Here is a 53511-nt window from a genome sequence, read left to right as displayed (position 1 = left end):
ATCTTTTGATAGCCGGGCACCATCAGCTTTCTTCACATTTGCTTATGCACCCATTTTGTCTTCAGCGATCATGTCGGGAAGGTGAGCATCATGGAATGCCAGGTTATTAGAACAAAGTGTTCTTACGTTGAGGGAGTACTTGAATAGTGGCCCAGTGTCAGTCTGCTACCTTAATACTTAACATATAAATATATGTAAATAGATCTATTTCTCTATCCTTAAATATATTTACATATGCACATGCCTATATTTAGCCCTCTATAAATGTAGGACATGTCTTTAAGACCTTAGATACTATCTGTTTTAATAGCTGGGCATAATCTAATTTCTTCACCATAAGACCCTGTCTTCAGTGATTCCTTGGGGGCAGTATATGATAGGACTGCATGAGATAAACTACCTGCTGTTATGTAATTAGGATACCATTAAAGCTAGGGCTCAAAATTAATAAACATCATTTACATACACTAGCTGCTTCATTTTGCCATGCTTTAGTTTTCTTAGTTGAAGCACTGACAATAAATGTTACACATTTAATTCTTCTAATGAGAATGACAGTAACTGTAGGTATTGGCAATGTTGTCGGTTATTATTCCACAGTGTCAAGTACTCTTTCAGTGTTGTTCTGTGCTGCTGGGTCTGCTTCGACTCCTCAGGAACCTGTGTGCAACAGACTAAAGCCTGGCCTGGTTCCACACCATTCTCACGACTGCTGTCCTGTTGAAACCATTGCTGGAGCCATTGTCACAGTCTGTCTACATGGGGAGCTTCTTTTCGTTGACCTTCTACTTTGAAGGGTTCTCTTCTTCTAGGCATTAGCCTGTCCTGGGAAGGAGCCCAGTGATTCGTGGATTACTTGCTGGGCTGCTAACCACAAGGTCAGCAGTTTGAAACCACCAGCTGCTCCTAAGGAAGTCAAGGAGGCTTTCCACTACTGTACAGACGGACAGTTTCAGAAACCCACAAAAAAGGCAGATCTGTTCTGTCCTGTGGGGTCTTCCCTGTTGGAATCCACTTGAGGCAGTGAGGCTTCGTTTGCTTGCTTGGTTGGTTTTTCCTGATAACATGTCTAAAGCAGTTGAGACAAACTCTCGTCATCCGCACTTTGAAGGAGCATTCTGGCTGCACTTCTGCCAAGACACATTCGTTTGTTCTCATGACAAGCCATGGTGTTCTCAATATTCTTTGCCTCCACCACACTTCAAATGGATCGCTTCTTCTTCGGTCTTCCTCACTCATGTCTACCTTTTACACGCATGCTTGGTAAGGCCCAGAGTAGGCCTCAGAATGACTTATTTTCTCTTCAATATCTTAAAGAGGTCTTTCCCAGTAGATTTGCCCAGTGCAATACAGTCTGATTTCTTGATAGCAGTTTCCACGAGAGCTGACTGTGAATCCAAGTAGTTAAATGAAATCCTTGGCACGTTCAAGGATTTTTATCACGATGCTGTCTCTTGGTGCAGTTTGGGGAATTTGGGTTTTCTTGATATTCAATAGTAATCTATCCTAATATTCATCATCTTTAATCTTCGTCAATAAATGCTTCAAGTCCTTTTCATCTTCAGCAAGCAAGGCTTATCAGCTGCTTATCTAAGTTTGTTAACGAGCCTCGCAGATGCCACATTCTTCAGATAGTCTAGCTTGTGAGATTACTGGTTCAGAATACAGAGTAAATAAATATGATGAAAGAATACAAGCCGGGTGCACGCCTTTCCTGATGTTCAACCATGAGGTACCCCTTGCTGTGTTTGCTTTACTGTTTGTTTTGTTTTTTTGTTTATGTACAGATTCAGGTTCCAGAATACCCATTCCTCTTAATTTAAAAAAATCATTTTATTAGGGGCTCATACAACTCTTTTCACAATCCGTACATGCATCATTTGTGTCCAGCGCATTTGTACATATGTTGCCCTCATCATTCTCAAAACACCTGCTTTCTACTTGAGCCCTTGGTATCAGCTCATTTTTTCCCTCCCTCCCCACTACCTACTCCCCCTGAACCCTTGATATTTTATAAATTATTATTGTTTTATCATATTTTGCACCATTTGACGTCTCCCTCACCCACTTCTCCGCTGTCTGTCCCCCAGGGAGGAAGTTATATGTAGACCTTGTCATCTGTTCCCCCTTTCTCCCTCACCTTCCCTCCACCCTCCCGATATCGCCACTCTCACCACTGATCCTGAGGGGTTCATCTGTCCTGGATTCCCTGTGTTTCCAGTTCCTATCTGTACCAGTGTACATCCTCCAGTCCAGCTGGATATGTAAGGTAGAATTGGGATCATTATAGTGTGTGTGGGGGGGGAGAAAGCATTTAAGAACCCGAGGAAAATTGTATATTTCATCGTTGCTACACTGCACCCTGACTGGCTTGTCACCTCCCTACAGCCCTTCTGCAAGGAGATCTCCAATTTCCCCCAGATGGGCCCTGTGTCCCCCTCTGCACTCCCCCTCCCATTCTTCTTAATTTTATCTGTGGTTTATGATCCACATGGTTGAATGCCTTCACATAGTCAATAAGGCACAAGTAATCAATCATCTTTCAACAAGATCCATCTGACATAAGTAATGACAATCCTTACTCCACATCTTCTTCTGAGTCTGACTTGAATTTCTGGTAGCTCCCTCTTGATGTTCTGCTGCAATTGTATTTTGAATTATCTTCAGCCAAATTTTACTTGCGTGATATTGATATTCATGATTTTGATCCATCATTTCCACATTCTGTTGAGTCCTCTTACTTTGAAGAGAATATGGATCTCTTCCAATCAGTTGGCCACGTAACTGTTTTCCAAATTTCTTGGCATAGACTAATGAATGCTTCCAGTGCTGTATCAGTTTCTTAAAACATTTCAATTATTATTCCATAAATTCTTAGAGGTTTTTTTTAGCTAATGTCTTCAGTGAAGCTTGTACATTTTCCTTCAATACCATTGGTTCTTGATCATAAACTAGTTCTTGAAATGGCTGAATGTCAACCAATTCTTTTTGGTATCATGGCCTTGTATAGCTCCTCCATCTTTTAAAAATATCATCTATGGACAAGCATCATTTAATATTTGCCTATAGAACCCTTCGACATTCCTACCTGAACCTTGACTTTTTCGTCTTTAGTTCTTTCGGGTGAATGACGCCAGGTCTTGCCCATTTCATTGTAATACCTTACTTTGTCCTCTCAGGCTCCCCTTTAAGTTTTTCTATTAGCTCTTTCACTTCATCATTTCTACTCTATGGCCAAGAGCAAGTTTCAGAAGCTCTCCTGACATCCACTTTGGCCTTTTCTTTTTTTCCCTGGCATTGTAATGGCCGGTTGCTTCCTTCGTGTAGGATGTCCTTGCTGCCATTCCAACACTCATGTGAGATTTCAGCAGAGCTGTCTATCTCTTATGCACTCATCCACTTTGGGCCATCAGGCTCGCTGAACTTAAATTTAATGTTCATTGATGTCCCTTTTGGGTATAGACAAAGTGTTCTGAGCAAAAGGATTAATAGAGAACACCATTAGCCAGGTCGGACACACCGAGATGCGTGCTTAGGCATCTGCTAATGGTTTCCAGCAGAGATCATATGTCCAGTTCCGTTTTCATTATTTTACCTACAGCTGGATTTTTCCCTTCAGAGAATCCACTCCTACAATATCTCCTTCCAAGTAAATAGCCTTGAAATTGCTCAGCGATTTACTTGGTGGAAACCCTGGTCTTCAAGACAGACTGCACAAGAATAAAGTAAATCTGCAACCTAGTCACCAAGGAACTTTTTGTTATTTTAACAGCCAGAAGCCCTTATTTTTTTTTTTTTGGTTCTGTAGGCTATTTGGGATTAAAGACTTTTTAAATTTTTGTGTGACTTAAACCCTTTAAACTTCTGGCAAATAAACGGGAGCCTTGAGTATATCGAACAAAATCTTTAACTGTTTCTGATTCTTTATTTTATGATGTTCCCTTTCATTTGTAGATTATAAATAACATATACAAAGAAAAACATACTGCACAGTGTGGCACTGCCCGCCCCAGCCGAGCTGCGATAGTTTCCCAGACACCCTCCACGCGTATGCTTTTTCTCCATCTTCTCCTCCAAATGCTCATTCCTCTTCTCTCCCATCCACAGCCTCCTCATAGTCTTCAAAGTGTTTGGGGTGGAAACCATTTTGCTTCTCCGTTGTAATAATGGTGTCGTACTATATTCATCTTTATGAGATTGACTGACTTTGCTGAACATCATACCTTCCAATTTTTTCCATGGCATGGGCTTGTCACATGGTATTTCCAGTTGCATTCCCGTAAGGAAGTCCCTCCTGTTCTCCATCGTGGCGGGAAGTTCTGCAGCCCGCCAGTAGTGGGTAAGCATTCCAATCTCGCCACATTCTCGCTGGCATTTATTATTTTCTGATTTTAAAAAATTGCTTTTCAGTACTGGTTAGAGGTGATATCTCGTTGTTTTGATTTGTATTTATTTTATCTCTCAGGATCCTGAGCATGTCTTCATATGATTGTTGGCCACCTGACGTCAGCTTTGCTAATTGTCTAGTCATGACGTGTGCCCATTGTTGATTAGATGACGGTATTTGTGCTTTTGTTATTAAGGTGTGGTAATTTTCTGTAGATTTTTGAAGTTGAGCCTTCATCTGATGTTCGCCAAATATTTTTCCCTATGCGTGGGTCCTCTTTTCACTCATTTGATGAAGTCTCTTGAGGTACATGAATGTCATGTTTGGGGAGGTTGTAGTCTTCTATTTTGTCATCTGTAGTGTCAGTGTTTTCCATTATGTTTAGAAGTGTGTTTATGCCTTGCTTTAGGGCCTTCAATTTGTCCTTATTTTTTATTCATGATCTTTATAGTTCTGGGGGTTATGTTAGGTCTCTAATACGCCTTCAGTTAGTTTTGTGCGTGGTGTGAGGTATGAGTCCTGCGTTGTTCTTTTGCAGGTAGACATCCAATTTTCCAGCACAATTCATTGAAAAGACAAACTCTTCCTGATTTAGTATGTTTTAGTCCTTTATCAAAATTCAGGTGTCTGCAGTGGACAAGGGACTAGTTACCCAAATATATAGAGTTCTACAAAACCTCGATAAGAAAAACACACACAAATAATTCAAATAAAAGTTGGGCAAGGACATGAATAGACAATTTACAAAGGACGCCACTTGAATGGCTAACACATGAGGAGCTGCCCACAATCCCTAGCCACCCAGGAAATGCAAATCAAACAAACATTACACCTACATAACAGCCAAATTAAAACAAAACACAGAGAATAACAAGAGCTAGAGAGGGCGCGGAGAGATTGAAACCCTCAGACACTTCTGGGGGCTTGTAAATATCTCCAACCATTGTTGAAAGTGATACAGTGATATCTGGAGCAATTGATAACAGAAATACCATATGATCCAGCAATGCCTTTGCTGGGCACAGATCCCAAAGAAATAAGAGGCATACATGTATGTGCTCCCCTGTCCACTGCCGCACAGTTCACAATAGCAAGCCGCTGGAAACGGCCTAACTGCCCTCAGTAGGACGGATAAAGAAACTGGTGCACACACACATGGAATACTACACATCCCAAAAAGACAGGGATGAAACCACAGAGCACCTCATAACACGAGGGAACCTGGAAACCATTATGCCGAGTGAAGTGTATCAATCACTAAAGGACAAATATTGTATGAGTCCACAACACTAAGGGTAAACATCAAGAGGGAGGCAGGCGTCTGATCTCAGGTCATGTAATTGAATCCAGTCTCCCAGGTAATGAAGTACACAGCCCACCTAGTGCCCAGGTACCACATATCCCCCTCTCTCTATGTACAGCTTAGAAACCACTTCGACAGAGAAGACCTCATCTCAGCGGGGGTCAGTCTTTGCAGGATGAGGTGAGAGGGAGAAGATCATTCATTTTGCTGCCGTACATCATTGTGCTAAAACCACCCCAAATCAGTAGACACGCCTACTGGAGTGATAAGCATGTCTTGCTGATTGTACAATTCTTCCTAATGCGATGGAGCTAGAAAAGTGTATGACATGTGAGTTATATGGCCATAAGACTATTAAATTAAAAATAAAGAGTTGCTGGTTTAATTTCCTGCCTACCTCTAACTTAACCTCTGCTCTCTTAATACTAATTGATATTTTTCTAAAGCAGCTATTTCATAGCCAAGTGGGCAAGGCTTGGCTAGAAGGACCATAGTGTGTGTGTGTGGGGGGCGGTCCTTACAATTATGGAGCCAGAACATGCTAATTTGTGAGCCGCCTCTGTCAGTAGTGCCCCTCTCTGCCACCAGCCAAAGACAGTGTGGCCACCGTCTTAGCAGAATGGTCCTGTGGGCCTTCTTTTTGCCGTGACAGTGGGACAGATCTGCTACAGAAAGAACCTTCTGGAGTCCAGAGAGTTGTGTAAAAAGAGTTTGGTTTTTGTTCTTCTGGTTCCTGATGGCCCCAAACTCAACTCATGGACCATTTCACAGCCCGTGTTTCTCTGTGAATCCTAGCTGCTGTAGGGACGGGGACACCTTTTTAAAACAGTTGCTATTTGATTGGCATTGTTTCTTCTTTCAAGAGGAATCCCTTTCAGAGTCCCAGCCCTGGGAGCGACATGTCAGTGTACTGTCCTTCTTAGGTCCCCATTGTTGTCATCCTGACAGGTCTCTGTGGGGGTGTCCACCCAAAACCTGAGTGCATGTAACAATCCTGGCTGCACTCTGCACCCCTCACCCCGAAGCTCAGGACGGTGCTAAGACGCTTGTGTTGAGCCTTAGAGGGAACAGCAGCCTGCATCTTGACAGTTGTCTCCCATCCAAGTGGTTGAGCTCTCGGACTTAGGGGACTGTCACGATGGTGGAATAGTCTGAGGTAGATGCTGTCCCTGATGTTTGCTTGAAAACAAGACTTGCCAAGCACACATTTCTCCCTGCTCCCCCAGACGCCTGCCTTACCCCGGCCCTCCCCGCCACCACCTGAATTTGTACCTTGCACCTTAGGACCCAATCATCTCTGCTTAAATTGCTGACACAAACAGTTAGTAACCACTTTCTTATTTTGGCCAAACCTCGTTAGGAAGCCTCTGTTCAAGATGAGCGCTGCAATCTGGGGCGAAAGGGCAGCCTCTTCCGTTTCTTTTTTCTGCGCCGGCATGTTCGCCTTCTCCATTTTGGGCACCTGGACAGTGTAAGCTCATATAATTGGAACATTCTGGATTTCTGATGCCAAAGGTTTGAAGCCTCGTGGGTTTTATTATGATGGTATACAGCCACTATTTTATTCTGGTCTGGTGGTTCTCAACCTTCCTAATGCCGCCACCCTTTCATACAGTTCCTCATGTTGTGGTGACCCCCCCAACCATAACATTATTTTCATTGCTGTTTCTTTTCTTTTCTTTGTTTGTTTGTTTATTTATTTATCTTTTTTTCATTGCTGTTTCATAACAGTAATTTTGCTACTGTTGTGAATTGGGTGACCCCTGTGAAAGGGTCGTTTGACCCCCAAGGGGTTCTGGACCCACAGGTTGAGAACCGCTGGTCTGGTCGGTGGCATTTGGGTCTCTATTTAATGAGAGGACTGAGCATGAGTGTCATCCCTCAGGTTTTGGGGTTTTCTTTCACCTGGGTCTTTCATTTTGGAACATGTGACTTTTGCTTTGAACAAATGCATTTCTCTTGGTCGCTGACGAGAGCTTTAAAATCACAGGAGCATCTGGTTGTGGTGTGGGAGGGCGTCCAGGATTATGTTGTAATTTCTTGTACTTTTTTTTCCTTAATCTTTGCAAGGGGAAAACTACAAGTCACGAGTTTCCTATAATCAATTTAAATTTGTTATAGGTTTCCATGTTCCAGATCAATAATTATTTCAACCTTGGGTAAGATATTTGCAACAGTTTACTCATAAGGTGACTGTGTCCACCTTAAGACAACTGTTGCATGCCTTTTGTGTGCGTGTGTGTGTGTGTGAAAACGCTTCCAATGAGAATGAACAGGTGTAAAGCTACAATTGGTTGTGTATCTAATATAATGCAGGTTCAGTAAAGAAACAATTATTGAAAGCAAAATAACATTGATGGGTAAGGACTTCTTCCCAGCTGCATGTTAGAGGGTGTGTGCTAGACTGTCAGGTTGGAAAGCCAGCTGTTCCCACAGTGAGGCAAGAAGAAAGTGACCCGCTGAAGGAAGGCTTTCAAAGCAGAACCTGCCACTCCCTTGTCAAGAGGAAATCCAACTGACTTACCGGCTACATCCTTAGTCACCGAGGTTTGCTTGGAGTTATAGAGACGGTACAAGGGGCAGCACTCTGAGACCACGGGCCCTTCATGAAACCACCACGGCTCTTGGACTTCCTCTTTGCCCCTCTGGGAATGAGGGGCAGCCCTGTGCCCAATGGTCTTTCTGCCCATTCTTGGTTGGCAACCAGCACTCAACCTTCCCCTGTCTCACTGCACTAGCCACGCTCCTTGTCACCTTTCGTGGTGCCCAGAGTGGCCACTGGAGCTTCAGCCACGGCTTCAGTGGCCATTCATTTGACCGTTTGACTGTCTTGCCAAGTTACCTCCATGTCCTAATTGTGTGACTTCTCACCTAACTCCTCCACCCGCTGAGAAGAGCCCGTGTTTGTGACGTGCCGTGTGACTATCAGGAGCAGACCGGCTCATTAAGTGAATGGTTAAGACTACTCAGGCCTCATTGGAAGCACGACCCATGTTCGCGTGTGTGTCAGTTTGGGTTCTAGAGAAATAAATCCGGTGACGCTTGTATGTGTTATATGTAGGAACGGATGTGTCTCCAGGAATGGCTTCCATAGAGGGCGAACGAGGTAAGTCCAGTCCAGTTCAAGTCCTTCACGATGTCTCTGGCCTCTTGCTCCACCCTCTCCAAAGAAGGTCAGCGGCCTAAATGCAAGGTCAGCGGCCTAAATGCAGCCGCCACCTCCAGGGCGGCACCGAAACCACATTCCATTCAGCCAAATATTCGTTCAAAACTGAAGTGCTTTCCCCCAAAGAGGAACAGGTCGTGCTCCCCAGAATGGAGAAGCCGCGGTGCTATGGCAAAACGAGGATTTTTATGTCATTCGAGCAAATATATGTCAACTAAGGGGCGTGCTGCCGGCAGATAAGATCCAGGGTGCCTGTCACTGGTTCAGCCTAAGACGGAGACCAGGTTGATTCAAGAACTTCTAAGTATATTCCTGTAAGTACTTGACAGACGCACACAGTGGGGTTCGTTGCCACCAAAACGGTTTCAGAGATGCAGTAAAAATTGAGCAAGTTACATGCCCTGAACTCTGTGGCAAATTGAGGGGATGTTGGACAGATTTGTTACAATGAACCAAGTCTCCGAGCACTGGGACAAAGGAGGCATCCTTGGGCCTGTCACTCTTCAAAGTCTCAGGCTCCTTTGCGTATCTAAATGGCCTTGCTAGCCCAGAAAGTTTGTTTACCCAAGTTGCTGAATTAGAACATCCTTGCTGCATACGTTTAAAAGGATTTCTTCTTTTTATTTTTTACTGCAAGGTGAGGGAGGCTGTTACATTTTAGGTTTTAGCAAAGTAAGTCATAACAGAATGGGTCCCAAACGATGTCACATTCCCGGTATTTGATTAACAGGGGGCTAGCCCTTAGACCCCCACTCCCACCCCACCCCCCAAAACCAGGAGGAACAGTTCGTCTTTTTCAGGGAACAGAAGGAGAATTCTTGGAATTGGGGTGTGTCTCCTTTTATGCCATTATTTGGTCTAATATCTTCCATGGATCTGGGGGGTTCAGGGGGCTTGATTTAGTATGTTAATGAAGCAAAAGGTATCTCTAGGTCACTGGGGACCTCTTCCTATGCATGACCCAATTTGAGAAAGCCCTTTATCCCAGAGTTTCCTGCTCTGATTTTAGCTCATTTTCCTTAATTGGTGAGCCCCTATGGACAGTTATTTCTGGAGAAGGCATCTGGCCTGGAATTTCCCTGCTTTGATCCTCACAGGTCTAGTAGGGAATTCCTTAACCTCGACATGCATGAAAAAAACATCCAAATGCAAACCAAATCTGTTGTTATTGATGGTGGGGGCGGGAAGAGGCTCTGCGGAGTGAAGTTGGCCTGCCGAGAAGATGAACACTTGGACTTGGACTTGGATTTTCTGAAAATGGCAAGACGTCTCGACAGCTGTCTGGCCTGGGGAAATTGCTTTTCTCCCCTAATCCTCATTCTCAAAGACGGCGAAGAGTCGTACCTACTTGCTGGTGTTTCAACAAGCAGATGGAGCACTGGAAACACTCACTCATCTGCGCCAGGACATTTGGAAGACGGCTACTTGGCCAGCTGACTGAAGAGATTCATGTGTGTGCCCTTCCAGAGAAAGGTGACCCAACAGAATGCTCACACTATAGAACTGATATCACCCATATCACTTGCCAGTAAAATTCTGTTGATCACCCAACAACGGCTGCAGCTGTACATTGACAGGGAGCTGCCAGAGGTCCAGGCCAGATTCAGAAGAGGACATGGAACAAGGGACATCATTGCTGACGTCAGATGGATCTTGGCTCAAAGCAGGGAATCCCAGAGAGAAGTTAACTTGTTTGTTTTTATTGACTATGCAAAGGCATTCAACTGGGCAGACCATAATAAGCTATGGAGAACCTTGAGAAGAATGGGCATTCCGAAGCACTCATTGTGCGCATGTGGGACCTGTACATGGATCAAGAGGCAGGTGTGCCAACAGAACAAGGGATGCGGCACGACTTAAAATCAGGGAAGGTGTGCGTCAGGGTTGTAGCCTCTGACCACACTTATGCAGTCTGTGCGCTGAACAAATCACCAGAGACGCTAGATGACATGAAGCAGAGTGTGGCAGCATCAGGATTGGAGGAAAGCCCATGAGCAACCTGCAGTTCGCAGGTGACACAACCTGGCTGGCTGGAAGTGAGGAGGACCTGAAGCACTTGCTGATGAAGATCAAGGATCGCAGCCTTCGGGATGGATCACAACTCAGTGTAAGAAAAATCAAAATCCTCACAACTGGATTCACATCAGGAGGTAACCTCATAGTAAACTGAGAGAAAAAAAGGGGGAAGTTGTCAAGGATTTTATCTTTCTTGGATCCACAAGGAATGCAATGCTCATGGAAGCAGCAGTCAAGAGATCAAAAGATGACTTGCATTCGGTAAATGGGCTGCACAAGACCTCTTTAGAGTACTGAAAAGCGAGGATGTTCCTTTGAGGACTAAGGTGTGGCTCACCCCAGCCACGGTATTTTCAGTTGCCTCATATGCTTGTGAAAGTTGGGCCGAAGAACAGATGCATTTGAATTGTGGTGCTGGAGAAGAATGCTGACTGTATCCTGGCCTACTAAAAGGATCAATTGGTCTGTCTTGGAAGAAATATGGCCAGTGTGCTCCTTAGAGGCAAGGATGGGAAGACTTCGTCTTACATACTTTGGACATGTGTCTGGAGAGACCAGTCCCTGGAAAAGGACATTCTGCTTGGTAAAGTGGAGGGACAGTGAAAAGAGAAAGATGGTGGACTGAGAAAAGATCAAGGAGATGGGCTGAGGCCGTGGCGTCCAGTGGGCTCAGGCATGGGAACCGTTGTGAGCATGGTGACAGGGCACAGTGCTCATTCTGCTGTGAATGAACAGCGTTCCTTCTGTTCACGTTGCCCTGGGTCAGAAAATGCTTTACAGAGTGCCGGCATAGGGATGAGTCTTTTATTCAGATTTTAATTTTTATTTAGATGAAGGTTTACAGAACAGATCGTCAGTTTCCTATTGAACAATTGATGCATGTGGGATACAAAAACGCTTTCCCCCGGGTTGTCTCCTCCAAATGCATGTCAGACCCAGGACACTGCTTGAAACACACGGTCAATGATGTAGCGCACTTGGAAGCGAGCTGCTTAGAAGCTGTCTCCCCGAAGGCATCAGCCATCCAGAGCAACAGATTACTGACGCCCCATCATAGGTGAGGCTCCCTCGGATTGCTGTCCTGAAGGAGAGCAGAACAAGTCAAACCAGCTCCGGGACGACTGAGCTTAGGCTGCCATCTTTGCCCATCTTCTCACATGTGTACCCTTAATCCCTCCTCTTCCTATTGCATGTGCACCCCAAGATTGCCCCCTGCCATTGCTGTATTGCCGATGGTACAACCCCTTCCCACGACATATCTGGTTACCTGTAATCAGGGAGGCTTTGGCTTGCAGGGCCTTAAGTACATATATTTCTTGGTTAGAAATAAATCTCCCTCCCTCTCTCTTCCTGCCCGCCCCCTGCCCTGCTCTCTGCACGGACCTGGCTACTGAGTTCATGGCCGTGCAGGAGGTGAGCATGCTGCTACAAAGTGTGTCGGACTCCTTTATTTTATCTTCTCTCCCACCTCTCCTATTTTCTATGTCTTTACTATAATCTTTATGTATTATCGCTGTACAATTGCACCTATGGTCCCGTGATATTGTCAGAGGCTGGCTGCTCTGACGGATGCCCATTTTGTTTCAGCTCCTGTGTTTCAATCCATTCAGTGCAACATCCCGGATTCCATTTCCTCCCAGTGTTCCCTGTTTTCACGCCTTTTTGTCCATTGCTCTGCCATTGGGTAAGTACTGCCCGCCTGATCTTAAATGGTTGACTATTCTAACAAACCATGGAGGTGGGGTTTCTGTTCCAGACCTGAAGGGTGACATAGGGCCGTAGTTGCAGGCATCTCACTAGTCTTTATGTGACCAATAAGCCTGGTCTCTTATAATTTTGAGCCGTTTCACATTTTAATCCCTCTCTACCCAGAACCTTCCAATGCAATCCCTTTCAGAGCAGTTGGTAGCGGGAGCTGGGCACCATCTATCTCTTCTGGTCCCAATTCTAGTCTTAGGGTTTGCACAGTCAATTGGACCAATTATTTCTGCATGTCTTTCCATTTTCCACACTCTTCCTTCCTCTGGCTGGGGAGAGACCAGTGGTGGCACCTCAGACGGCTGCTCACAAGCTTTTAAGACCCCAGCCACTACGCACCACCCTCAGATGGAGAGCACTGTCTTTGTGGACTGACCTTGGTGTCCTCCAAGACCATGTCGTGAGCCTCTGGGCCCAGCAAGAGGAAGGAGTCCTTTAAAGATAAGGGTCAGTCCCGCTCTTACACGTTTCTGGGAAAATGGCTCCTACAGCTGGCTGTCTAGAGGCACCTTGGAAGAAAGGCCTAAAGATGGGGCTACTTCCCCAAGATCGGCCTCACAGTGGTTTACGGAGGCCAACTACTCCGACACACAGGGACTCGCCATGAGTCAGATGGACTGGTTAGCAACTGGATTTTTCTTCTTGTTCTTATGCTTGTGGGCTGTGCACCTGACGTGCAGTATTGCCAATAAAGACTGCAGTGTGTGAATGAAGACTGTAGTTATTTTCTCTCTATGACACCCCTGGGATTCAGACCACTCTGGACTGGCAGTTTGGGCTCGGCTGTCAGTCTCGAGAGCTGTGCACGGCTCATGCAGAGAAACGTCCTCTAGTCAACGGCTGTCTCAACTCATCTGATGAGGAGATGGCATTTCTGTAACGCAGCTGTCTCCAAGTTGGACAGTTCCATCTGTGAGCTTCCTTCTCGCTCCTTCACAGTCTCTCACAGCAGCTCCTAAGGAAAGCATGCCGATCACAATGAGAGCAGCAAAATCTTGGTAAAGGACATTTCACTTCTGTGGATTCAAGAGATCCAGCTTTGTTCCTCTGCTGTGGCCAGAACGGCTGGGAGGATGGGGCAGGGGTGGGCAGCGTTTCCTGCTGTTGTGCCCAGGGTCACTACGAGTCAGAACTGATTCGAAGGCCCCTAACGGCATTGCTCTGGCAAAACACATTTCTGAATCCCTTAATCCTAGTCCTTTTGATAAACAAGACCTCGAATGAGCCTACCGCTCCTTCCTCTTACAATAATAACCCGTTGGAAGCAGCACAAGAATGCCATTTGACCTGGGAGGATTCATTTTACTTCCTCCAAAGGACTGACGTCAGTTGTTCTCCTGCCCCCACCCTCCAATTCCACTTGACAACTTTCCACATGTCAATGTATAAATGGGAGGAGCTTGTAGGAGGGAGATTCATAACATATGTGCAGAAAATCCATTATCTTTTCATTCAATGTTTCCCATAAACTGCTTGAGGCCCCCTCATATAAGCCACCGGGCAGAAATTGGGACAACCTCCACCAATCCTCCTGTAAGATTCCCTGTTCTCTATCACCATCTAGAGGAAAGGGCAGGGAAGGGTTTACATCCCAACCACCATTCAGAATCGAATTATTTTTGTCCAGTGACTTCATTTACTGCGAGTGTCAGTATCCTCACCTGCGGGAAAGTTGTGGTCTGAAAAACCCTAGTCGTTCTACAAGTGTTAATGGTAGCAACGGGCTAGGCAAGGGTCCTGTCTTGCTAGCGGTTCATTGTGGGCACCAGATATGAAGCCAAGAGTGGCAGCCGGCACAGGCAGCACTGCTGAGGTGATGGTACAGATGAGCAGGGAGTTCTGGGGGATTTTGAGACATGGCTGTGCCCTTCATGTGCCTCATGCTTTCTCTCAGGTGAGTGCAGGAAACCTCCTTGGCTCTGGAATTGCAGATGTTGCATCAACCCCAGAACCTGGGAAGTCCAACGGGTAGGGGACCAGAAGCAATGGATCTCTCCTTGGTCACCAGGTCCTCTGGGAAGGGGAGGGGAGGCCAACGCACAGGTTTATTAGTGTGAGTTCTTGGGATCCACCTATGGAAGGGGAAGAAAGAGGCCGGGTGGTTCTGCAGTTCCAACAAAGGCTTCAGCCTACCCCAGTAGGAACTTCTGAAGTTGAGTTGATCCCTATAGAATTGCCCCAAGTTAGGGTGAGAGGATCAGATCATTATACCGCGGAAGGATGGGCATGAGCCCTGGTGATGTAGCAATTACACATCGTGCCGCTAACTTGAAAGTCAGCGGTTCGAAACCATGAGGCAGTTCCACTCTGGGCTGGTTATGAGTTGGAGTCTGCTGAATGGCACTGGGTTTTGCGCTTGAGGAATCCTGGTGGCACAGTGGGCATGCAGTCAGCTGCTAACCAACCGCAAGGTCAGCGGATCACAACCACCAGTGGCTCCTTGGGAGAAAACTGAGGTTTTCTCCTGCTCTAAAAAGTCAGTCTACAGGTTTGAAAGGGCCTGGGCCTAGGGGGCAGCGTGATATTTGGGGAGGCTGGGCGAGCAGCTGTGCCGCTAGCTCTAGGCTCAATCTGGCCTGAGCACGCTGCCCCAGAGAGTCTTCCAGAAGGATCCTGTTACCTCATCTGGGCTTGTCCTCATGAGCCGCTCCAAAGTCCTGTCCACAGCTGCCCCTGGTCAGAAGAAGACGGCCGAGAATAGCAATGGGATGCCCAGTCTTTCACTATTGACCACTTCGAGATCGGCCGGCTGCTGGGCAAGGACAAGTTTGGAAACGTGTACATGGCCCCGGAGAAAAAAAGCCAGTTCATCATGCCGCTCAAGGTCGTCTTCAAGTCGCAGATAGAGAAAGAGGGTGTGAAGCACCAGCTGTGCAGGGAGATTGAAATCCAGGCCCATCTGCAGCACCCCAACATCCTGCATCTCTACAACTAGTTCTATGACTAGCGGAGGATCTACCTGATTCTGGAGTACGTTCCGCACGGGGAAACGATCATGCAGGAGCTGGCAGATGCCTTGTTATACTGCCACGGGAAGAAGGTGATCCACAGGGACATCAAGCCCGAGAATCTGGGGCTCCGCAGAGAGCTCTAGATTGCTGACTTCGGCTGGTGGGTACACACCCCCTCCTTGAGGAGGAAGACGATGTGTGGCACCCTGGACTACCTGCCCCCCGAAATGATTGAAGGATGCACGCACAATGAGAAGTGAACCTTTGGTGCATCCCGTCCTTTGCTACGAGCTACTCATGGGAAAACCGCCCTTCGAGAGCGCTTCCCACAACGAGATGTGCTGTCGGATCATCAAGGTGGACCTGAAGTTCCCCACCTCTGTGCCCTCCGGAGCCCAAGACCTCGTCTCCAAGCTACTCAAACATAATCCTTCAGAAAGGCTGCCCTTGGCCCAGGTCTCAGGCCACCCTTGGGTGTGAGCCAACTCTCTGGAGGGTGCTGCCTCTGCACATCAGTCTGCCTCCTGAATTGTCGGTCATTTATTTACTCAGTGTCTTTGTGTGTCCATTTATTTGTGTGGGTGTAGGTTTGGGTGGGGCCGCAGGTGGGGAGGGATTGTCCTTGGCCTGTTTCTTCTTGTTTATTTAATAAAGTCAATCCCTTTTTTATACTGGTGTGTGCAGATGTCCATAGGTACTGGAAGCTGTGCCCTCTGGGAGAGAGGTGGGGTGCCCACCTAGGGTCCCAGATATGCATCCCAGGCCCTGGTAACACACTTAACAGCCCCTCATCACGCTCCCTCCAAGCTCCTGTGTCTGGCTCTGACAGCCTGGGGCCTGGCAGACTGAGGGAGCTCGCAGTCCCAGCCTTGAACATCACACCAGCCATCTCTGAGCACCTTCTCTTCCATCTTGTTCTCTCTGGATCATCTGACTTCCAGTCTTTCCCGCCCCTGGCTCATCCCCTGCCCCTTTGCCATCCTAGGAGCCAGTGAACAGTGCTGGGCTCTGGGGATGAATTGAAGCAGGGGTGATGGGGGCAGCCTTGTCTGGTTCCTGGCTTTGGTCTTATTGTTAAGTATGATGTTTGCTGTTGATTGGTTTGGCTTAAATGTAATCATAAAATATATATAACATAGAATGTGCCACTTTCAAGTGGCATTCATGTTGTGCATCTATCACTACTCTGTTCCCAAAATAGTCATCTTCCCAAAGCGAAGCTGCGGCCATTAAGCAAGAACTCCCTATTCCTTGCTCTCCCCAACCCCCATCACCCTAATCTTTCTGTCTCTCGGCCTTCTAGATACTGAAGTGGGAATCATACCATATTTCTCCTTTTGTATTTGCCTTTTTGGCTCGGCATAATATTTCCCAGGTTTCTCCATGCGGTTTGATCTCACTCACTGCCCTTGAGTTGATTCTGACTCAGTGACCCTGTAGAACAGGGTAGCACTGTCCCATTGGCTTTCAGAGACTGTAGATCTTTACAGGAGCAGACAGCTTCATCTTGCCCTTTTATATGCTTCAGGAAGGCCTGTCCTATTCCTCGTTTGCTGAAGGTTTTTATTTCGTAAATAATGGCTTTGTCTCATAAATGGACATCGACTTTCATGTAATGCTTTTTCTACATATATTGCTTCTTTAATCATTTGTACATCAATAAATCTTATCCCAGGTTAAAAAAAAGTGAGTCTAGGAAACCCACAAGGACAGTTCTACTATGTTCCAAAGGGTCACACCGTGAATTGGAATCAAGTCGATGGCAGTGAGTTTATTTTTTTTTTTTTGGTGTTGTTTATAGACTAGCCATTGGATGAGGGCAGCCCCTAGGAAAGGGGCATGACCTTGGGCGAGCAGTGCGCTTCAGCAGCCAAGGAAGGAGGTTTCCTGGGCCTCTGTAGGGAAAGTCTGTTGTAAAGGGCACATCTTGTCTTGGATGTCTCCCTCCTTTTCTTAGTCCTTCTGCCTCCAAATACTTAGGAATAAACAACCAGAGAAACAAAAGAGAAAACAAAGAAAACTACAAGAAACCCAAACCAACAAAATACACTTACATAAATGGAAGAATGCTCCATGTTCATGGTTAGGAAAACTTAATATAGTGAAAACGTCAATACTATCTAGAGCAATCTGTTAAAATAACACAATTTCATTGCAAATCCCACCACGATTCATCAAAGAAATGGGAAAAATAAGCACCAGCTTTATATGGAAAAGAAAAAAAAACGGGATAAGCAAAACACAAAAACAAAGTAGGGGGCCTCTTACTTTCCTGGTTTCAAAGCCCATTACACAGCCACAGTAATCAAAGGAGCTTGGTATTGATACAACAGATATGTAGATGGATGGATTGCAACAGAGATCCCAGATATAAAATACAGACACCTGTTTTTAATGCTGTTTTTTTATTTTATTTATTATCATTTGATTGGGAGTTTTGACAAATAGCATAACATTCCATAGTTCAATCACATCAAACACTGTTGTACAATTGCTACTACAATTAGTTTTAAAACATTTTCTTTCTCCTTGAACTCTTTGATATAAAGCTCCCTCTTATGCCCTCTCCCTCCCCCACCAGACCCACTAGGAACCCTTATTCCTGTTTTTCTATAATAGTTTTGGGGGTTTTTTTTTTGCCATATCTTACACAATCCAATATCTCCACTCACATACAACTCTGTTGTTCTATCTCATCGAGTTGGGTTATACAGTCATCGGTGCTATCAGTCCCATTACCAGTCCCCCCCCCCTCAGAACCTGATTTTTGATAAAGGACTACAACATATTAAATGGGGAAGGGATAGTATTTTCAACAAATGGTGCTGGAAAAATTGGATCTCCACCTCCAAGAGAATTAAACAGGACACATATCTCGTATCATATAAAAAAAAGAAATCAAGATAGATTAAAAACTTACACATAAACTGTAGAACTATAGAGATTATCCATGAAAAAAATAAAGACAAACTTAAGGGCCCTAATACAAGGCATAAACACACTACCAAAGATAATTTTAAAACCCCTCAAAAAAATAAATATAATAAAACCCCCACTACAAAAGACAAACAAGAGAACTGGGACCACCTAAAAAATACAATTACGTCTGTAAAAGACTAAAGAAAAGATGAAAAACTCCTAAATTCAAAGTCCATATAGTTTATGAATAACAATATCTTCCATCTAAGATGATCAGGTGCAATTACCCTGCTTCAGTGGCACACCCAAGAAACAAACAAACGTCACATGATTTCCATTAGAGGACATTCTGTAAAAGCAAACTACAGGAACAGAAAATAAACCAATGGATGCATTAAGCCTCTCGGAGTCATTTTTCTGGGGCTGGTCTCTCCTGACAGCAGGTTCTAAGTATGTGAGACAGAGCTTTGCCATCCTTGACTCTAAATATAGCATTCAGGGTGCACTTCTCCCAAGACAGATTTGTTTATCCCTTTGACAGTCCGTGGGACTTTCAATAACCTCTGCCAGCACCATAAATCTTCTTCAGTCTTCCTTATTCAATGCCCAACTTTCACATGCATATAAGGCAATTGAATGTGCCATGGCTTGGTGAGGCGCACTGTCGTCCTCAAAGTAACATCTTGCTTTCCAACACTTTAAGGCGATCTTGTTCAACAGATTTACCTAACGCAACGTGTCACTTGATTTCTTCGTTGCTGCTTCTGTGAGCTTTGCTTGTAGATCCGAACAACACGAAATCCTTAACAACTTCCATCTTTTCTCAATCTATCATGATGGTACTTCTTGATCCCTTGGTGACGATTTTGGTCTTCTTGCCATCGAGTTGTAATACGTACCAAAGGCTGCAATCCTTGATCTTCATCAGCAAGGGCTTCAAGTTCTCACTTTCAGCAAGCCAGGCGCTGAAAGTGCATATTGCATATTGCAGGTTGTTGGGAAACCTTCCTCCAGACCAAATGCCCCATTCTTTGTCATGTAGCACAGCTTCTCTGACTATTTGCTCAGCATACAGATTGAATAATATGTGGTGAGAGGATTCAACCCTGATGCACACCTTTCTTGATTTTAAACCATGCAGTATGCCCGTGGTCTGTTCCTTGATCCATGTTCAAGTTCCACATGACCACGACGAAGTCGTCTGGAATTCCCATTCTCCTCACGGCTTTCCATAGTTTGCTATGATCCACACAGTCTAATGCCTTTGACTAGTCAATAAAACACAAGTAAACATCTCTCTGGTAGCCTCTGCTTTGAGTCAAGACGCATCTGACAGCAGCAATGATATCCCTTGTTCCACATCCTCATCTGAACCTGTCCCGAACCTCTGGCAGTTCCCTATCAATGTACCGCTTTCATTGTTCCTGGATGATCTGGAGCCAACAAAAACAAACCCTTGTGTGATAGCGATGTTATTGTTCTATGATTTGAGCATGCTGTGGCGTCCTCTTTCTTTGGAGTGGGTACAAATATGGATCTCTTCCAGTCAGTTGGCCAAGTAGCTGTCTTCCAAATGTCTTAGCGTAGGTGAATGAACGCTTTCAGTCTTTCATCTGCTTGTTGAAACATTTCCATTGGTATTCCATCCACTCCTGGGGCCTCCTTTTGGGCTGATGTTTTCAGTGCAGCCTGGGCTTCTTCCTTCAGCCCCCTTGGTTCGTGCTCATATGCTGCCTCCTGAGCTGGTGGAATGCCGAGTCGTTCTTTTTGATACCGTGGCTGTGCATCCTTTCCATCTTCTTGATGCTTCCTGTCTCCTTCAAAAGAATCTTTCAATATTGGAACTCAAGGCTTGAAGTTTTTCTTCAGTTCGTTCAGTTTAAGATATCAGGCAATCTTAAATTGAGCGTGTATGTGTGTGTGTTGGTTTTTTTTCTAACTCTAGGTCTTTTCATATTTCGTTATAATATTTTACTTTGTCTGCTGGAGATGCCCTTTGGAATTCTCTAATTGACTCTTTGACGTCATCGTGTCTTCCATTTGCTTTAGTGACTCTACAGTTAGAGGAAGTTTCAGGGTCTCTTCTGACCTCCGCTTTTATCTTTTCTTTCATTTTAATGACCGTTTGCTTCCTTCATGAATGATGTCCTTGATATCCTCCCACAGCTCCTCGGGGCTTCTGTCAAATCTGCCCTTGAGATGTTCTCAGAATTCAGGGGGAATAGACTCAAGGTTGTATTTTGGTTCTCCAGTTTTCATATCAATTTTCTTCATCTTCAACCTGAATTTATATAAGTGCAATCGAGTCAGCCCTTGGGTTGGTTTTAGCTCCTAATATTGCGCTTCTCCATCGTCTCTTTCCACAAACGTAGTCAATTTGATTTATCTGGAGAAGTCCATTTGTATAGTAGCTTTTTGTGTTATTGAAAAAAAAAAGGTATTTGTGATAAAGAAGTTATTGATCTTGCAAAATTCTGCCATGTGATCTCCAGCTTCACTTCTATCCCCATGGCCATATTTTCTAATTATTATTCCTTCTTTATTTACAACTTTTTCATTCTAATTGCCATTCATTAGGACTGATTCGTGATGGCATGTTTGAAGACATGGGTAAAATTCTTTCATTTCTGCATCACTGGCTTTTGTGGTTGGTGCATACATTTGAATAATAGTTGTGTTGATCTGATTTCCTGGATGGTAGATAGGTATAATTCTATTACAGACAGCATGGCACTTCAAGATTGACTTTGAAATGTCCTTTCTGACAATGAATGCATCCCTCTGGATTGTATCATTCCTGGTGAGGTAAATCACACGATTTTCTCATTCAAGACGGCCAGTGCCAGTCCATTTCAGTTCTCACTAATGCCTAGAACATCAATCTTTATGCGTTCCACTTCACTTTGATGACTTCCAATGTCCCTGGATGCATACTTTGGACATCCTAAATTCTGATCATCAGCATATTTTTTGCAGTTGTTTCTTCTAACTTTGAGTCATGCCCCATCAGCAGATGGAGATCCAGAAGGTTCCACTCCGACAGGCTTTCCTCCCCTCATGTCACCATAGCAGGACTCCACTTAGAGAAAGCAGCTCCTCCCCAGTCACAGTTTGAGTGTCCTCGGACCTGATGGCCCTTCCTCTGACACTGTCTCCATATGTTCTGCTTCCGTTTGTTAGGCCTCCAGTATCAGAAAATTGCCACAGCTGTGCGTCAGGTTGTCAGCACCACTGCCTCTGGCCTGGGCAGCCGATTCCATCTTTGTTGTCTGTTCTGAGCTCCACTGAAATCTGTTCACTCTGCTGGCATTTGAAACACCGGTGACATCGATTCCAGCATCACAGCAACACCCAAGCCACCCCAGTACCACAGACAGACAGATAAGGGGTGAAGTTTGCCCGTAGACTTGTTCAATATTGCAACACGAGGCCTGTTTTTTTTTTTTTCGTCTTTAGCTATTTCAGTATAAGATTTGCTGACTGTGTTCTTCCGTTTGGGTTTCTAACTCTAGGATTTTGCACATTGGTTTATAATATTTTACTCTGTCTTCTGGAGCTGCCCTTAGGGATGTTCTCTTCGGCTCTTTGGCTTCATCCGTTGTTCCATATGCCGTAGCTGCTCTACGATGGACTGCAACACGGTTCTTTTGGATCGTGTCATTCCTGACATAGGAAGCTGTGTTAGCCCGTGTTGACTAGAGAAACAAATCCAGAGACATTCATATGTGTGAAAGAGAACGCTTTATAACAAAGAGCAGTTATGGAGAAAACAAGGGGATCGACAGTTCTGGGGGACATGGGGTGGGGGTGGGGGGAAAGGAAGTGGTGTTAACAAACCCAGGGACAGGGGAACAATAGGTGATCCAAATCGGTGGGGAGGAGGGTGTAGGAGGCCTGGTAGGACGTGACCAAGGGCAATGTAACTGAGAGGAATTACTGAAACCCCATGAAGGCTGAGCATGATGGGACAAGAGAAAAGTCAAAGGAAATAGAGGAAAGAACTAGGAGGCAAAGGACATTTATAGAGGTCTAAATAAAGGCATTTACATATGTAAATATATTTATTTATGAGGATGGGGAAATAGATCCATGTGCATGTATTTATAGGTTTATTATTAAGGCAGCAGAAGGACATTGGGCCTCCACTCAAGTACTCCCTCAATGCAAGAATACTTTGTTCTATTAAACTGGCATTCCATGATGCTCACCTTCCTGATATAATCACTGAAGACAAAGTGGGTGAATAAACAAATGTGGTGAAGAAAGCTGATGGAGTCCGGCTATCAAAAGATATAGTGTCTCGGGTCTTAAAGGCTTGAAGGTAAACAAGCGGTCATCTAGCTCAGAAGCAACAAAGCCCACCTGTAAGAAGCACACAAGCCTGTGTGATAATGAGGTGTTGACGGGATGAGGTATCAGGCATCAAATAACAAAAAAAAAATCACATCATTGTGAATGAGGGGGAGTGTGGAGTAGGGATCCAAAGCCCATCTCTAGGCAACTGGACATCCCCTTACAGAAGGGTCTTGGGAGGAGACGAGCCAGTCAGGGTGCAGTCAAGCAACGATGAAACATACAACTTTCCCCTAAGTTCCTAAATGGTTCTTCCCCATACAGCCCCAGCCCGCCACTATCATGATCCCAATTCTACCTTACGAATCTGGCTAGACCAGAAGATGTAAACTGATACAGATAGGAACTGGAAACACAGGGAATCCAGGACAGATGATCCCTTCAGGACCAGTGGTGAGAGTGGAGATACCAGGAGGGTGGGGGGAGGGTGCAGTAGAAAGGGGGAACCAATTACAGGGATCTACATATAACCTCCTCCCTGGGGGACAAACAATAAAAAAAATGGGTGAAGGGAGATATCGGATAGTGTAAGATATGACAAAATAATAATTTATAAATTATCAAGGGTTCATGAGGGAGAGGGGAGCGGAGAGGGAAGGGGTAAAATGAGGAGCTGATGCCAGGGGCTTACGTGGAGAGCAAATGTTTTGAGAATGATGAGGGTAACGAATGTACAAATATGCTTTACACAATCGATGTATGTATGGATTGTGATAAGAGTTGTATGAGCCCCCAATAAAATCATTAAAAATAAATAAGTAAATAGATAGATAAAATAAAAACAAAGCGTAATTACATATTGAGAAAACATCCCAGCCCAGTCCAGATTAAGTATATAAGTCTGATCTTAGCCCATATGTCCCATACTAGTCCATACATTCCTCTCAGACTCACGCAGCACCTGCAGTGATGCCAAATGCGGGAAGATCACAGGCCAGTGGGTGGAAAGTCTTGTGGATCCAGTGGTGGTAGAAGCATCTCCACATGCCTCCTCCAGCTCCTGAGTGTGTTTCCTCAACAGAAGACAGAGAAAGAGAAAGAGAAAGAGAGAGAGAGAGAGAGAGAGAGAGCTCTTCCAACTCTCCCTGTGGCTTGTCAACAGGAAGACAAAGACAGAGAGAGAATGCGTGTCCCACTTCCAGGGAGAAAGAGAGGAAGTTCCCAGAATCCTCATGAGAAGGCCACGCCCACAAGGAGGCATCAGCAGGCGGTGGCCTGATAGCTAGCCTCTACCCCCAGACTTATTGACAGGAAATGATGCAACTACCACATAAGTCACATGAATTTCTGATTAAAACTGGCCAATACCAGTCCATTTCAGATCACTAATGCCCAGAATGTCTTCTTTTTGTGTTCCATTTCATTTTTATAACTTTCAATTTTCCTGGATTCATACTTTGTACATTCCAATTTCTGACTATTAGTAGATATTTGCGGGTGTTTTTTCCCCCTCATTTCGAGTCTTTCTCCATCAGCCAGTGGAGGTCGTGAAGGCTTTACTCCCGAATGTTTCACTCCGTATCATCATGGCCAATTACAATTCGGAAAGGCTGCTCTTTCTTAGTCGTAGTTTGAATGACTTCTGACCTAAGGGTTCATTTTCTGACACGATCTCTGACAAGGTTCTGCCTCCACTCATCAGGTATCAGTATCTGACAAGGTTCCGACGCCATGCATTTGGTTCTCTGCAGACATTTCCACCAAAGTGGATGGCTGATTTCCTTCTTCATCTGTTCTTGGTCTGGACGCGCCACTGAAACCTCTTCACCTGGGTGACCCTGCAGGTGTTTGAAACACCAGTGACATCACTTCCAGTGTCACAGCCACACACAAGCCCACACAGTTCAACAGACTGAGCGGCAGGTAGTGCATGTTGGTTAGAGCCTTTGGCTCTTAACTGGGAGCAGGTTTGCATTCATATGTTTTGCAATACCTGTTGACAGTTTAAAGGAGTTCTGGCGATGCAATTGGACAGACCTTGGGCTGCTAACCATCAAGTTGGAGGTTCAAACCCACAAGCAACTCTTCAGGAGAAAGATGAGGCTATGCTGCCTCAGGAAGGAGGTGAGGCTATCCTGCCCCAGGAAAGTGTACGGCCTCAGGGTCACGGTGAGTTGAAATCAACTGATAGCAGTGGGTTGGCTGGCTTGGTTGATATGGTTTGTTGTCAGAACTAGGATAAAGGGTGCCACTGGCATCTGGTGGGTAGAAGCAGGGAATATTGTTTAACCTGCACAAACGCCCCCCCCCCACGTCAAATGACAAGCATCCCAAAGTTAAAATGTCAAGCATGCCAAGGTTGAAAAACTATGACTTAGAACAGCGGCTCTCAACCTGTGGGTCGTGATCCCTTTGGGGGTTTGCACAACCCTTTCACAGGGGTCACCCAATTCAAAACAGTAGCAAAATTATAGTTATGAAGCAGCAACAAAAATAATTTTATGGTTGGGGGTCACCACAACATGAAGGACTGTATGAAAGGGTCGCAACATGATGTATGTATATGTATGGATTGTGATTAGAGTTGTATGAGCCCCTAATAAAATGTTTTGGAAAAAAAAGGAAAAAAAAGAAAGGGTCACGACATTAGGAAGGTTGAGGATCTTTTCTTGGGAGGTAATAATTATGTTGTTGTAAGAAGTGGAGATTCCAGGGGCAACTCCCTGGATGAGAAGTGTAATGTGACCCTAGGGGGCAGTTCTCCTCTGTCCTTTATGAGGTCACTATGCGTTAGATTTACCTTCATAGCCGGGGCTTTGGTTTGGGGCTTACAGTTGCAGTTGTAGATTGCAGTGGTGTGAACCCCCAGCCGCTGGACAGGAGACAGATGAGGTCGTCTGCTTCTACAGAGAGGGTAGCTTTGGAAAACCCACGGCACTTCCATTCGGTCCTACAGAGTCTCCATGAGTTGAAATCCATGATGGCAGTAGGTTTTGGTTTGGTTAACAAAGTCACACCTCCTAATGGGGCAAAGCAATGCTAAACAAAAGATATAGGGAGCGGAACACTGATTTATCAAGGGGTCACAATCAAAACCAACTGCTATAGTTTATTGTGCCAGCCTGGCCGATAAACACAAGTAGGATTAACTGAAGGGCAGAGGGATAAATGGCTTGCTTGTTCCGTGCCTCAGTTTAAAAGGGCACACTACCTGTGGGATGCCTAGCCTGTGGACTGTGTCACTGTAAGTTGAGGTCCTTTAAGCCCACACGATTGGAGTGTTCATCTCTGGAGCTGGGGACTGACAGTTGATGACAGTTGGGGACCTGCCCTGCAGTTTGCTGCCTGGGTATATATAGCCCAGCTCTCTCTAGATATCTTGGACTTAATGTTGGTTTCTGTTGCTGGCAAATGGGGCACTCAGCAGTGGCAGTGGCCAAGTCAGTCTTGGTAGGTGGAAGTCCATGTTGCTGTGCCCATGCATAACCTCCATCCCTCCCACCATGTCCACTTTGTTCATGTGCCCATTGGGCGATAACAGGGGTGGCAGAGGAAAGAGGAGGACCAGTCTCCACAGCGCGTGTCATCTTATCCACTTGATTATTAAAGTCTCCTCTTCAGAGGTGATCCTTTGGTGAGCGTTCACGTGAGATACAATTAACTTTACTTTCTTGGCCCATTCAGAGAGGTCTGTCCACATACCTCTTCCCCACACCACCTAGTCACCAATTTTCCAATCATGGTCCTTCCAATTCCCTGACCATCCAGCCAAGCCATTAGCCACAGCCCATGAATCAGTATATAATCTCACATCTGGCCATTTTTCCTTATATGCAAACTGAACGGCCAGATGCACTGCTCGAAGTTCTGCCCATTGGGAAGATTTCCCGTCACCACCGTCCTTTAGGGAGATCCCAGAAAGGGGCTGTAGTGCTGCTGCTGTCCACTTACGAGTGGCACCTGCATATCGTAAACCAAGCATGACTTTTTTGGTCTTCACTTAAAGTATGGTAAGGAACTCCCCAGGAGGCCATAGGTGCAGACTGGGAGAAAGGAGGCAATGTGACAGGAGTGGAGACTGTTGGCATTTGGGCCACTTCTTCATGCAGCTTACTCTAGAGAGAGCTGGGCTATATATACCCAGGCAGCAAACTGCAGGGCAGGTCCCCAACTGTCATCAACTGTCAGTCCCCAGCTCCAGAGATGAACATTCCAATCGTGTGGGCTTAAAGGGACCTCAACTTACAGCGACACAGTCCACAGGCTAGGCATCCCACAGGTAGGGTACCCCTTTAAACTGAGGCACAGAACAAGCAAGCCATTTATCCCTCTGCCCTTCAGTTAATCCTACTTGTGTTTATCGGCCAGGCTGGCACAATAAACTATAGCACCAACCAAATCAGGATACATTATCTTTCAAACCTTTTCAATGGTTAAAAATGTTCTATCTTTTTACATTTGTCTTGTATTGCCTCTAAATACTAATATGAAAAGAAGGGATTATTGAACATAAATGACTTTAACAAGAACATGTCCTAAAACAAACAAACCAGAATAAAATAAGTGTGCCTTTTATTGGTGCTGTCTTTTCAACTGTCTGTCTCCTTAAGTGTAACATGTACCCTCCTCCCCCCATTGTACTGTTGTCAGGTTTTCATGAGTCAGGTATTCAGAACAGGGCTGTGTATGTCTGTAACACTCCTAGAATTCTACATTCCATTGTGTTTTCATTCCATGGGCACCATCTTGATGACAAAGATAAGGCAGAGGACACTGTGGTGCGTAGGCTTGAACTGAGGTCAGTTGGCACCAAAATTCACTCACACCTCTGCTTCTAGCCCTTTTCTCCTCCCAGAGTTTTCAGGAAAAGTTGCTCAGGCACTCAAGCTTGTCCTGGTGGGCCCAGTTTTTGGATTAGGAGCTTGCGTTGAATGCCAGGAGATTTAGGGGGAAAGGGTGGTCCCCTAAGGCCAAATAAACGAAGAACCGCTAGCCATGCCCCTCAATGAAAACCTTCTTCCTAAAAACCAGGCACACATTAGAAGGCTATGGGAAGAGTGAGACATGTGCAGTAAAGAACCCAAAATTTGGCCATGGGCAGTAAAGACCTAAAGCATGCGCAGTAAGGACCAATTGTGCCACGTGCACACTTAGACACGCCCACCCAAAGCTGGGGTCCTTGCAAAAGGAGCCAGCAATGCTGTACATCATACACATCCACTAAGATTCCATCAAAACACCCACCACGCCTTCCAAATGGAAGTGGGAGGAGCCCAGTGGGTGGGGGGCGGGGCGCAAAAGCCAAGACATGCCTCAAGCCACTCTCTTGAACCCCACCTTCACCTTCTTCCCTTGTTTCTCCCATATTCTCCCCTTTGTTTCCACCACCTTTCCTGTCCTGGTCTCCCCCCTCAGCCCTCCTCACCCTTTGGAGATGGCCCTCTCTTGTCTGTGAGAATATACTGTCAAAAGCTTTGTTTTCACTCATTGAAGTTTACTTTTATTCACAACCGTGCTTCTGCCGTGTGAATTCTTTCTATGTAGAGAAGCACAAACTGTCTTGCCTTTCGAATTGCCTCCCCTGCCCAACCTTCCCCTGCTCTTGGATAGAGGACATGGCCACTGAGCAGGAGCAGGAGCCGGTGGGGCTGAGTGGCAGGTGCTATAGGTAAGCAGGAGGGCAGGTTCCAGGCCGACTGGAGGTGCTGTCCCAGGAAGCCAAACAGAAGCACAAGAATTGGATGCAACTCAGAGCCGATGGCTCAGGAGACCTTTCCCCAGACGTGCCTGGCACTGCCAGGACTTTGAGTCCTCTGTTCTCTGCTGCATGTGATGGTTTTTAGTCTATTTACTGTTTTCTTTTTAATGCTGTGTTCACAAGTTTCTGTTTTTAAAGCAGAAACTTAATGTAAAAGTTAACAGATCCTTAATGTCACATGAGAAAATGGCTTGAAGGGTAGCCTATCTGACCTCCTCTGGTTTCCCCACTGGCCTCCGAGCTCAGTCATGCCTCCACGCTCCATCCTTGACCCATTCTGACCCAGCCACACCTCCCGCCACCCTCCACTTCTGTTAGATTTGAGAACTCATCGCAATGGGCACACACTTCACAGACAATTCTTAGGATTAAAGAGGTTTATTAGGGAATTTGGGAGCTCTAGTGGTGCAGGGATAACATGTTGGGGCTGCTAACCGCAAGGACAGCAGTTCATAACCACCAGCCACTCTGCAGGAGACAGATAGAGCTTTCTGCTCCTGGAAAGAGTCATGGAGACTCACAAGGGGCAGTCTACTCTTTCCTATAGGGTCGCTACGAGCCGACACAGACTCACTGGCAATGAGTTTGAGCTTTTTTTTTAGTATTAGGGGAATTAATAAGTAAATGGTAAGGAGTCAGTCCTTGGTCCACAGCAGTCCCTTTCTTCAGCCACCTGGTCTCTTTCCAGGGCTCAGCCTCTCTGCCACGTGGCTCCTTGGCCTATGCCTCCCTGGGCCAGGAAGCCAGCCGGCTGCTCCTCTGTTGGATTTCATGTCTCCCTGCCTGGGCCTCTGGTGTCTCCTTTCATTCCATGACATCATCAAACCAAACATTCCTCTAGTCTTCAAACTGCCAATGATCCCAAATGTTATATTTCTTTTTGATAGTTTGATATTCTTCTCTTTTCACTGTCTATTACAGTGCCTGAAAAGGGGTGGTGGTGCATATCTGACCTCTGCAAGCAACTTGTGTTGTTTGAAGATTTTTAGTAGCCAAATTAAAACTCAGAAACCAATAAAACAAAACAAAAAATCCTAACCAAACTCAATGCCATTGAGTGGATTCTGATTCATAGGACACGATAGTTTGGTCGAACTGCCCTTCTGGGCTTCCGAGGGAGCAAAACAACCTCATCTTTCTCTTGGGAGCAGATGGTGGGTTTGAACTACTGGCCCTGTGGTTAGCAGCTCAATTCAAAACCCCTGTGCTATACCCTACCTGGTCCTGTGCCACCCTCACAACTGTAACTGGGCTTGAGTCCATTGTTGCAGCCGCTCATCAAGGCTGTCTTCCTTCCCGCTGCCCTTCCACTTTACCAAGCACAGTGACTTCTCCCAGGGACTGATTCCCCCCCACATGGCCATAGTATGTAAGAGGAAGTCTCTTCACACCCACTTTTGTGGGGTGTGTGTGGGAAAGTAAGACAGCTCTTTAATTACAGATTAAAAAAAATAACCTAAAGCTTCACCTGCCCAAACTAGTGTCCTTTCAACGTGTAATTAATATAGAGATTAGAAATGTGTTGCACATAAAGCTCATGAAAGAGATGCCTTACCAAAAAAAGATGACTCATCAATGTCATGAAATTGCATGGTTACAAAGTGTGGCCAGATACGGGCGTGGTTGTAGATATTGACACCACAAATCTAACAAGCAGTCACAATTGACCATTTCACAAGCCATTAATAGGTCCAGTGTATTTTAAAAGACTTAAAGCCTTAGTGGCCAGCTTCTTTGGATTGGCTTGTCTCCTTTGGCTTCTTGGGCAGAGGCAACCCTGGCATTAGAGAAAATTTACAGAGGGAAGGTAATTGGTTGGGAATTGGCACTGGATATGGAAGAACTCCTATTAGGCCCTGAGGATGCAATTCCAGAAGATTCTGATGCATTGTCAAGTTTGAGAGGCCCTGGCTTCTGGTCAGTGACTGGAATCGCCCCCAGCTACTCTGTGGGAGAAAGATTTGGCAGTCAGCTTCCTACAAGATTTACAGCCATGGACACTTGACAGGGCTGTCCTCCTCGGCCATACTTGAGTTCGAATCAACTTGCCAGAGTGGATCTGGTTTGGCTTACTACGTGGAAAATGTAAACAGTCAATACCGCTGCAGAGGTGGGCGGGAGGTTGATCACGAACGTCTTAATATTGTTGTTGGGTGTCCTGGCGTCGGAATACTCATAGCGACCCTATGACCGAATGTTCGAAACACTATGGTTACGCATTGGGCTGCTAATCTCACGGCCAGCAGTTCGAAACCACCAGCCATTGCAGCGGACAAAGACAAGGCTGTCAACTCCCGAAAGAGTTACAGTCTAGAGTTACAGTCTCGGAAACCGCTAGGGGAAGTTTTCTGTTTCTAAGGTCATGTGAGTGGGAATGAACCTTCGGCAGGTTAAACACAAAGGCAGCAGCAACACCCACTGGCAGATCCTCCAACGGCCACAGCTGCTCCCACTTCCTCCTCCTTACCAGGCTCCGCCTACAACGCCGCTGATTGGTGGAGCCTCGCGGACACTCACCACTCATCACGGAGAGCGTGAACGGAGAGGGGCGGGCCAGAGCTGTGAGCCTATGGACTCGCACGCCGCCTCTGAGTGGGCGGGGCCACGCATGCGCAGCGGAGAGGCGCGCCCCCGGCGGCCGTTGGAAAATGGCGACTGTCGCCGAGCTGAAGGCTGGTGAGTCTTGCCGGGGCGGTTTTCCGGGTGGGAAGCATCAAGCCTTCCCCCTGTAAAAGACCAGGAGGGAAGGAGAGTGAGCGGAAGGCGGCTTCCGCCTCCGGCGTCCGCTCTGGGCAGTCAAGGAGTGCGGCTCGGCCACCGGTTGTGGCCCCGACGGGGCCGGGGACGCGGCGGCAGTGGTCGCACAGAGCTGGTTTCTTACGGGGTTTGTGGTAAGGTCGAGGACTCTCAGAATGTGCCCGACCTGGGCCTGTTGTTGGCCGGCCCAGGGCTTGTTGTTGCTGTTGGGTGCCATCGGGTCGGCCCCGACCCACAGCGACCCTGTGCCCAACAGAAGGAAACACTGCCTGGTCCTGCACCGGCTCACAGCTATTCCTGATGTAGCCACTGTGTCCACCCATCTCGTCCCCTTTGGCGCCGCCCGCCCCTCCACTTTACCAAGCTTGATGTCCTTCTCCAGGGACTCGTCTCTCCTGACAGCCTGTCCAACGTATAGAAGACACAGATTCTCACCATCCTTTCCCTTAAGGGGCACTTCTTCCAAGACAGTCCATGACACTTTCCATATTCTTCTCCGGCACAACCCAAATGCATCGATTCTTCTTCCGTCGTCTTTAGCCATTGTCCAACTTTCACATGCATACCGAACAATGGAAAATACCATGCCTCCAGTCAGGTGCACCTTATTCCCCAAAGTAACATCCTTCTCAATAGTCTCAGGAGGTCTTGAGCAGCAGATTTACCTAATGCAACTCTTTGATTGCTCTTCCATGAGCATTGCTTGTAGATGGAAGCAAGACAAAATCCTTGATAACTTCAAGCTTTTCTCCATTGGTCCGATTGTGAGGGGTTTGGCCTTCATTACATTGTATCATAGCCCATACTGCAGGCTGCAATCCTTGATCTCCATCAGCCAGGGCTTCAAGACCTCCTCACTTTGAGCAAGCAAGGTTGTGTCACCTGCATATCGCAGGTTGCTAATAATAATAAATATAAGAAGAAGAAACCTTCCTCCAACCTGGATCCACAGTCTTCTTCATATAATCCAGCTTCTCTGATGATTTGCTCAGCATGTAGTTTGAGCAAGGATGGTGAGAGGATACAACTTACACACCTTTCCTGATGGTAAGCCATGTAGTACGCCCCTGTTCTGTTGAAACGACTGCCTCTTGATCCATGGCCAAGTTAGTTCTGCGGGAGCTCAGTGAAATCTTCTGGAATTCCCATTCTTCTCAAGGTTATCCACCGTCTGTTAGGACCCACACAGTTGAATGCCTTGGCATAGTCAAGAGTTTAGTCCGGGCCTTTCTTACACACCCTCCCTCACCTGAGTCACCAAGTGAAATACCAGAATGTCAGTGCCTATTACCTGAAATTCAGACTGCACTACATGCCCTGCATTTCTTTTTGCTATACCTGGCAGCCCTCGGCTGGACCCTGAATGGGTACTTGGGTGAGGGCTGCTGACGAGGTTCTCCCAGAGGCCCCCTGCCCAGTGGAGGAGACTGGGCAGTCGTGACTGGACAGAGATAGTATCACTCGGGTGCGCATCCCGTCGTTGACATTTTAGGCAGGTCACTCCCCTGTGCTTGGGCTCTATCTCTCATACCCACCCATGAGATTCCAGTGTTATCCCTTAGCTCGTGTGCCAACCCAAAATGTCCCCAGACTTTACCAGACACTCCCCTGGGTAGTATAGTTGCCGCTGGTGGAGAACCATTGGCTTAGCGACTCAGGCGACCTTAGAGCAATAGCTAGCCCTGCCTGCTCCTGGGAAGGATTTTGAGCTCTTGGTAAAACAGTGAACTGTGCCCTGAGTTTCTGCCTGCTTTTACATCTGGGCGCCTTGCCAGGCCCTGGGTTTGGGACGATCCTTTTCTGTGAAACGTGATGTTGGTGATGATTGTGGTGTGGGTGCACCGCCATCGTGGGTGTTAGACCCACACCTTGGTGCTTTCCATGGTTATCCAGTGCTGAACCCATGAAACAGCCTAGCGGGAGGATCTCTCTGCCTTTCAACCCAGGGAAACGAGGCAGAAAATGCCCTCGCCTGGGCAGGAACAGTCCCTCAAAGCTGTTGTATGCTCGTCATTACACTGGCAGCATTTGCACAGTGCCATCCAGGAGGCAGATGCCCAGGCAAATAATGAGCAATGGCAGCAAGCCCTGTGCCATGAGGTTGGCAAGGTGAGGGCATCTGCCTCCGTAAGCTTGGTGGTCCTGGAATCCCATGGTGCCCGTGGTTCTGCTCTGCCCCGTAGGGGGGCGGGTCGTGAGTCAGGATTGGCTCTCCTGCACAGGGAGCCCCCATGGCACAGGGGTCACATCCTTGCCTGCCAACCCAGAAGCCTGTGGTTGGAACCCCCAGCTGCTCTGTGGAAGCCCCTTCTCTGTAAGGATGACAGCTAGGAAGCCCTCTGGCTAGCAGGGTCATTATGATTTGATGTCACCTCAGTGGCAATGAGCTTAATGTTGCACATGCAATACCTGAATTAGTTTTTAATCAATCTGTGAGATAAATGATGCCCATTTCTTAGAGTAGGACAATAAGGCCGCAAGAAGTGAAAAAGCTCGCGTATAATTGAGTTAAAGAGCCGGAGTCTAGGAATCTAGGTATGATGGGCCAGAGCCCTCAGCCTTAACCACTAAGCCATATCACTGCCCAGTGAATACACTGGTTTCCATAGGAGTTAGGGTCTACATCAGTAAGGAGGTTGAACTTCTTTGAGAATATGATTCAGCTGTCATCAATATAATTCTGTAGTTGATGCACTTGGATGCTGACCAGTGATAATAAAGGCACACATCTGTCCACCGAACACACTGAGCACTGAATTGGTTTCCTCTCTCCGGGACAACGCATGCTGTTTGCCAGACTGCATAGCTTTCAGAGGATGTGGAGCTCCTTTGTGGGGTATCAGCCAGCCGAAGAACCCTTCCTCAACAGTTGTTACTGCTCAGTGTTGTAAGCAGTATTAACGGAGAGAAGGGCACACAGACCTGCAACGTCAGAAGGAGGCCTGCGTCTCTGGGGACCTGGAGTGTCCTTTACTTTTCTATCTGTCTGTTTGTGAAAGGAAAGAGGAAAACTCTCCTTTGGTTGATCAAGCCAGGAGGAAGCCGGGACTAGAGGTACCACTGCAGCGGTTCTCAACCTGTGGTCGTGACCCTTTGGGGGTCGAACAATCCTTTCACAGGGATTGCCCGATTCATAACAGTAGCAAAATGACAGTGATGAAGTAGCAACAAGAATAATTCTATGGTTGGGGGTCACCACCACATGAGGAACTGTATTAAAGGGTCATGGCATTAGGAAGGTTGAGAACCACTGTGCTAATGTAACACACACACCCCCAAAAAGGGGGTGGTTTACAGTTTAGTTCACGTATACCAGGAAGTAGATTAAGGAGACTAGGAGTATGTAGCAGATACGTTACAGAAGTGGTCATGAATATGCATTAGGGCAGGTTGATGCCTTTCAGATGTCTTCATTTAAACTGTTTCATTGGCACTTCGTCCATGTATCATACAAAGATTCAGTCATACCAAGAAGAGTCGTCCAGTCACGACCACAGTCTGTTCTTGTCAGATGTCTTCGGCGTTGGTTTGATGACGGCTTTCCAGGGACTTTTGGTTCCTCCACCCAAGTGCTTCTGTGCGGAGGTGGCCTGCGCTCGCTGCGTGCGTTCAGTGGGACCTCCTGCTCTTTTGCCTGCCTTCCCCAGTTCTGAGCGTGCTGTGTCCAGGGGAAGCCCAGTGGAAACTCGTTTGCTAACTGGGTATCCCACGCTCTATGTTCTGCACCTTGTGTACACAACTTCTGCCTCGTGTTACTCTGCCCCCGAAAGGTGGCACTCATTGCACCGACGGAGGCATCTGAGGGGAGGGCTGCTGGTTCCGGATAGGGACTGGGCACAGTGGCGCTGAGGGACCAGGCCGCGTCTCTGGGCTCCTGCTTCAGTCGATGCCCTTTCCCCCTCTCCCCGAGGATTTGGAGACCAGCTGTGTGCAGTGAGCTCCTTGCCAGTACAAACCCTCTCCCTTACATTTCCTAAGATGGTCCTAGAGAACAGGGCTGCAGTGAGAAGTGTCTGCTGAAGCTTTACCTTTCTTTGACGGGCCCGTTACAAAGTGTGATGACAAAATGTTGACAGGAGGATTTAAAACCGGAGAAAATTTAAAGGTCCAGTTTAGATTCATTGCTTAAAGCTCCTCCCCGCCCCCTCCAAATTATTTTCCCCACTTATCAAAGCTTAAAATCTTTGGTTGTGCCCATGCCCACATGGATAAACCCTTGGGCTCCCTTTACGATTTACTCCATTTACTCTATGGAGTACTATATTTTAGGGCCGTTAATACAGAATAATACTAAAGTATAAAAATATGTCATCAGTAGTATACTGCACAGTATTATACTTCTCCTAGGTAACTTTTTTTGTTTAAAAAATTTTTTTAACAAGTTTATTGTCACACCATCCACATAACATACAACTCAGTATTGTAATCATATCTAGCAGAGTTGTACAATTATTATCACAATAAATTTTACATTTTCTTCTTTTGTTTTTATTAATCATTTTATTGGGGGGGGCTTATAAATCTTTTGACAGCCCATCATTCAGTTGTGTTAAGCACACTTTTACATCTGTTGCCATCAATATTTCCAGAACATTTTCTTTCTACTTGAGCCCCTGGTATCAGCTCCTCTTTTTGCCCCTCCCTCCTCCAGCCTTCCACCCTCACGAACCCTTGTTCTTATTATTAATAAGAGTCACCACGTACCTGTGCACCAGTGTCCTACTGTGGTGGCTTGGGTGCTGCTCGACTGTTGGAAGCAGGTCGCCCGTCATGGATAGATTCCCCTGGAGCTTCCTTCCAGACGAAGACACACTAGGCAGATCGGTCTCGCCACCTGCTTCTGAACGTGAGCCAATGAGAACCGCGTGGCTCACATGGGAGGGTGTCTCATTTAGCTGCGAAGACAAGCCCCATGGGGTGGAAACGCTAGAATGCACAGTGGCGGCAGCAGGGAACTTGAGATGACCAGTGACCAGGAAGACGGTGCCGGCTGGGCGCTGCTCTGTTGTAAGTGGAGTTGCCGTGAGTCAGAGTGTACTCAGTGGTACCCAAGACTCTTCCTATGATCTTATATCGCATTTTCAAATCCCGCTGTTTTAATTGTCTTAAAACAACCTCTCGCTGCCATCGAGTCAATTCCAGTGCATCCTGACCCTGTAGGACAGTGTAGCGCCGTCCCTGGGTTCCCGAGGCCGCAAGTCTGTACAGGAGGAGAAAGCCTCGTTCGTCTCTGCCCTGCGAGAGGTCGGGCCTTTCAAACTGCTGGCAGCTCAAGGCCTAACCACTGTGCCACCAGACTCCTTTCTGGATAGACAGATATATTGTATGATTGAAACAGTAATGTTTTGATATTTTGCATTTTACAGTTCTAAAGGACACCTTAGAAAAAAAAGGTGTATTGGGGCACTTAAAAGCACGAATCCGAGCTGAGGTTTTTAAAGCCCTAGATGATGAACGTGAACCGCGACCACCATTGTCTCATGAAAACCTTCTAATTAATGAGTTGATTCGGGAGTATTTGGAATTCAACAAATATAAGTATACCTCATCTGTCCTGGTAGCAGGTAAGTTTATATCCCGTGAGTCAAACGCTGCCTCTCGTCCCTACCCTGATTCTCAGTCAGTGTTTCAGCTGGACCCCGGATCTCATGATCAGTCAGCACCATCTGAGGGCTTTGGGACCCAAGCATCTTACGGGTGAGACCTCGTGAGACTTATTACTGTAGTGGAAAATGAAATCAATAAATAGACTCTTGAACTAGATATACTTAGAAAAACAAGTTTGTAGTTCTCGACATTGCAGTAACACTTGTTGACATTTTTCTCTATGTATTATGCTTTAAAAATGCATATATGTGCTCTCAGATATGATGCTTATGTGCCTTTTGTACAGATATAAAACACTGGAGACGAAACCTCAGAATGTTATCGTGTACAGGTTGGGGATAGACAGAGAAGTTTCAAAAGGCTCGTGGGAAAATGGAATTGTAAGATAATGGATTTTTCCATGGACGTTTTGAAGCTCCTTTGTTTCCATATTGTAGACAGGACGGCATTTTAAGTATGCTAGAAAGGTTTATTATGAGTTAGGAAAAATTGTTTTGAACTGCTGACCTCACAGTCAGCAGCCCACAGGGTTTGCCTTTGCACTCGGGGAGGGACAGACGTGGGATTGGAGGAGGAGATGAGCACTGAAAGAAACAGGCATCTATTAAATCTTTATGTATCATTTTATTGGGGCTCATACAATTCTTACCACAATCCATACATACATCCATTGTGTCAAGAACATATGTACGTTTGTTGCCATCATCATTCTCAAAACATTTGCCTTCTACTTGAGCCCTTAATATCAGCTGCTCATTTTCCCCCTCCCCTCAATCTTTTTTAAAAGCACATATTCTTTTGAATCTAATAGTTATTAATTCCAGTAGTAAGAAGGTGGGCTTGGTTACAAATCTTTTTGCTAGCTTTTAAATGTCTTCCTCTTAAAATGGGGAAGAAACAGGAAGGGTACACACGGTAGCCAAAGATGTGCTGTGAGGTCGATGGTGGGAGCGGGCGGCCCACTTGCGTGTCCATCACTTACTGTCCATGTTTACGATTTCATTTGTGCTCTGAGACAGTTTCTCGCATGTACCTCATCAAAGAAAAGAGGCTGCGAAGTTGATTTGGGGGAAAAGATGATTTCTTTATCTGCAAGGCTAGAACTTCCCACTGTGGATCCTTCATTTTCTATGTGGTAAATGTCTTAACTGAAAAAACTAACGAGTCAATTGGTTTAAGAATCTTCAGTATTATGAGGGAGGGGAAAAATGAGAGCTGATACCAAGGGCTCAAGTACAAAGAAAATGCTTGGAAATGATGATGGCAACAAATGTACAAATGTGCGTGACATGATGGATGGATGGATGGATGGATTGTGATAAGAGTTGTACAAGCCCCAACAAAATTACTTATAAAATAAAATAAAAAGAATCTTCAGTATCAGTGACTCCATTTGCTTTGCTTTAGTTGCTGATATATTAGCATCTATAGTCAGAAATGGAAGAAAATTAAGGAAATGTCAGTTAAGACTCTGGGACTCCAGCTTTTCTAGATGTAGTGGACAGTAATCAAATTTTATATCAAACGTTTTCCTTAATCTTACTTTTAGAATTATTGCTACTGAATGAATATTTTTCTCAAAACAAGTTAATGGTTCTGCTCTATTTTTATTTTACTGACTTCTAGAAAACACACTTAAAATCCAGTATTTTAGTTTAGACAGGCGTAGTATATTTCCCAGCCCAAATACAGGAGTTTTAAAAATGAGATTATCTGAACAGTAATAGCATGTATATTTTGCAAAATTCACATTTTGAAAATCATAAACCATACCCAGTTGGATCCACCCTGATTTGTGCTATCATTACTCTTCTAAAACCTGAAGATGTTTATACATTGTATATATATATATAGATACATATATACAATGTATACATGTTGTAAGCATGTTTATTATTACATTGTGTTTACTTTGTATATTAATTAATAAAGACTTTATTAATTTTCCCTCCAGAATCTGGTCAACCTGTAGTTCCACTGGACAGACAATTTCTCATCCATGAGTTGAACTTATTCGAAGAACCAAAGGAGAATACAATGTGAGAAATTGTTTTCTGGTTTGTTTGTTTTCAAAATAGGGTTCAGATGTGATTGTCTTGGAGTCAGTCATTTCAGTTTAAATCACCAGGGGTGTATTCTAGTGTATGTCAATCACTTGGTGGTGTAAACAGTTAACACGCTCAACTGCTAACCTCAAGGTTGGAGGTTCAGGATTCCCCAGAGGCACCTGGAAGAAAGACCTGGCAGGGTAATTCCGAAGAACCAGCCTTTGGACACCTCATGGAGCTCATTTCTGCTCTCTCACACGAGGTCTTCAGAAATCTCCGTGGAATTGGGTAGGTGGTGATATAATGAAACGTGCAAAGACCTAGAGGCAGAAAACCAAGAAAGAAGAACACACTCAGCAGATCTTACACTGAAAGAACACAATAAAACATTCCGGCCCGAGTTGGAATATTGAAAGATTCCATGGGCACAATATTGAATGATGCATGAAACATCAAAAGAAGATGGAAAGAATACACAGCCACTGTGCCAAAAAGCGAGTTGGCATCCCACCATTTCAGGAGGCAGCATCCACGCAAGAACCCGTGGTGCTGAAGGTGCAAGTTCAAACTGCACTGAGTGCATTAGCCGAAAACAAGGGTCCAGGAATTGATGGAATACCGATGGAAATGCTTCAACAAGCTAATGAAAGCACTCACTCGTCTATGCCAAGAAATGTGGAGGACAGCTACTTAGCCAATTGACTGGGCAGGATTCCTATCGGTACTCATTCCAGGGAAAGGTCGACCCAACAGGTGTGCTAAGTACCATAGTCTCACATGCCAGTAAAGTTTTACTGAAGACCATTTAACAACGATTGCAGCAGCACGTTGGCAGGGAGCTGCTGCCAGAGGTTCAGGCCAGACCCAGAAGGGGACGTTGAACAAGGGACATCATTGCTGCTGTCAGATGGCTCTTGACTGGAAGAAAAGACTACCACAGAGATTCCTACTTAGGTTCTGTTGACTGTGCAAAGGTACTTTACCGTGTGGATCATAACAGACTATGGAATGAGGATCGCAGGACACTTTGTTGTTCTCATTCTGAACTTGTTCGTGTGTTAAGTGGAAGTTGTGTGAGCAGAACAAGGGAGTACCACATGCTTACAATCAGGGAAGTGCCGGTATGTATCAGGGTTGTATCCTCTCCCTGTACTTACTCAGTCTGTATGCTGAGCAACAGAGAGCTGGATTCTAGGAAGGGAAATGCAGTGTGAGGATTGGAGGAAGGTAGTAACAACCTGCTAGATGCATAAGGTACAGTCTTGCTTGAATTACAGTGACTTGAAGATGGAGGATTCCCCCTGTAGTGCAGATTCCAGCTCCCTGGAAGGAAGACTAGAACCCTCACGACTGAGCCAGTCGGTAATGCGCTAAATGGGGAAAACTGACGCTCCCAAGGATTTTGTCTTGCTTGGATCCATAAGCAATGCTCAAGGAAGAAATCAGAAGATGAGTTGCATCGGGTAATCTGTAGCGCAAGACCTCTTAGAGTGTTGAAAAGCAGGGCCATTACTTTGAGGGCCACGGGGTGCCCGACTGAAGCCATGGTCTTCTCCATGGCCTCGTCTGCATGTGGGAGTTGGACACTGAATAAAGACCGAAGAAAACTCGATGCGTTTGAGTTGTGGCGCTGGAGCAGGATTCTGGCAGTACTGTGCACTGCAGGCCGATCTGTCTGGGAAGAAGTACGGCCCGAGGGCTCCGTGGAGGCAAGGATCGTGAGAGTGTGCTACACACGTTGGACATGTTGCCAGCGACGGACATCATGTGTGGGCAGTAGGGCAGCAGTGAAAAAGGCCCTTAGGGAGATGAGCCGACACGGGGCGGCAACAGTGGGCTAAATAGGAACCATGGTGAGGCAGACTCAGGACCAGGCCGGGTTTTGCTCTGTGTGCCTAAGGTCGCTGTGGGTCAGAGCCGACTTGTTGACACCTAACGGCAGCACCGGATGTCAAGCACCGCAGTTCAGTTAGCGAGAGAGGCGCGGCCTGCCCTCCTGGAACTCCCTTTCCGTGACTGTGGAGGACCCAGCGTGTCCGCTTCTCTCCTGTGACAACCCCTGTTCCCTTTTCATCTGTCAGGTATCTTCTTCCTTCGGAGGCTTTGCCCTCTTGATTGTTTCCTTCCTTACACGTCGCTCTAGAACACGGCTTCCTTCTGTAGCTCACATCTCCCTCTCCCAAGAAAACTTAACTCTCCCCCAGCCATTGCCTGATCGCCTTCTTACTACCGTATATACCTGAGTCTAAGCCGACCCGAAGATCAGCCGAGGCAACTAATTTTACCACAAAAACTGCATTAAAAATGTGCTGAAAAAACTCGGCTTATACACGAGTATTTACAGTACTTACTAAAAATTAGCTTTCTTCTTTCATTTTATTATTTTCTGCTCATATCCTCCCTGCATTTAGAAATTCTTCCTCGCCACATATACTGAAACTGGATTCTTAACGAGATGGTGACACCCCCTGTTGATTTCTCGTGGCTGTTTCTGCTTGAGTATTTCTTACGTCTGCCAAGAGGAGCCCGGAATGGCAAAACCAACTAACAAATTTAGAGTGGGGGGGACCCTAGCTCACAGCAGCCTCTCCCCTAACAGTTTTTCTTGAAATCGTACGCTTATCTTTTTTTCTTTCCTAGATTGGGGTCTTTTTTCCCTCTAGTGTATGCATTTGTTTTCCCATTCAGAAAGTATTTTAAACTCTATGCCAGTTAACTTCAAATCCCTCCCAATTCCTTGTGGAAAATTAATTTTCAGGATCCTGTGCCGCTTCTCCTGAGCGTCGCACCGAGCACCAGCAGTGGGTAGAGACGGGCTTTTCGCGCGAGAGGCTGGTGCCAGCTGGGTGTGGCAGTGTGTTCTCGTGTTGACAGCTCCTTGCAGAACTCCTCCTGGCATCTGGCTTTCTGTCTCTTTCTTGGATTCCTTTAGTTTACTTTCACTGTGGGCAGCCCCCCCGCCCCCCGTGGCCCCCTCACCCTCTTGTCCAGGAGTCCTTCCCTCTTTTCTGACAATTCCCGAGTCCTTAATGCGGCCTGCAGCGGTGACTGGGTTCAGCGTGAGCTCGGAATCACAGGCTCAGGTTTCTGCTAGCGCTGCGTGTCAGAAAGCCGCTCTGTGATTTGAATCTCCTCCAGGCGCCCTGCACGCTCCTTATATAGCCATTCAGGCCTCAGACTCACAAGTCTGCTTACAGTTTGACCCGTTCTCCTTTCTCTTCTAATCGCATACGTCCGTTAACTCGGCCCCTGCGTGTGTGTCTCACTGCCCTGCACTGTCTCCAGCCACTTTCCTCTTCCCGTGTCTCCCTCGCCCGGCCAACCGCAGGCCGGCTGAGTAGCAAGCATTGCTCTGTTAAACCCCAGACGGCTTCCCACTGTGAACACGGGTCCAAGTTCCTCAGCACAGCGTGTTCTTGTCTCCCTACTCCTGTCTCTGTGTGGGGCACTTCAAAGAGCTCATGGACAAACGGCATGAAAAGATCATGGGATTTTTCACAAACTCTTGGAAGCCCTCTCAGATCTGCCTCCACCTGCTTGTCCACCGCACCTTGGAGACACTGCAGCTTCCTGCTTCCTTGTCTGTGCCAGAACCGTTCCCCTGGTCTAGAAGGCCCCGGTCATTACCATCTCCATCGCCATCTCACTCTTGTGTGGTCTATCTTTCCTCTTTACTGGCGGTGCTCATGGTGTCTCTTTTGTGGGATTTTTACCCTCCTCTTGAAGTTGGATCTAAGTGCATTCTTCCTCTGATTCTCTGACAGCTGGCTGATACTCTGATTACACATGTATGAGGGGACTTCGAAGAGTTGGTAGAGAAATTCCATTCTCTCTCAGTTCTAATTGTCCACAAACTTTGTGAAGCCCCTTCATATTTTACTCTTCCTGGAACCAGTCCTTGCTCTTGCCGTGAGTTCCCGGGCAGTGCAAACAAATAGCACTCCTAGGACTCCAGCTCACGCGTGCACAGGCTTATTCCACACAAACGTGTAAATGTGGGTGTGCGGTCAGTGGGGAGCCGCAGACAAGTTCTCTCAGTAGTGCCCGTGTCTTAGTGAGCATTACTCAGAAAGAAAAGCAAAAACAAAGTTCACCGCCAGCCAGTCGATTCCAACTCATAGCGACCCTCTCAGACAGCTGAGAGTTTCTCCTGTGGGTTTGTGAGATTTTAAATCTTTACGGGCGTAGACAGCCTCCTCTTCCTTCCACAGAGTGACTGGTGGGTTTGAACTACTAACTACGCCACCAGAACACCTTTTGTACCAGATTAATACTGAACAATGTTGTGTGGCCCGTTGTATTGCACGTTGGAGTGTAGAGGTTGGATTTTCTGTGAGTTCAATGAAATTGTACATTCATTTAGATGAGACTTAAATTCATGTGTTTTTGTAGGATTTTAGAACTGCCAGCACAAGTGGTGCTCTATCGAGGTTTAAAGGAGTATTAACCGTTTGCCGTTTGGATAAAATCATACACTTTTGTTCTTTGAAGTCTAGAGAATAGGCTTCCCAATTTAAGAAAAAAATTACTCAGTTCACCGCTGGCAACTAACAACTTTGTACTGTGGCCCATGACCAGAGGCCCTGGTCGCACAGTGAGTTATGGGCGGGGTCGCTAACCGAGAGATTGGCAGCTCACGGTCAAGCGGCCACTTTGAAGGAGAAAGTAAAGAAATCCACAGGGGCAAGTTCTCCCTGTCCTTCAGGGTGGCTGTGAGTCAGAATCGCCTTGTGTGGCATGAGGGTTTTTGCAGCACCCTGACTGCATCGTCCCAGGACCCTGCAAGGGATAGGTTCCCCCGGGAACGCGAGAATGACGTGGCCATGGTAATGTCAGAGACTGCCTTTTGCAGACTAAATATTTCCGCCTTTTTCTGTTTGAGCAGATCTCCATGATCTTATTTTCTCCCCTCTGCAGGCCTCTGTTATATGGGATTTTAGCTCATTTCTTGCACGAGTCTAAGGATGGCATCCGGAGTGCGTTTCTGAAAGGATCATCCCTTCAGCTTCCAAGCCCCAATTTTAGCAGACAACAGAGTAGAAGAAAGCAAATAGGTGTGTGTTTTCTCTGTGCTTTTTAATGTATTTTTATCTTTGGCATTGTTTAGCTGGAACTTTTGTATCATAGTTCAATTCCGTTTGTACTGAGTGTAGGAACCCTGTGGTGGTGTGAGTCACATGAGGCTGCTAACCACAGGGCCAGCAGTTTGAATCCATCAGCCTCTCCGCAGGAGAAAAACGAGGCTTCCTACCGCCAGAAAGAGTGAAGCTCTCAGAAACCCTGGCGCTCCCCGCTGCCCCCCAGGGTTGCTGTGAGTCGAGGTCACCTTGCTGGCAGCGAGTGAGTACAGTGTCACAGTGCACTTTTAAAGAGACGCTCGAGGGAGGTGGGGCTAATGTCTGTGGACAGCTGTCTGAGATGACACTGCTACACGGAAGTACTGGAAACCCCGTCACATGCGTGTTTTGTTTGGGCAGCGTGATTCCAGCTTACGGAACGAATAGCTTTTCATCGAATTGTCACTTCCTTTTTCTCCAGCACTGGCGAATCATTACTGAGGTTCTTTTACATGGTGTTGGTTTTTTGCTTTCACGTGTTGGGATGAAAAAATTGCTTCTATGTAACAATGTAAGCATGTCTCTTGTAGGGATGTCTGGAATTAGAATTGCTGAGTCAAAGCTTTGAACATATTTAGCACTATGTAGCTATCATGGAATTCTCCTTCAGAAAGGCGCCCAGTGTGAAAGCCCATCCAGGATGCCGAGTATTTCCTGTCATCAGTCGCTATTGGACACAGGAACTCTCTCCAATTGTTTATTGATTTATTTGGGAATATTTTCTCTCTTTTTAATACTTTAATTTGGGGGCTCTTACATCTCTTATCACAATCCATACATTCATCCATTGTGTCGAGCACATTTGCGCACATGCCGCCATCATCATTTTCAAAGCATTCTCTTCCCACTTGAGCCCCTGATATCAGTTCCTCATTTCTTCCACCTCCCTCACGAGCCTTTGATAAATAATAGATGATTTTTTCCATATCTTACATCGTCCTCCGTTGCCCTTCACCCACTTTTCTGTTATTTGTCCCCCTGGGAGGGGGTTCTTGATGAATTCTTGTGATCAATTTTCCCGTTCTCCCCCAGCCCTCCCCTAATCCTCCTGGCATCTCTACTCTCCTTGTGGGCCCTGCGGGGTTTGTCTATCCTGGGTTCCCTGTGTTACAGGCTCTTATCTGTAGCAGTGTGCATGCTCTGGTCTAATCCGATTTGTAAGGTATAATTGAGATCATGATAGTGGGGTGAAGGAAGCACCAAAGAACTGGAGGAAAGTTGTGTGCTTCATCAGTGCTATACTGCACCCTGCCTGACTCATCTCTTCCCTGTGACCCCCCTGGGAGGGATGTCCAATTGTCTACAGGTGGACATTGGGTCTCCACTCCATATCCCTTTTTGCCCCCCAGTTCACATTGGGTATGATTTTGTTCTGGGTCTTAGATGCCTGATACCTGATCTCATCAACACCTCATGATCACACAGGCTAGTGTGCTTCTTCCATGTGGGCTTTGTTGCTTCTGAGCTAGATGGCTGCTTTTTTTATCTTCAAGCCTTTAAGACCCCAGATGCTACATCTGTTGAGAGCCAGACACCATAAGCTTTCTTCACCACATTTGCTTATGCACCTAATTTGTCTTCAGAGATCGTGTCAGGAAGGTGAGCATCACAGAATGCCGGATTGTTAGAACACAGTGTTCTTGTGCACATGAACACTCTCTAACACAGTCTCAAGGAGACTTTGGCTTGAAGAAAAGCTAGTCTCTTGAGGAATAACTTTTCTTGTTTGTAAGCTTTTTGTAATCAGTATTCTTTTTCAAAAAATTTTATATTGTGAATGAGGTGGGAGATTGCATTTCACATCTTCTTTGTATTCAACAACTTGAGCTCTTTAGTACACCTGCCTGTCTCTCCCGCCACTGTTATTTCTCTTCTCCCTTGTATAGAACACTATCGTCCGCTTCACCTATATCAGCATCTCTCTACCCTTTGCCATATTGCTTCCTCTCTCTCATAACCACCAAAGCCTATTTCTTTGTATGAAAACCTTCTTAACAGTTGGATCACACAGTACTTGTCCTTTTGTGATCGACCTACTGGGCCATGAGGAGCTTCACAGTAAGGATGCGTAGTATTTCATTCCACTTGTCACTGGTATTTCAAGTACCAGGAGGGTCACCCAGAGTGAGCAGGTTTCAGCAGAGCTTCTAGACTGAGCACAGATGGGGAAGAAGGAACAGGCTGTCCTCTGCAGAGGAATGAGCCGCGGACAGTGATGTGCAGGTGCTCCAGAGCACTGTCAGAGCCAGTGCCAGAGGCTGAGCCCCTCCGTCAGAAGGCACTCCAAATGGGACTGGGGGAGGAGAGGGGAGTGCGGAGTGGATGCCCAAAGCTAATCTGTAGGCAATTGGACAGCCCTTTACAGAAGGGTCTCGGAGAAAACGGGCCAGTCAGGGTGCACTATAGCACCGATGAAACATACAGTCTTCCTCTGGTTCTTTAATGCTCCCATCACCCCCCCCCACTATCATGATCCCATCTACCTTAAAAAATTGGCTAGACCAGAGCATGTACATGGGTGTAGATAAGAGCTGGAAACACAGGGAATACAGGAAAGATGAACTCCTCAGGACCAATATTGAGAGTAGCCATTACAGGAGGGGAAGGGGAAAGTGGGGGGAAGAAAGGGGGAACTGATCACAATGACCAAATATAACCCCCAGGGGGATGGAGAACAGATAAGGCGGTAAAGAGAGATATCAGACAGTGCAAGACATGAAAAAATAATAATTTATAAATTATCAAGGGTTCATGAGGGAGGGGAAAAATGAGGAGCTGATACCAAGGGCTCAAGTAGAAAGAAAATATTTTGAGAATGATGATGGCAACAAATGTACAAATAGGCTTGACACATGGATGCATGTGTGAATTGTGATAAGAATTGTACGGGCCCCCAATAAAATGATTTATTTAAAAAATACATATATAGGTCTGAGGAAGAGTTGGCTGTACAACGTGGAGCTGCCTCTCCTGACATGGATGGAGAAAAGCCTGGGGCAGGAAAGCCTCTGGGACCTTCATTTGCTAATGAGAACACACAGCCACAAAAATCTAATCATCAGAACCTGGAATGTGCAAAGTATGCGACTCGGGAAATCGAAAGTCATGAAAAGTGAGCAAGACTGTATAAAGATCGAAATCCCAGGCTGTAGTGAGCCGACCTGGGCTGGGGTGGCCATTCTGAAAACCGTGTCGTTTATGACAGTTTCCAGAGAATGGTGTCGAATTCACATCAGAAAGAAGAAAATAGAAGCAAACCCATGAGAGCAAAAATACAACCTTGAGGCCGTCCCACCTGAACTTTGAAAACATCTCAAGAAGAGACTTCACGCATCGGACACTAGTGACAGAAGCCCGATGAACTGTGGCATGACATGAAGACATTACTCCTGAAGAAGGCAAGCGTCAGGCGAGAGGGACCGACCACGGGATGCTCTGAAACCCACTCTTCCTTGCAGAGCAGCTACGTTGCTGTGGGGGAAACTACGAAGTAAAGGAGCTGAACAGAACATCCGGAAGGCAGCTCAGGAAGACACAGAACAACAGGACCCTTTTGCACAGCCGTGGCGTGAGAAAACCGAGACGGCAGAACGCGTGCAGCAGACGTTACACTGAGAGAACCCAAGAAGGTCTTCAAGCCTTGGGTTGCAATGCGGAAGGATTCTGTGAGCTGAATGTAGAATGATGCGGCACATCAGAAGAAGATGCAAGAATACACGAAGAACTCGCCGACATTCACCAGTTCCGGAGCGAGCTAGTGAGTACGAACCAGTGCGCTGAAGGAAGAAGACATTGGAGCCAGCACCAGGGCTTCAGGAGCTGACGGACTACCAGATGAACGATTCCAGCAGCTTGATGAAGTACCAGAAGCACCCAGCGTCCGTGCCAGGAGATTTGGAAGGCAGCCACTTGGCCATCTGGCTAGAAGAGATCCATCCTTGTACCCACTCCAAAGAAAGCACAAATGAACGTCACGTGCCAGCGAAACTTTGCCGAAGGCTGTCCATCCTCGACGGGGAGCTGCCCCAGGTTCAGGCCGGATTCGAGTAGGTCATGTAACCAGGGATATCACTGCTGGTGTCAGGTGGATCTACCAGGAAGATGCTTGCTTGCACTGCAGTGGCGGTGCCAAGGCATTCGACTGGATCAGAACAGACCGTGGACAGCCTTGAGACAAAGTGGGAGTTCCAGAACCCTTCGGTGCTCATTCGGAGCCTGGACGTGGGTCAGAAGGCAGTTGGGTGAAGAGAACGCGGGAACACGGCACGGTCTAAAATCAGGAAAGTGTGTGTCGGGGTCGTATCCTTTCACCAGCCTTACTCAGTCTGCACGCTGAGCAAATCCTCGGGGAAGCGGGATCCATCCTATGAAGAAGAATGGCATCAGGTGCACACGACAAGCCCTTGCTTAAAGTGAGGAGGCCTGGGCTCACACTTAATAGCCGTGGTGAGGATGGGGCAGGACAGGGCAGGATTGTGTTCTGCGGGAACGATGCAGCATGCCCTCGTTCGCTGGGGTTCCGTTGCCGCTGTTCGCTTGTAGGGCCTTAGGTGTTAGGTTCACTGTCCGCAACCCTGAGGTAGTGTTCAACTTATATGAGAGCTGCATCACCTAGCTGCACAGCTGGGGGCCATCCGACAGCACCAGGACTGATCAGCCACCAAGGAATAAGAAAACCCTGTCTTTCAGAGTTGATTTATATCATTTTCTTGGGGGCCCTTACAGCTCTTATAACATTCCATATATTAATTATATCAAGCATATTTGTACATATGTTGCTGTCTATCATTTTATAAACCTTTGCTTCCTATTTGAGCCCTCGGTATCACCTCCTCTCCCCCCACTCCCGCCAACCTCATGACACCATAAAACTAAACAACGAATTTTAAAATGTCAGAAAATCCAGTGTGTGTTTATGAGACTAAAATTGCCTTTAAACATTTTTTAACTACATTTACATTTTTTCCCATTATCAAAGCTGTGGTTAAGAAGGTTTTGTTTTTCCAGTTTAAGTGTTTCGGGCGTGGGGTTTGAGGTTCCTGTTTTCATAAGGATCTAGTGTGTACATTGCATTTCATGTGTGTTATGTCTCACATACTTTGAATTGCTACTTGCCCTCCCGGCCCTCCTTGACAAAAGAAGTGTCCCTGCCTGGGCCTTGCCTGCCCCATCACAGGGCACCGTGAGTGGCCCCAGGGTCCCTTCTTAGGGCTTAGCTGCCTTGCTTTTTGGCAGAAGAGCACTGGTCTGCTTTTTGCCACGAGAGAGGACTGCTAGGAGATGCCCCTACTCCAAGGATGGTGGTTTGCTTGCTTGTGTTCTTTTTTAATCGATGAACTTAGCCGTCCCTCTGAATGCTAGCTGAACACCCTGTTCTTTCTTGGGAATTCCATTTCTGCCAGATGACATAAGAGTTTTTTTTTAACAACTTGCACATGGGCTTACTCCTAGAGTTGTGTTTGTTTTAACACAAGAAATACTTAGAATGAAGCCCTAGTACTGAGCCTTTTTTGTTTCTTCGGTACCCACCGTCACTGAGTCGATCCCACTACCTCGGGTTTCTGAGGCTGTACGCGGTGAGTGCAGTAGATAGAGACGCTTTCTCTTGCGGAGTAGTTGATGGGTTTGAACTGCTAAGCTTGGGGCTAGTAGGCCGATGCTTGCCTGACGGTGCCACCAGGGCCCCTGATTGATCTCTTCAGCAGTGTTTAAAAAGGATGGGCTGTGTTCTCATTGTCCTACGCCACTCAGGGGCTTCATCGTGCCCATAAGTAACAAACCCAAGTGCATGTTGATAGGCCTCAACTTAGAGGATACTAGCATCTCTCTCTCTGTTCCTTTCAGAGGATCTCCTGGGAACCGGGACGGAGAAGCGCGGCAGTGTTCAAGATCTCCCTGTGTCTCAAGCCGTGACAAGATGACACTTCTACGTGGCGCGTCTCGTGGCTAATATTGCATGTATGAGATATGAGATAACTTATTTATTGTTCCATTGTCATCAAAATGTGCCACCGATATATGTGTTTTGTAGGAGTGTGAATTTGTGCACAACACCTAGCCCTTCGGTTGTTTCTACCATTGTTAATAAAAGCTGTCCTCTAGCCTCATGGGCTTGATCAGATCTAAAATATGTTCTTTTTAGGAAATATTTGAAGGCTCCCAAGCACCAACAACAGATGTGTGAGGAACGAAAGAGCATTTTTGTACCCTGTATGTTCTTCTGAAAAGTAATGAGTCTGGATCGCCATGGGCCCTGCATTCCTTCAGCTAGAATTATGTAGATAGGCAGGAAAAAGTCAAACAAAACACCTAACACCAAAAAACACATTTGTAATCCGTATAAAATGTGTGTGTGTGTGTGTGTGTTTTAACTAGCTATTTTCCACATGACCATTTCTGTGTAGGTAGACAGAGTGACAGTCTAAAGTTGAACTTTGGAATAGACAACAGTGTCCTTTTTTTCTCAGACCATTTTGGCTTCTGCGGGAAGATTTAATTAAAAGGTAGAGAGGGAAATAATTCTTTGAGTGCTGCTGTAAGTCAGAGAAAGCTGATTTTATCACACAAAGAATGGGAAATGGGCATGAAGAGACAAGCTCTGGGAGGAATACCAAGAGTATCTTTTAAAAGGTGGCATTGCTTCGCCGCCACGTGGCCTTCTCTTGTGCAATGAACAGACGGGTGAGGAAGGGGCTAACCCCGACTTATTTGGGCTCTTATTGAACTTCACCTTGGACGAGCACAATTGTCAGAGCCATTAGAATGCACTCTCTAAAACGCTACGTCGATGTTCGTTGAAGGTGTTTTTAGAAACTAGACTCCTTTCACTGCAAACATCTGACCGCTGACGCAGGCAGTGCCTGATTAGCAAGACGCTGTGGTGGATAGGTTCAGCATAAAGCCCCGCACAGACACCAGCAGGTTGACTGCATTTCACGTCCATGACCTTCCCCGCGGGGAGTGAGAAGGGTGGTAGTGAACGTGTTTGTCAGCAGAGGGGGGGGATCTGTGCAGTCTGACGGTGATAAGCGGGACCCTCGGCCCAGAGGACTGTGGAGGAAAAGCCTGTGTGTGCGTACACTGACGTCTTATAAGGGCACATTCCCATTTTTGAATGAAATATGTAATAATCTCATTAAAATTTGAATGTCACTCTTTTGTATGTGGGACTATAAATAACCAAGCCCTTCCCCGAGGGCTTGGTTTACATTCGGAGCTGTTGGCAGTGGACCCTGGCTTCCCTCAGGCACGGCCATCAGGCAGGACTAGATTCAGAAGCTTGCTGGAGTTTAGCATTTCAGTCACTGATAGAAAACCCTCCAGATGAAAACCTAAGCAAATTGTCACATGTCATCTGAAGTCCTTTGTACGCATTATTGTGTCACCCGTGTGCACCTCGCTGATTTTTATACTGTAAATGCATCATTTAATAAAAGACTTTTCTTAACGAAGCCGTTCCCTTTATGTACAGGGTGCTCCAGATCCCTGCTGTGTCAACCCGAGCGGCCTCCAGGCCGGAAGAAGGATGGCTGGAGGGTGTGGAGTGGGCAGCCCCATTTACCTCAATGGGGTGCCGCTGGCGGGGCTGGTGGTCCACGGCTTTGGGGACGTTATCGAACTCTAGACCCTTTATAGTTGGAAAGAGCACACGAAAGGGCTCCCCAAGTTGGTGGGAAATGCCGTTATCCTTTCATTCCATTTCCCCACAAACATGTTGAAGTTCTCTTGAACTTAGTATTACTTCTTTATATCTGAAAAAGAGGAAAAAAACAACCTGTTTTCAAAATACGATGAGATTTTTATGAGTATTCAAAAAGGAGGCGCTTGGCCTCTTTAAAAAGTTGACCACACGAGGTTTGAAAGAAACCCCCACGGGCTGGTCAACACCAGCGTTCACTGCGGCACCAGGCACAGCAGCCAGCAGGTGGGACAACCCCAGTGCCCATCAGCAGATGAAGGGGAAACAGAATTGGGTTCCCAGGGCACAATGATACTCGGCCATAAAGAGAATGGAACTCCTGGTACAAAGTCGTGTGGACAGACCACTCCCCAGAGGACAGGCGGGTGAGCTCGCGTCTATGAGCTAAGATGAGGCCCATGCATAGAGATCAAAGTTTCCTGGTGGTTACCAGGGGCAATGGAAGGAGGCAAAGGGGATCATTGTTTAGAAAGCAGTGAGTTTATGGTGATGGGAAATTTAGCCTGGATAACAAATGCTGGTTATACAACGTAATATAATGTAAATTGATATCACTGAGTGGATGCTCCTAAAAGTTGACTTGTTAAATGTATTATATTGCTACAGAAAAAGTTGAGAAGATCTGCTCTAGAAGAAATTTCTCAACTTACGAAGCATTGTGTTAGTCTGGGAACTTTAGAGAAACAAATCCACAGAAACTCAAAACTCATGTATAACAGAGTTTTATATAAAGGTTAAGTGCATATCAAGAAAACATCCCAACCCAGTGCTGCCCAAGGCCACAAGTCTAACATTAACCCATATGTCTGACACCAATCCACAAAGTCCTCCTCCATCTCTCAAAACACACACAATGATGCCGACTACAGGAGGAAAGCTGAGTCAGTGAACGTGTCAACATCTCAGAGCTGGCAGGGGTCTCCACACGGCTGCTCCAGCACCCAGGGCTGCATCGGGGTAGGTCCATGTGGCTTCTCCTTGGGGATGTCTTACAGGAAGTGAGCCTTGCCAGCTGAAGCAGGGAACTGGCTAAGACAGCTGCACCCTGGTCTGACCATCAGAAATCAAGAGACCCGAAAACTAGAAAGGCGAGGCTCACCGAGCCAATTACCTCTCTGCCCTTCAATTAACCCCACATGTTTATCGGCCAGCCTAGCACAATAAACTTTATCTGAAGTGTGCATTTAGTCGTCTAAATAGGTGAGAAAGAAGAGGCTGGCAGCTCCAAGAAAGATAGAGAGAGCCTTGGAAACCGGGTATCGGGTCACCATGAATTGGAATCTACTTGATGGCAGTGGATTGATTTGGTTTCTGGGCTGAGATCTAAAATATTCAAGGGGGAAAAGTACAAGTAGAACTCATCAAACTAATCTCATACAATTGTTTTCAGTGCATTGTTGGTGGCTTCTGTGGCAATGGCTAGGGTAAGTCAGGAGCAAACTTGGATATCCTGGAAAATAGAGAATGGGTATTGGAAATGAGAGATTTGGGAAAAGTGGAAATGTAGAGATTAGGGAATCTGCAAACTCCTAGCAAGGAACAACTAGCCTTTGAAAGGAACAAATTTGAGGTTAGAACACATTTGTGTAAGGCATAGCTTTATCATTGTTTAACCTTTGATGAATTCCTTTAACCTAAAGGATAACATGTAAAACAAAAGATTCATGTGTGTGACAATATGCAAGGCATTGATGATAGTGATTCCCAATCACGGTTTCACATAGTGATTTGT

At 46.2% G+C, this 53511-nt stretch overlaps 1 protein-coding gene and 1 pseudogene across 1 annotated transcript; both read left to right on the top strand.

Moving 5' to 3' along the window:
• The first annotated feature begins 15269 nt into the window (after positions 1–15269).
• On the top strand, positions 15270–16109 carry LOC142422875 (aurora kinase B pseudogene; annotated as a pseudogene).
• A 15048-nt stretch (positions 16110–31157) lies between these two features.
• Positions 31158–51531, top strand: CEP20 (centrosomal protein 20). The gene is made up of 5 exons (XM_075564549.1): positions 31158–31227; positions 36675–36872; positions 38870–38954; positions 43881–44017; positions 49925–51531. The coding sequence occupies exons 1-5, from the start codon at positions 31200–31202 to the stop codon at positions 49999–50001; spliced, it is 525 nt and encodes a 174-aa protein (XP_075420664.1). The 5' UTR covers positions 31158–31199; the 3' UTR covers positions 50002–51531.
• Positions 51532–53511: the final 1980 nt, after the last annotated feature.

This window comes from Tenrec ecaudatus, chromosome 12 (assembly GCF_050624435.1).
Source record: "Tenrec ecaudatus isolate mTenEca1 chromosome 12, mTenEca1.hap1, whole genome shotgun sequence".
Classification (NCBI taxonomy): Eukaryota; Metazoa; Chordata; class Mammalia; order Afrosoricida; family Tenrecidae; genus Tenrec; species Tenrec ecaudatus.
Note: the sequence above shows the minus strand (reverse complement) of the source record. Positions and strands in the feature narration are given on the sequence as shown.

Excerpts from the sequence above, each read along its gene's own strand:
- CEP20 (XM_075564549.1), top strand. The coding sequence starts at position 31,200 with ATGGCGACTGTCGCCGAGCTGAAGGCTG. Across the intron at positions 31,228-36,674 it reads TGTCGCCGAGCTGAAGGCTG|TTCTAAAGGACACCTTAGAA; the intron begins GTGAGTCTTGCC and ends TGCATTTTACAG. Across the intron at positions 38,955-43,880 it reads GAACCAAAGGAGAATACAAT|GCCTCTGTTATATGGGATTT; the intron begins GTGAGAAATTGT and ends TCCCCTCTGCAG.